This window comes from Lissotriton vulgaris, chromosome 9 (genome assembly GCF_964263255.1).
Source record: "Lissotriton vulgaris chromosome 9, aLisVul1.2, whole genome shotgun sequence".
NCBI lineage: Eukaryota > Metazoa > Chordata > Amphibia > Caudata > Salamandridae > Lissotriton > Lissotriton vulgaris.
This window is the reverse complement of record NC_141697.1, coordinates 149,626,809-149,698,897: the sequence shown is the minus strand read 5'-3', so window position 1 is coordinate 149,698,897 and position 72,089 is coordinate 149,626,809.

Here is a 72,089-nt window from a genome sequence, read left to right as displayed (position 1 = left end):
TCACAGATTAAGAACAAAGTTGCTCATTAGTTGACATCAAGGGCTAATCCAGCTCAGCCCCTGTATGAGGAGTTTTCATGGCCCATAGAGTTGGCTGGATAGGACCCTCTAAGAAAGAGTACGCAGACAACTGCATTATAATAAACTTCCACAGAGCCTTATGGATGGGTCATATCCTCCATACTTTTAGGTCAAATGGTGTCTCTCGTGACAGAATTTCAGTTCTCCCGCTAGGATACATTTATCAATCCCCCTCTTTTTTAGGCCTGTGAGAAGGGGGGTGATTGCATCCTGGCCAACCTGGCCAGGGTGATGGCTCGGTCACTTCTTCACATCCAAGCAAACCCTCGACCATACTGCTCAGTAATCGTTTTGAGCCCCTGACCCAGCTGGATGACTTTGATTGACCCCAACTCTTTATGAGGGGAACTCTGTGATGCATGTGATGTCTAGTCGGTTTGCTGATTTAAGGGTCCTTAAGTTGGAATATAGCTAGGGAATGGGGTAAGATCTTAGATGACAGTTGGACCAAGATGTTGTACACCTTTGACATCATATGTCTACAGAAGACCTGGGTGTAGTAATCTGGTCCACACGGGTAGATGTGGTTCAAGAGGATTTATTCAAGTCAGTTACAAGATCAGTAATACAGCCCCACCAGGAGCAGACAGCAAGGCTCTCAGCCCTTCTCCAACTGTGGATTTCAAACACCAACATTCCATCTTACATCATCTCTAGAGGTTTCCACTGGTGGAGCAGTGTATGACATGAAAAGCACCATAACTAAGGTACCACACTGGGATGTCCAGGACTGTTTATATTTGGATGGATACACCACATACACTGTCACAGCTATTCCCTCCACTACTGGGAATGACAGAGGGGGTATTGCTACACTCATGAACTTGGGCCCAAATGGTAAAGCTGAGCAGAGGATGTCTAAATAGTCTGAGATCCTTGGTGTTCTTTGACTTTTCCACATAAGTACATAATGTTGGTTATTAATTTTTATAATTCTGACACAGTCAGGAACTAATAAGATGCTTTTTCCAGCCTAAAAGCATTTATAGATGATTATTTTCACTCAGTGTCTACGTTTACATTGACTTTGTTATTGGGGGATTTTAATGTGCATCCTTGTTTAGCTTGTTATGACAATGAGGACTCTGAGAACGAATCACTATTTTTCGACCAGGACCAGCTTAAACATACTCAGCAAGGGGATATGATTAACAGCCTTATTACTGATTACAACTTAGTTACCCTTATGGAACGGAGACAGGATGGGGTAGCTGAGACGACACCCATGTTCAAGGGGAGTGGTGCTAGTTCCTCTATCGATTATGTTTTTGTCTCATCTTGTTTGTTTTTTGTTCTTGAAATATTTAAGGTTGAGTGGGATGTCCTGAGTGACCATAATTCCCTGACAGCTATCACGCCAGACTGGGAACTCAAATCAGCCAGGTTAATTTTGTAGGCCTAGCCCTGGGGGATGGTATAGAGGTGTGAAGCACTGCTGCTTTTGGCACTGGGGGCCGATATTCCAGCACCACTGCAAAACCGGCCCCCAGTAACAAAATGGCCCCCAATGCTGCCAGACCAGCCTCCACCCTTTCGGCCTCCCGACATAACGGCGGATGCCTGCTATGGCCAATCCTGACCTGATGGCTATCTTTTTATGGGATAAGGAGCCTGTTGATGTGACTCACCTTTGTAAGGATCTGGTGCTATCTACTGATCAGGGGTGAGGGGTCAGGTGGGCTTCGATTATCCCAACTGATTTTATGACAGATTTTCTTACCTGTTTAAGTGATTATGCCTCATCCCAGAGCATTCTGTCTTTTTCTGATATTTGCATATCTAGTACATTTGCTCTCTCTAAGCCTGGTGTTCCTTACTCTCCACCTCCAACTCCAAGCAAGTGCTTGCGAGCACATAAGGAATTGTTAGCGGCTCTGCATAAGAAACCTGGTTGTCAGGAGGAGGTGACGATAGCCAGGGAAGTATGTCGCTCAACATGTAACGAGTGCAAGAGTCAGTTGAAAAAGGAGGCCTGGGAAAATCTACTTACTGCCTGTTCACAATGTGACATGCAGCCTTTTAACAAGTGGTAAGTCATCCTCTGTTTAGCTGAGAGCAACAGTCCAATCAGGTTTCAACCCTTACGGCGCAGGCCTTGGACACTGCGACAGCCTGTTGAAGGGTGGACCAACCCATTGTATTTCAATGAGAGAAACTAAGCTCAGCCCTTTCTTGTCTCTCCTCCAATAAGGCCCCTGGTCTAGATGGAGTTCCTGGCGATCTATAGAATGCCACTATTGAACTGCAGGACCGTTTACTGACCCAGCATTTAAATGAAGCCACTAGTAGCCCTTTGCCGCTGTATTGGCATAATTCGGTTATCATCCCAATTATTAAAAAAATAGAGCAGAACTATCCTGTTCCATGCCCATATCTCTTATTGATCCAGAGGTAAAAAGCTTAAGCTGGGTATTGCTTGATCGTCTTTTATCCTGGGCGGAAGAGCACAACAACCTGTCCGACTTACAGTATGGGTTTAGGCCTGGATGGGGTGCAATTGCGCAAAGTCTAAGGCCCATATTATCAAGAACAGCAATAACATTATCACCGCTTCTGCCTCTAAAGCGGCGATAAGGGGCTTGATAATATGCCGTAGAGAATTCCAATAGAAGCCCAGGTTTGTGGTCCTTCACACCAGAACCTGGGCTTCTATTGGAATTCTCTAGGGCATAATATAAAGTCCCTTATCGCCGCTTTAGCAGCAGTTTCCTGCCGCTAAATTGGCGATAATGTTATCGCCATTCCTGATAATATGGTCCTAAATCTTTATTCACATGTTTGCAAATATACTGAAGCCAAGAGGGGCACAATCCCCTGGTCTTCATGAACCTCAGCTTGAACTTTGATAGGGTTAACCATGCATAGCTGTGTTCCATTATGGTGCAAATGGGGGTTGAGCCTGCACTAGTCACTTTCCTGCATGATTTGCATTATTTCTCTCTGCCTCGGTTAGATACAGCTCCAGTGGGGTATGCACACCTCCCTTTAATTTGAAGCGTGGGGATTTTCAGGATTGTATTGTTGTGCCTTTTATGTTCATTCTATATATTAATCGTTTGGAATCAGTTTTAACAGCACCACCCTTGAATGTCCCATGGGTAGGATCCATCACATTTCTACTCTGGTCTATGCAAATGACACGTTCTTAATCACACGTAGTGCCATGTTACTACAGTCTCTTTTAGATCTTTTTATTGGTTTTATGGACAGCTTAGATCTTTCCACCAACTTCTCAAAATCTCATGTGAGGATTTTCAGCTCTAATAAGATCAAAAAATCCAAAATTTGTGGCAAAGGTTATCACGTCAGCAAGGCTGACAACTTTTCATATTTGGGCATTCAAATGGATTCCTGTCTTAATTGCAAGGGCTGATTAATCATAATATTGCCGTGTCGAAAGAATTTACTGAACTTCTCCTCAGTTTAAACTTCCAGTCACATGTCCATACTCCCACCCATACCAAAGGTCATATTTTGGACCAAATCTGGTCACTTAATATCCCCGTTCCCGCCCCTATTGTTACACCCTGCCTCTGGTCTAATCACCATTTGATCTCGTTCCTTCTTGATTTAAGCCTAGTAAAAAGACCTTCCTTTCCTAGGAACACCTGGGCACGCAACTGGAACAGAGTAGACGTGCCCTCCCCCTGCTCCTCCCTTTCAGCCTCCTGTCCTGCTCTCGAGGAATTCACTCAAGCCAACACCATCAACAAATGGCTGTCTAATGCCCGCGACCAAGTAGCCCCTCTTAGGCGCGTCAGAATCAGACATGCCCACGATGCCAATAGATGGTTTAGCACTGACCTCAAAGAGAAAAAACTCACAGTACGCCGAGCAGAGCGCACCTGGAGACGCGCTTACTGTCCAACGCTAAAATCTCAGTACACCTCCATCCTTAACGAATATAAAAAAGCCATCCTTAATGCCAAGACCAGCTACTTTTCTGGCAAAATTCTCTCGGCCGAAAACCAACCCAGGGAAATCTTTGCCACAGTCCACGAGTTGGCCTCCTCAGATAGAGTTACCGTCAAACCCTCCTCCTCCCAATCCCTCTGTGATTCTCTCAATGACTTCTTTATTGAGAAAATTGTGGTTATTAAGGCCAACATATCCCCGCCTTCCTCAGCTTTCTCTGATCCCCATCCGCCATCCAACGTCTCTCAATTAGATCAGATAGTCCCCTTGACGAGGGAAACTTTTTTTTCTCTGCTCTCTCAAGTGAAGTCAGGATCCCCCTCTGACATCTGTCCGGCTCACATCTTGAGAGAGATTTTCTTGGCGTGTCCCCTACCTCCCCTCACGTTCCTCAATGATTCCCTCTAGCAGGGTGTTGTCCCTGCTTCTCATAAATCGGCCATCATCATCCCCATCCTTAAGAAGCCCGGCGCCGATCCATCCTCCCTTACCAACTACCGCCCCGTCTCCCTCCGCCCATTTCTGGGCAAAGTCCGAAAGCGCCATGTCACCAAAGTCCTCAGCTCTTTTATTGAGGACAGTGGCTGCCTAGCGCAGTGCCAGGCCGGCTTCTACCCCCTACACTCTACCAAAAAAGTTGTCATCTCGGTCTTGGACATGCTCAGAGAGGGGATGGATGTCAACCAGCCCCAGGCCCTCATCCTCCTTGACTTGTCCGCCGCCTTCGACACGGTGGACTATGCCATTCTTCTCACCCGTGTCGAGGCGGCGGGCATCAGGGGGCCCGCTTTGGCCTGGATCACCTCCTTTCTGAGGGATCGCACACAGGCCGTCCATCTGGCCGATTTCTCCGCCCCCTCACGCAAGGTGCAGTGTGGCATCCCCCAAGGTTCCTCCCTTTCCCCTCTTTTGTTTAATTTATAAATGTTCCCCTTATCTTTGCTTTACAGGAGATGGAGGTCACGGTATTCAACTACGCCGATGACCTCCAGCTCATCTTCAACCTTTCCGACTCCTCACACTCCATTCACAACTTTCAATCTGTTATGGTTTTTATCAGGGATTGGATGAACTCAACCCTGATAAAACCAAGTTGGTTCTCACCGGTGGCAGCTCCAATCCCTGGACTCCCTTTTTTTGGCCCACTTCCCTAGCCCCCTCCCCATCACCGTCCCCCTCAGTTAAAACACTTGGGATAACACTCAATCAACACCTTACTCTACACTCCCAGATTAGCACGGTTGTTTCTTCCTGTTTCTATACCCTGTGCAATATTCGAAAGATTTCCAGATTCTTTTCTTTTGCAGCTCTGAAACTTATTCTTATGGCCATGGTCCTCTCACGCCTGGACTATGGCAATATTCTGTACAATGGAGTTCCTGCCTACGCCCTTCGGCATCTTCAACTAGTGCAAAACCAAGCCGCCTGTCTTATCTATGGCCTTCCCAAGTCACATCACGTCACCCCACTACTCAGAGCCCTTCATTGGCTTCCCATCAGAGAACGCGCCCTTTTTAAGATGGGATGCATGACCTTCCAGGCCCGTGCTGGGACGGCTCCAGCTTTTATTAATTCTAAAATCATAGCTTACACCCCCAGCAGAGAACTACGCTCCTCCTCCCAATCTCTTCTTTCAGTTCTCCGGTTTAAGAAGACCAAATCGGGGGGCACAAAGTTCTCCGTCCTCGCTCCTACCTTTTGGAACTCCCTACCTCTTACCACCAGGTCAACAGTGATATACCCCGAGTTCCGAAGGGAACTCAAAACTTTTCTTTTTTCACAGGCCTTCTTGCCCTAGCACCCACTTTCCTGCTCCCCAGGGTTGCATCCCCTAGCGCCAAGAAACCGCCTGGTAATCGTGCGCTCAATAAATACTTTTAAATTCAAATTCAAATTCAATATTATGTCCTTCAATATGGCCATCTATAGCATTGGCGATTTTTCCCACCGGCTTCGCCGCACTCATTTGAAGATAGTTCTGGACATTTTTAAAGAAAAGTAGTATTTAGGGCTATGGGCCAATTTCATCCATCCAAATAGCAGAAAACAACAATCTTAGGGGCTCCTAAAGATCCCGCAAAGCACACCCACTGAGGTAGCTCATGATGAATTGGGCATGGGTTATGTTTCTGATTTTATGTGTCTCTGTCGCCTTCTTCTTAGGCTTTCGTTCTGGATGAAGGACAAGCTGGAACTTAAAAGGTAATTGTTTGTAATTTTATGGGGCTGGGTAATTCGTCACAAATCCCCTGGCTACATTATGTTTCATCCAGCTTGAGAGCCCTAGGAAGACCAGAGATTTTCCTTGATCCAGCCTGTATTGTCAAAACTGTTGTTACCTGGGTCAAATGGGCCTTCGGTGCCAAGCCGCATCAGAACTGGAGGTGCTTGCTTAGACTAAGCACTCATTGCATCACTTTAAGTTGGTCAAAACTGTGAGTGGCATGGAACCTTATCTAAATATAGATATGTCTAGCTATCATCGAAGACAGTTGACATTTTTTAGGCTCAGTTTGGTTCCACGGATCATGTCTTCTAGCCGTATCTGTTATAAAGATTCTGGTCTATCTGTATGCATGTGTGATAATGTTTCCATTGCTGACCCTTTGCACATATTCATGATTTGCCCATAGGTTTAGTTTTTTGCCCTACAAATTTATAGACCCTTTTCGCTATCTATGAATTTTAAACAAGTAAGACTCCTGCTCTTCTTTTCACAGTTCTTACCAACCCCTACAGTGTGTTTTTTTAATATCATGGTATCTTTCAGGTGTTCTGAGGTTGGGCAAACTGACTTTTTAAAATTCTGCATTGCTTGAGTTTTTGTACTCTTTGCTGCTATTGTGTATTTATTGTATGTTCTGTGCATTGACTTTTATGATTTTATCTTTAAAACCGAATAATGTTTTATTGATTTATTGATGAGCTGTGAAAAAGCAGCAGTGAGCTAAACAAAGGCCCCTCCAAAATAAATTAACAACTCCATTAGAAGGAGACGGGACAGATAAAGCTGAAATGTGCCCAGTGCTCACATCAAAACATGGAGAGCGGTAGAAAGTGTGGTGCCATTACGTCTGTCTCTTAACACAAAAGGCAACACCAAAGTAATAATAAAGTAAAAACAAAATACTGACATTGAAGGGAACTACCTTCTGTGCAGATGTGCACATTGTGAAAAAGTAAAATGCAGTCACTCAAAGTGCAGTTACTTAGTAGCACAAGTAGGCTGACCCGCTGCCCCATTGTCTCTGCAATGGTGGGCTGAAGCAAAAATGTAAATGACACAACAACAGACCAATGGATGAATGTTGCTGGTTGAAAGTCCCTTGAAGTACGTATGTAATACATATGATTTTAGTGAACTCAAAAGATCTTGGCTAATGCCAGACTAAAAAAAGCATTGTACATCTGACCTTAACTGGCCTAGAAACTACAGAATGTGGGAGGCTAATGCTAAACATGTCAGATGCAAAGGTGGTAGGCATCACCACCTCAGACCACTCTGGATTTATCACAACAGATTTATAGATGAGATTCGTGTGCATTATATGTTAAACATCAATAGACAAAACTCCTGGCTGTACCACATTTCTGAGTACAAAGCAACATCTGAGGCGCACTGTCAATCACTAAAGTGCAGTACATGCTAACATGTATGTAAATTCTTGACTCAATTAAAAAAAATATGCTGCCTGGATCTATGGAGTACATAACATAAACGACATCGGAACAAGAGTTGTATCAGCCACATTCTATAGCCTTATAGCCCGCCGTAGAGGGCTATACCGGCTATTAAAGGCCCTCTCCAGCGTTAAAGGCCCTGAGCCGAAGGCGAGGGCCTTTAACAAAGGAGAGGGACTTTAATAGCAGTATAGTCCATCTACTAAGGGCTATAAGGCTATTAGAACATTCTGTCGCTAGAGGACAGAATGTTCTAACAAAAAAAAACAAAGCCTTTTGGAAGCGTGAGGGGAATGGAATCCCCTCAGGTTCCCTGAAGCCTTTGTTCACAGTCAGAGCTGTGAACAAAGAAACATTGGAATGTTGGAGCTCCAGGCTTATACCAGCCATAATAAGCCCAGAGCACTCCATTGTTTTCAATGGAGCTCTCAACATTCCAATGTTCTAATAAATGTTAATGCCATCATAAGACACAAAACTAAAATCAAATACACATTACAGGAACCACGGAACTCATATGTTTAAGGATGATTGCACCTACAGAACTTAGCTATTTAGTAAAACAATATATGTAATATATTATATACAGCAATAATCTCAACAACCTCCTTGCTCTATACAGCAACTAGTCCAGAGATCTTGACACTCGAACAGCCCTTGTGTCCCAGGAGAAGTAAAACAATGTTTCACATCTACCTGTAAAACCAGCAACCATATGTTTCCTCTGCAGTATGCTAGCATGCACCGACTGGAAATCCTGAGTGGTGGACAGATGCATTGTAGCACTAATGAAAGACTTTCCTTTTCCAGATGATGTAAATATCTGACAATATCACCATCGGCATGAAAGTAATCACGATCAAACAGGCAACCACAAGGATTTCATCAGACATCCCTTTAAGTGAGACCCAAAATATGGATGGCCAATTGCCTACAAAACAGACTATAACACTCCATGTAGATGACCAACTGGCACATCACAATGATGCTATCATGAGACCTGTGCATGGTGCACCTTCAAAGGTGTGTCCCCATTCTGAAAAACATTCAGCCGCAAACAGCAGATAGTACACACTTTCAGCAAAACATGTCTGCCTGTACTACAGCAAGGGCATAACAACTGTCACACATGGAAAGCTGGTGAATCCTGAGAAAATATTGCTAGGTGGACAAGCTCATACTCAATAGCATCAAGCACCACACCCCTGTGAATTCTGGAGCACTGTTTAGTTATCATGCCACAGTTCATACTGTGGCTGTATCTCAGTTTAGTCTAAAATTCCATGACTCATAACCTTGAAAGTCAACGTATGTGAATGTATGTGCTGTGCTCTCCTAAATTTGTTGTTCAATTTCGGACACCGAATATTTATTGTTGTGACCTCCTAAGAGTTTTGCCGTATTAAACAGCGCCCTCTCCTAAAATGGTTGAAATCAATTTTGCAATTACATTGGTAAACCGGCAGTAATATCTCTCACAATGGCTCTAGATGGGCAAAAATAAAATTCCAGTTGCAGGCTTCTGCTGAAGTGGAGATTCTTGTATCTCAAACGTCAGTTGTAATCATCCTACAAACCCCCCATTGGTTGTAGGGACCTTTGTTAGTAAGCGAGGAGAGTGGATAAGGAGCTATCATTTATTTTAATTTCCATAGACAGTGAAGACCAATTGAGAAACAGAAAATGTCAAAAGGAAGAAAGAAGTGAATTAATAGGGATTTAATAACAAATTTGAGTCCAAATCAGATCATTATTCAACAAGTAATCAAATTTCATACATCACTATTACAGATTTATATCATAAAGATGTCGATATTCCAAAAGAAGATAAGATAGAGCATTAGGATGAGTTACACATTGGATGCAGAATATACAACAAGTGTGTTCCATAAAGGAAAATCCCTATTTTAAATTAAGGGAAGCTACATCTAGAAAGGCATCTGGTTTAAGCGAAAAGGGCAAGGTGTCAGCTTCAGAAAACCAAATAAAGGTTTCTGATCAAAGAATAAGAAAACTGAGGCATGAAGCTTTTGCACTCGTATTGTGGAGATATGCAGAGGTGAGAACGATTCCCTCATTCAGAGTCGTTGAGCAACTCTCTGAAATGCACAAAGTGTACTAGAGTCAGTAAGCAGGGGATTCCCGGAATCCAAACCCTCTCTAGTCTAAGGGACACACGCTAATACAATTCATTCAAAATACTAATTGCAACATTTAAGTTGGTTCCCATTTCCATGAACTAATCATTTTCTATCAAGCTCTGGGAGTAGGCAAACTCCCATATTTCCCAGGCAATGACAATGGCGCAAACATGACTACATCCCTGAGTTGTTACACTGAAAAGAATATTGTGGTTCAGACAGATGGCTTCTGGAAAAATACAGCATCTGCAGTGGGAAGAAAAGGAAAACATTGTGCGTAAAACAACAATGTAAACTTGAGAGCAGGCCTAATGGCATTAATATTAGACAAACTTATTTCATTACAACATGTTAACTCAAGTATTATAATAGCTAAGTGTGGTTACCTACTACAACATCTTTATATGTGCTGTTGTTTAAAGTGATAAATTACACTTTTGTACATATTATGTGTTTGATTTGTAAAATGAATAACCCCTGCATCAATTCCCCCCTTTGATGGCTAGAACCTCCTTTATCTCATTGTAAGCTTTTTATTCCACTCTTCTAATTCTTCTCTCCTTTGCACTTTTTCTTTGTTCCTTGCTAACAAACATCTACAACCCTTATATAAAACAAATAAGCATATCAAACAAATGGCAATAATCAAAATAGCTTTAATGTAGCACCTAAAAATCCATTACCAATGTTTCCAGTCAACTACCTATACCGAAAACTCCTTCACCTAAGGTTCATAAAATAAAATTGTTTCTAAGTTCTGCACCTAAGGTTTTAAATCTGAAATGTTTTTTGCAAATTCTTTAACCTCCTGGCTCTTGACTGGTATGTATGAGCAACAATGTTACACTTTCAACATCTTACAGACTCTGCCTTTCTCTGCTGACAATATGTTGAAAGCTAATTGGTCTTGCAAAACCTTTGAACAACAATAACCGAAAGAACTGGGGGTCCAATAGAAAACAAGCCGCCAAGTGCTGTAGACAGAGTTAAAAAGTGAAGAAAACAGGAGTAGTGAGGGGACCCAAGATCATTGAGCAAGGTTTGGATTCCCATCAATTGTCAGAGTGATCAATCTTATCATCTGGTTATTCAGCATTATGGATGATGTGTCTCCTGATCATGGAGCCAATCGTCCAACAAAGGAATTTGCTCAATGGAATTTACTGAAAGACCCCAAAGAGAAGCGAACCAGACATTGCAGTATTTTCAGTTTGTGATCACATGGAAAAAAGCAGTGCAAGCCAAAGCTAAAGAGTGTGATATTAAAATAGAGTCATTAGGAGACAATACAGACTTTATTAGAGTAATCACCTCACCCTCTGATCTAAAAACAGACCAGTGCAAGGAGCAGTATTAGCAAATAGCTGCCAGATTAAATAAGGCCAACATGTTTCAGCCAATCAGGTAAAAGTGCCCTAGGCTTTTGTCAGGACCTCTGTTCTCAATAATTGCTTTTGCATCAATCACTCTCAAAGCAAAGTAAAAGGTAAAAAAAAGTAAAAAGTGAAAAAAATCAAAGTAACATAAGGTTGGAATAAATACAACCTACTGTGACATCTCCTCCGCTTCAAGCGATGCAGATGGCATCTGTCTTGATTGGGGACTGTACCTCACCTCATCTGGACCTAGCTCAGGATAACACATTTGTTTCAACAGTCATACCTCATGTAGAATATAGCAGTAGACTTGTCATATTCTGCATTTGTATTCTACTCTTGCAAAATTAACAAAACTTGTTGTTGTCAAACTGCTGTTATTTTGTTCAACTGATGTATTAACAGCAGTCTGTTTGAGGCATCCTTAGCCCTATTCCATCTTCTTCTAAAAAAAGGGCAACCCTACTCTTCTACTGCAGCATTGGACCTTGGGAATCTTTTGATTTCTTGTTTTTTATTACTTTTTTCCTAAGGAATATTTGCAAAGTTTGTTTATCAATCAGTTGTCACAGTCTATTCAAGAAGGCAGTTCAAAAACAGTTTATTCTTTAAAGAACAATTGCATGTTGACCTGAATCAATCAAATGTCAAGTTCAATGATGAATCAGTTTCAAAGATAATGATAATGTGGCATATATCATGGGGGATCAAGGGGTTCTGATTAATTTTAGTCGGGCATAAGCTGGTGAATTGGGCACAATGTCAGTATAAAAGGCCACTCGTGCAGAATATCTGCAAAAAGGTAGTGTTGCTATTTTAGATCTCCTGGATTTTTGTTGATCTTGTCATTCGCACCACTTGATTCTGTTTCGTCAATGATAGTTTGTGATATGCATTCAACCAGCACACTAGCTCTTAACCGCTCTCTGCTTTTTAGCGATTCTTCTCTCTTTTGAGCTCTCCCACCCCCTCACTTGTTTGCAACTGTGGTAACTTTACATCATCATCCCTTTCTGGTCTCGGATCTTTTGCCTCCAGAGATGCTTCCACACCACTCTACGAGATGTCGGGTATCTTGATAGCTGGAGAAGTCTAATGTTCAACATCCCCCTCTGTCCTTCAGGACATCCAGGCGCAGAGGTCATGGATCTGTTTCAAGCATCACCACCTTGTCTATTGGGCATCTAACTCTTTGGGTATGGGAGGCATGGATCCAGTTTGACAGTCCTTCTCATTTATCAGCAGTGTTGGTGATCTGGACCACCTGGTAGGATCCTTTCCACCGTGGCTCCAAGGACGACTTCTGGATGTGCTTCTTCACTTGGACCTAAACACCAGGGCTGAGGTCATGCCACTGCTCTTGATTCAGGATGCCAGTAGAATCTCCAACCTGATGCAAAACAGAATGCATCACATCTGTCAGTCCTTTGCAGTAGTCTAGAATCATGTCATCTGTGATATTTTCAAGTGCATTTGCAGGCACAGCAGCAGTCGCATGGAACGTCCAATGAGTATTTTATGTGGTGACAATACTGTTCTTCTGTTAGGATTACTTCGCAGACTCATCATCACCAAAGAAAAGCATCTGGCCATTTTAGAGAAGTGGATGTACAGACTGTTGTCAAATGAGATTTCAGGGTCCAATTAATTTGTTCGACAATTCTTGAAGCTTCTGGTCTACTGCTACAATGTAATCTCTGTTCCACTTATAGTGACACACACAGCATTCTAAGGATCTCATTATTAAAGTGTGTCCCTTAGTCTGACCCCAGAGAAACCAGACATCCGAACAGTGGTATAAGTTCTCATAATAGTAGTTTGGTTACAGTGAGACTGCCATTCCTCCATGTTGGGTAGTCTTCCACCAATCTGGAGAAAATGCACTTGATGACCAGGATATATCTCAACCCGTTAGAAATAGGCATCTGGATAAAGTCCAATGGCATATAATACACCTTGATCGATATTTTGCAATTAAATTCTGTTAAAGAGTCCTCCTGATCTATCTGTGAGATCCATGATTACAGGGGTTCTCCTTCCTACATACATTTGCTGACATGTCATATATATATCCTTTGCTAAAGCTCTAAATCAGGGATTGAGCTGATCCTGCCTGACCAACCTAACCACGATATCCCTCCCTATCAGAACGCAGCTGCCCGAGTCCTTCTGCGGCTCCCTAGAACATGCTCTGTGACGGTTGCACTGCGGTGCCTGCACTGGCTGCCTGTGCCTCAAAGGATTACATTTAAGGCACTCTGTCTGACCTTCAAAATCTTAAAATGGTCTTCCGCTGAGATTTTGTCTTATCTGCTGATCCCCTATGTGCTCACAAGCCAGCTGCGCTCGGCCGAGCAATTCCTGGCTACAGTCCCCCGGGTGAAGCACCTTAGAGCTGGGGTCGGTCCTTTCCGTACCTTGCCGCCAAACAATGGAATTCCCTCCCGGTGCAGATCCGCCGTCTAGACTGCCTTCTGTCTTTCCGTAAAGCAATTAAAACTCTCCTATTTCCTACGGTATAGCTTCTGCACTCTTTTGACATGGCTACAAGCGCCGGGACGCCTCTTTGCTGAAGCAGATGTTGCTCTATACAAGACTATCAAATAATAATAATAATAATAATATCTGTGTCAGGTAATGAAAATGTCTCGCCATTGGAATTAGCAAACTCTCAGGCAACACAGGTCTTCTATTTGCTGAGACCCGAATCTCATTTGCGTTCTTAACACATCCTGCTTTGACCCATTCTTGTTATTACGCTTCTGACACTTCTTTCTGCAATCTCTTGCTTTCCTCACAAGTATCAGCCACAGAAAACAGCATAGAAAATGTAGTGTTCTCATCTTTAAATGCGAATGCTACTGTTGCCCCATATCAAGCAACTTTGCCGGCACAACTGTTTACAATGGTTACTTAGTCATTTCCACTTCTGTATGCTACACATTTAACAACTGCAATTTCTTGAGGCATGTGTAAAACTTCCAGCAATCTCATCTAACACTCTCATTTCTGGATAGGATAACTGGACAAAGTTATGAATCCTCTCTGTGACCACAAATGCCCAAATTCATGGACCACACCAAAGCCATGGTGAGTGTCAGTAAATATTGTCAACCTCAATTGGTCTGAAAGATAACAAGCTCTGGTAAGGGCGATCAGTTCTGCTATTTGGGCAGAGGTGACACCACTCCTACTACTTCCTGAATTGTGCAGACAGAGAAGCATCTCTCAAATTCGCCTCATTATCGCTTAAGTATGAGCCATCAGCAAATATCACATAATCTGGCTCAATGAGGAGTTCGGCCCTAATATCAGGACTTGACTTGGTGCACAAGTAAGTGACATCGAGACAGTCGTGCTCAACCTGTTCCCATCAATTTCATTTTCAGGCAATGGTAAAAGTGTGGCAGGATTAAGAGTTTGACATCTTTTAGATCTACATTTTCAGCAGGAAGAATCAATTGTTTGTATTTTGTTTTCTTCTGCTTGCCATATATTGAGTCTTAGTGAGGGTAAGCAAAATCTCCACTGAGTGTGAGACCATCACCGTAAGAGGATGCCCCATCACTATACTTCTCTCAATACTGACATCAACTGCCCCAACTGCTTTAAGGCAGCCAGGCAGTCCTGCAGCTACAGTTGAGAAATATGCCAGAGGTCTTCAAGAGACTCCATGCAATTAAACAAGCACTGACAGAGTGCTCCCATACCTCTCATTGCAAAACAAGGTGAACATTTTACTATGATCGGGCATTCAAAGTACCAGGGCATGACAAAGACTTTCTCTCAGCTTTGGGAACGCTTTTAAGCAATTGCTGTCCTATGGTAGTAGATCATGCACATCGTAGTGCATCAGCCTCAATAAAGGCTTGTCCATTACGAAATGTTGGGTATTCACTCTCTACAATAGCCCACCATTCCAAAAAATATTCTGACTTTTCTCTGCGTTTAGGTGAATTAATTTTTAAAATAGCAGTTATTCTCTGTTGTGACACTGTCCGTGCTCCTTTCTCAATGAGATGTCCTTAGTATAAGACTTGTTTTTGACAGGATTGCAGCTTTCTCGGGAAACCTTGTGTCCATTCTCAGCTGAAAGGTTTAGCAGACCAATCGTATCCTGTTTGTAGATTTCTTGCGAACTTGACATGACAAGCAGGTCATCAATATACTGCACAAGAGGAAAATTACAGGGCATTTGTAAAGACTAAAGATTCTTTTTCAAGATCGGGTTCAAGAATGATAGGCTCTCTGTCTATCCTTGTGGAACTCTGCACCATCCCAAAATTCTTGTTTGGAACTGAAAAGAAAATAAGTATTGACTATCCTGAGGCAACAGGATTGAGAAAAAGGCTTGGCAAAGATCCATCACTGTGAACTCTTCAGCATTACCGCGGATCTGAAGCAAAATCACAGCCGGATTTCGTACCATAGGAAAATATAGAATGCCTATACTGTTATTTTTTGGGAAATCCTGCACTATTCTATACTTTACTTTAGGCTTTTCCAAACCCATGATTCCTTATTGTAGAATGCATTCAATCACTGGAGTGATTCCAGCCACTGTCTTAGGTGTGAAATTGTATGGTCGCGTTCTTGGAAACTTAGCATTAGGTTTAACCAATATTCATACAGGTTCTACATCTTTTATAAATCCAATGTCCTACCTGAAAAATCCCACACTTTGAGTGCCACAGTATCTTGTGTATCGGGAGGTAAGTCCTCTACTATTCTCACAGGGAACAGTCCGCTGCTGTCCCTTTTCTGGTCATCTTAACTTCAACATTCTCATCATGTGTGTGAAACTCAACACCATCCAGTGCGCAGGTTTACAGGACTTGAATCACATATATAAGAAATAGGTGATCCTCTACAAGTGGGCATATTTTTACAGTGACATACATTGACACAGGGTTAGTCAATTATTTGTTTGTAACACCTGCAACTTGGATCTTTCTTACTGAGACAGGAAGTCAGAAAATTCCTCTGTTCTCACAATGGAATGGGTAGCATTGGTGTTGATTAAAAATGACTCTTGGTGGCCATTCACCTGAACTTCGATGAATGGGACACTCTGGTCTACCTCTAAAATTGCGAGAAAAATATTATTTTCCTCCTCCCACAGGCACTGTCATTGTGAATTGTTGAAGTCAAAACTCTAATTCTTGAATATGGCTGTTAAACCTGACAGCCTTAGGGTGGTCTTCCCATCAAAATCTGTGCCTATCTCCTCTACTTTTCGGACATTGTTTTTGCTGGCTTTAGGACTGAAACCAGTGCTAAAGTGCTTGTGCTCTCTCCCCTAAACATAGTAGTATTGGTTCATCCCCAACTTGCATATTTAATTTACTTATAGGTCCTTAGTAAGGTGATAGCCCTTGTTCCCAGGGTCTGTAGACTTAATGTTACTAGTGGGCTTGCAGCAGTGAATGTGAGGCCCATTTAAATAGCCCTTTAACCATGCCTCAGGCCTGCCACTGCAGAGCCTGTGTGTGCAGTTTCCACTGCCATTTCAACCTGGCAAAACAACTTTTTCGCTAGGCCCAAACCTTGCCTTTTCGTACATAGATGTCATCCCTAAGGTAGGCTCTATATAACCCACAGAGCAGGGTGCACTGTCCTCAAAAGGCAGGACATGATCTTTTCGGTTTTATATCTCTTGATACAGAAAAGCTCCCAAGGTCATTTTTCACTACTGAAAAGCCTATTGCTCCCATAGGATAACAGAAGGGCTATGTTGTTACATTTTATTAGCATATTAATTTCCAACTGGGAAGAGATAAGACACCCAAGTTTGGGGTCTCTAGAATCACAGTTTAAAATCACAACTTATGGTGAAGTCAGATTTTAAATTGCAATTCTAAAAATGCCTCTTTCAGAAAGCTCAAGAAACAAAGGGAATTAGGCCCAGGGACGAACTGCAGGCTGGGCCTTGTAATACAGTCAAGCAATAGGGGTAAACCTGTACCTCAAATTCATTCAAAGCATTACAATTTAAACTTTATGTACAAACACCTTACTTATTGTTTGTAACTGTATTTTATTTATACCTTTTCCTTTTTTGTCATTAATTTGTTTCCATCATTAATTATTTCAGCATGAAAAAGCCAAATATCAAAACACTTAGATTTTACAAATAGTTACTTCAAAACGTGTTGCATTCACAATAGTCATAAATTAATGACATAATACATGACATTCCACATTTACATGAAAAGCAAAAAATGACAACTAGACAAGGAATTCACAACATTCATTAGGTAGATGAACACCACCCGAGTTGGTGGATGTGTTAAAACTATGATCCTGAACTTCTTTACTGTCAAATCAGGTATCAGATAATACACAGGGAGAGTTTTAGAGTTTTTACATTTTTCCAAAAAGGGATTTTTTTATCCTCAATTAACAAGATGGGTTTTAATTCGTCAATCCTCGGTGTTTGAACATATGCTGACGCGTTAAAATCCTAGGCATTGAGAACCAGGATCATCATCAGGGCTTGTAAATTAAATTAGCATTCGTGATTTCTCTGGGAATAAATAACATGATACAATTTAAGTTATATATAGTGCCCTGCCATCTCCTAATTATTATTCTCTGTATATTTACGTTTGTACCTCAGAAGAAATAATCGTCATCTTATTTGATTTATGAGCAGCCGTAGATTTCACTCTTATTTAACAGACTCGATTTTCTCTCACTTGCAGTTGCAGTAGGTTGTGCCTATGGCATCCTACAAAAAACACGAACATCTCAAATTCGTGTTCTTATGAGGAACATAAATAGCATATTTCTGCTTAGCTACAATGTTATTTTTTATGTACCTGTTTAAGAAGGTATTTTCTTGCTCATAAAGTTGGACTGTTCCGCCCGATTTTCTGTGGTGGGATAACAAGTGTAATCATTAAATACGTATTTTGACACAAAATCATGTGCTTTTATTTCTATTTTATAATGTTATCGTATGTAATTCATACCGCTAATTTCAGATGTTGCGTGAACGTCTCCTCCTCTTTAACCAGGGTTCACAACCTTGCACTCATGTTTATCTGCAATGTGTCAAGAACCGCGGTCAATTTCAGAACTTCGAACTTGTTTACATATCGTTCGTATTGTTCTAACAGCGTATGCTCACCTCTATTGCGCGTACAGTGTAAATCCATTTGCAATTGTTTCCCACTTTCTTATGGTTGCATCCAGTTCAACTCACAATGGCGTCTCTATATCAGTTTAGCTTTGTTAGACCCGGCTTCCTGGGCACCAGGGCACTCAGGGGTGACTGCGCTCCAATCGTATCAACTGGAGTGTTCCCTCACTGGTGTCCTGGGACCTCAGTACTAGTGGACCCAAAACTGGATCACCAAGTATTTCTCTCCAGCACTTGACTCTCTCAGGGTAGCGAGACAGAGCAGTCCAAGGCTTACTCAAGGAGGTGAGGTGGGGTTAGACATTCAGAATACAGTGTAAACCGTACCACCAGCTGATAAACTCAATGTCCAGTCAGTGCTTTACTTTTTATAAAAGAAAAGTACTTTAATTCACACAAGATAATTATACTACACATAAAACTAGGATAAACAGTGAAAATCAGATGTCTCTACCACCCTCTGGGACAAATTTCTGACCCTAAACAGTATTATATCACCTAGACTCCAAGCACTATAAAAACACAGTTAACATGAAAACACACAATAAGCATTGCATATTACAGACCATGTTACACGGGGCTGCTCTCATTCACTAGAGCCTTGATACCAATCTTTGGATTGAAAGTATATAGTTTCAGCATATAATGTGAAGTCAAATGTTCTTGATCAGCCCCATAACCCATCACCCAAAGCAACAGAAGTGCCCTCCCGTCGTGAGTGAGGACACCACTCTAGTGGTGTCAGGGATCTGACCACAGGTGCTTGACCACTAGGCTGTAAGTAGGGTGTGAATCGATAGGTAGTATTCACACACTCGTTTTTTATGTTTATGTGTTTACTGTTTGCAACAAAGAAAGGAATATGAGTAAAATGTATTGTCCTGGTTGCACGGTAATTTGTATGTTAAATGTTTAATGTTGTATGTTTTTTTCACATATAAGTTGTGTCCACTGCACCATTCACTGTTCTTTTACTTTGGGTTTGAGACACGTTTATGTTAAAGCTTGATGGCACCAATGATGAGAACAGGGCCATCCTGGTGAGTACCAGCCAGGGGTCCCATTGGTGGTGCGCCCGTGAGGTGCCATCTCGCTCTTCACACATTTTTTTGTCGTCTCCTAAAGTGATTGTTGGTCTTGTGTTGTTCTAAATGTGTAGATCAGAGCCAGGTTGCTTTTTATAAGGGCAATATATTGAGACATCTTGATAATCTCTAGATTATGAGATTCCCTGGGGTGATTAATGCTTAACTAGTGATGTCTACATATCAATAGACAAGTATTGCCACGAGAACTAGGACTTATATTGTTTGATGGCTTGATGTCTTGGCACAGTTTACTGGAGTCCCACTAGTCCAGTAGCCACTGGCTAGCTGTAGGAGGGTAGTGGCTGGACAGAGTGCTAGTTCACCCTGATATCCTCAGAGATCACAAAAAGAAAGGTGGGGGCCTATTTCACTGGCCTCTATGCCCAGCTACTGCATGTACAGGCTCCCACAGCACAAGGGAGGAGCTTAGAGGGGACTTGATCTCACCTTCAAAGACTAGAATCAAGGTTCCTCCTCTCTGGCTCCCTTGATGTGCTGCAAGCTTCCTTCCACCAGCTTGTCTTAATGTGCCGCAAGCTTCCTTTCCACAACAACTCCTTTGATGTGCTGTAAGCTTCCTTTGCACACCTTGGGCAGCTGTCAGTAATTTCCTTGTTCAAAAGCGCACACTCCGCTCCCCAAGCCTCACAGAAACAGCTGGTCTCCCATGCTGCTGATGCCTTAGTTCCAGATGCAGTGAACAGTGTCTTATCTCCTGCCTTCACACTGTGGGTCGCGCCTGGCTATCTTCAGACGGACCTGGTGTGGCCGCCTCTTCAGTCATAGACCAGTCTTGAACAACAGCTGACCACTCAGGCCAGACTTTTATCACCTCTAATTGATAGGCTCATCCAATCAGATGGTCTGCTACTTTGCATCCTGAATACACCTCCAATCACTAGCCATTCATGGAGTGTTCAATGCATGGGTAAAGGATGCACCAGTTCCCCCCATGTTCTCCTGGTATCATGCTGTGCAATTCCCTACAGAAGAATATTAATTAACTTCAGCCCAGGAGGCCCTGACCAGTGGGGGAGGGTCCTCTTTGCAGAGCTAGTGTAGCTAAACCCAGATAGTAGTTGAGTGTCTACCCCAGCCCACCAGGCCTTTCCAAGAAATGGGGAGGGGCACGGGGGAGCTGGGATGTCCAGCAGAACAGCTCGCATTCCTCTCACTGGCTCAAATCACCATTCTTCCCTAGTACACCCATGGGCTCTCAAACACACATCAGGTAGACAAAGGCAACAGGACCACAGGCATGGCAAACTGCACAGACTTGGTCAGGAGAATGCCTTGGGACTCATCCCTCCTGATTATAGATGTATTGCTGCCACCACTGTCAGTCTACCACAGCCTTAATAGAGAGGGCAATAGCCACTCTCTGAAAAATAGGGGTGCACTAGGCATGCCCCCTCGACCTCAGAGCCAAGCTCTAGGGTCTCAATCCATGTAAACAGTGAGAACCTCAGTGGACATGTATGACTGTCATGCTCACTGAGGTAGGGATCTAGAAACCATACAGTAGCTTTTGAGTGACTTGCCTGGAGATTAGCATAAGGCAGGGGAAGCACTCTCTCCAGAGACATGCAGGAGACTTCCCGTCCCAACAAACTTCCACTAAAGTTAGCATGGGAAATGTAGTTACACAGTTTTGGCCAATCAGCGGAGCTGTCTGCATAGAACACATCAGTTGCATTATGGGCAATATAGTGCTCAAGCTTTAGACAGCTCAGACATGCTATTCAATCCTGTTATAGCACTGTTGTATTTTAATATTAAATACGCCTCTTTTTGGAGCAACGCTCTGTCTATGTCCAGTGCTCGTTTTAAAGGATGAATCACAGCTAGAACTGTCCATTTAAATTGGTTCTCGCCGTGGGACTATTCAATAAAGTGTTCCACCATAGGGGCTTTCTTCTTTATTCTGGATCTGTGTTGTGTGATTTGAGTGTTAACTTGCTGATCGGTCTTGACTATGTATATTTTCTTGAAAGGGCAAATGATTGCATAGATTATATTCTTTGTTTTGCAGTTAGTACATTCTGAGTGTTTCCATTTGATACCACTGTGGACGAATTCTGTACCTTCTGTAGTATTACAGGCCACGCATTTCCCACATTTGCGATGGCCTTCTATAAGCTTTAAATTCGATTGAACTAGTAGGTCAATCTTTTGTTTGGGCAAGATGATTTCTGCACGTACAATCTTCTGGCCAATACTTTGATTTTTTTCATAGAAAACAGTGGCATAGGGAAAGGACAATTAAAGTTTTCAAGGAGGTGCCAATTTTTTTGTATAATTTGTGTATACTTGTTCGTGTCCGGACTAAATGTTGACACGAAAACAAGTCTTTCTAGGGGTTTTTTCTCCTTCGCTTGCAATAGAGTTTCTCGAGGAGTAAACCTAGCTCTTTTGGTAGAATGTCTTAACAGCTTTTTTGGGTAGCCCCTCTTAATCATTTCATTATAAAAAGTGGTGGCATGTTCATCTAAGTCTGATTTCAGTGTACAGTTTCTTTTAATTCTCAATAACTGCCCATAAGGGAGATTCTCTTTCAAACTTCTAGGGTGTGCACATTTGTGATGCAAGATGGCATTTTTGTAGGTATCTTTTCTGAAGAGAGATGTTATTAAATGATTTTCAAAGGGAGTTACTTCAACATCTAAGAATGTCATCCTCGTTTTGCTTGACTGAACTGAAAGCTTAATGTCTTCATGTCTGCCATTTAGCTATTCATGGAAAATTTTTAACTCCTCCTGCCTCCCCTGCCACAGAAGCCAGATGTCGTCTATATATCGTAACCACTGCAATATTTTCCTTTTGAAGGGATTGTTATTTTCAATTAACCTTTTTTCATATTGGGCCATATAGAGTACAGCCATTTCTGAGGCATATGGACAACCCATGGAGGTACCTTTCACTTGAACAAAAAATTGTTCATCAATTTTTAAATATTTCATTTTTAATGCCACCTCTGTAAGCTGCAGGATAAACTTGGTGGGGACCCTATGGGGACGTACTCTGCCCTCCAGATATAATTCCATCACTTCCAACGCCTCATTCTGGGGTATCTGCGTATAAAGAGATATGATGTATAGTGTCATCATCATCTGTGTATGCTCATCCAATGAAGTACCCTCAATCTTTGTGATAAAATCTGTGGTGTCCTTTAGATATGAGGGCACATCTTTGAGAAAAGGCTTAAGAAAAAAATCTACATATTTTGAGATAGGCTCTAAAATCGAGTCAAATCACAGATGATTGACCTTCCAGGGAGTTCTAGATTTTTATGAATCTTCGGCAAGAAGTATAATATCGGGGTTCTTGGAATTTCTATTGTTAAAAGCTCTAATTCCTTAGGTCCCAAATATCCTTCATCAATCCCAGCTTGCAATATTTTAGAGATTACATCTCTTATGGATAGTACTGGATCTTCTTTTACATATCTATACCAGGTTTGGTTGTTCACCTGGCTTCTTCCTTTCAGAAAGCTGGCATTTTCTTATTTTATTGAAACCCAACAAAGGAGGGCCAGGGGAGATTTAGAGACGAGCCGGTATTGAATTCCCACTTTACTACTATATCGCACAAAATAAACAACTGGGTCTAACTAAGAAAGCGAAACGAATACGAGAAACAAGGGTAACCTAATTGGGATGGGACATTCCTTTTCAAGGACAATTTTCCTCACCCACAGTAAGTAGCTTCCTTTATCATCGGGAACCTTCTCACACCATGATACCTAGTCATGATGCAGGCTGCAACTCTTTCACTGAAAATAAAAGCTCAATTAATATTTTCAGAGGGATGGTAGGCACCCTACGGTAAACAGTCAAAATATCGAGTTTTTAATTTCGACCTACACTTATATCGAGTTGCTAATATCGATGGGACAGAATATCGATGTCCAGAATATCGATGGCCAGAATATCGACCCTAAGGTAAGTAATATCGAAATCACTAATATCGATAGCATATATATCGATGTAAGTAATTTCGATTTACTAATATGTGTTAGAAATATTAGTTAAGTATTTAAATTAATTGTTATATTATGTGTTTAATATGTTTTTATAATTTAAAAATATATAAAAGTAAATAATATGTTTTACTACCACAGCGGGTTGTGGGTTTATAGGGGAATAGGGTGGGAAGTAATTTATTTGTAATTAAATAATTATTTTTCAATGATTCATTTATTTTGCAATTAAATATTAATTGGCAATGATTTATTTTAATTGATTAATTATTGATAATTTATGTATATTTTTAACTAAATTATATGTTTTACTACCACAGCGGGTTGTGGGTTTATAGGGGAATAGGGTGGGAAGTAATTTATTTGTAATTAAATAATTATTTTTCAATGATTAATTTATTTTGCAATTAAATATTAATTGGCAATGATTTATTTTAATTGATTAATTGATAATTTATGTATATTTTTAACTAAATTATATGTTTTACTACTGGAGCGGGTTGTGGGTTTATAGGGGAATAGGGTGGGAAGTAATTTATTTGTAATATTAATTAATTTTGGGTAAAGGGGTATTTTTAGGGTTCAGGGTCAGTTTTCAGTTTTTGGGTAAAGGGGTATTTTTAGGGTTCAGGGTCAGTTTTCAGTTTTTAGGTAAAGGGGTATTTTTAGGGTTCAGGGTCAGTTTTCAGTTTTTGGGTAAAGGGGTATTTTTAGGGTTCAGGGTCAGTTTTCAGTTTTTGGGTAAAGGGGTATTTTTAGGGTTCAGGGTCAGTTTTAGGTTTTTGGGTAAAGGGGTATTTTTAGTGTTCAGGGTCAGTTTTCCCTACTGTTGCACCCACTGGAGTGGGAATAGTAATTATTGTTAAGTAATTATATATTATATATGATTTATCATTTTATTTTTTTATTAAATATGTATTATTATTTTTTTAACAATTATTACATATATTTAAATATGTTTAAGTAATTAATAAGTATTATTTACAGTTTTTTTATGTTATTTTAAATTTTAAAAAAATCGATATATTTAACAACGATATTTTTAACATCGATATTAATTTTTCGATATTTTGTTACTTACCATGTTGTACATAGGGCGTCGATATTTTTGCTATCGATATAATTACGCCGATATTTGTGTAGGTCGAAATTCTGTCTGTCGAAATTCTGTCATAGATCCGCACCCTACAATGTGCTAGAGGGTGGTGAGGTAAGCAGAGCGTGCAAAAAGGTGATGGTTAAAATTGGCTACAATGTATGCGGCACCTTTATTCATGCGCCCCTGGGTCAGGATTAAATGAAGGACACTACAGGAGTAAATTAAACCTTCTTAGGTGTTTCCTACTCTTCTGCTGCTGCATCTGGACTCTGTCATCTATGAGTCTGCCTTGTCAAGTGGTGTCCCCCCAGTCCTGGACCCTTGGAAGTGAGGCCGAATGTGCTTGCTTTAACTAAACCCACGCATCCTCTCTGGGAACAGCACATCAGCGTCATTGCATGGTTTAGAAGAAGCACATTGCACCTGCTGCGTGACCAGAGCCAATGCATCACCCCTGCTGCAAGAATCAACATTGGTGCATCGCCTTCGGAACCAGCACTGCAGGACACTCACTTTGGCTCGAGTTCTTTGCATCTCCGAAGATGATAGCCTTGACAATGACGACCAGAACTACGCAGAGCAGCCCCTGTGCTCATTAAAGCTGACACATCATGGTTAGTGTGCCGACCAGAACAAGCTCATCACCCCCATTGAAAGGATCAACACCTACGCATTGCTTCGGCTACACCCTGCATCCTCTTTGATGTTTAAGCCAACTGAATCAAGGAACTTTTGTTCAGCAAGCCTAACTGGGTCCCAGTATCGGGCCCGTGCTCCATCGCGTCGGCCTAAGCTTTTGGCTTTGACCTGATCTGGCACGACCCGATAACCCACATAAGCGTTTACTGCTTTTAAGTGCTATTTTACAGTTTATATTTCTTTAAAAATTAATATCCCAACTTCTACTTATTGTATTTTATCATTTTGGTCTTATTTTATTTACTAAATTAAACCCTACTTATCAACCTTGTTGTGGAATTTTTGTGTATGGAATTTTCACTGTTTTACTGTTTTAAGTGTCGTACAAATACTTTACACATTGCCTCTAAAGTTAAGCCTGACTGCTTTGTGCTAAGCTACCAGAGGGTGAACACAGGTTAATTTAGGGTGTGTTTGTGACACTTTGACAAGAATTGTGGTTCCTGCTTGGACAGGGTAAATACCTCTGCCAGCCCGAAACCCAATATCTATTAATGACGAATAGTTGGCTTCTGGTGTTGAAAAGGATTCGGGCTTGCTCTTGGTATTTATTTTGCATTAAACCTGGTGTTACCCACATTCTACAGAGGCATTGGAGCTTGTGGAACTTACATTATTGGGGCATGTTATTAATTTGGAATTTACATTTGCTGAACTGGAGCATTTTTCATTTGTGTCAGATTAACATTTTGCATTTGCCCATCACCAACTACCTAATTTTGGTTCTGTGGACACTGCCTCCTCCAGTACCCAATTCTTTTACAATAATTACAAGAAGTTGATTTCTTCAACTCTGCAATATCTATGCCAGAATTTGGTTAACATGGACCACCTTGATCTCTGCCTCGTGAAACACCAATTCCACCTTGCAGTATCTGACCTTCACTCTGGTAACCCACATGCATTCCACCATTTCACACATACGGCTGATTTTGAAAGCGTTTCTATGCCAACTTTGTTTGGGCAAGCATAACATTTTCTTAAGTCTTTTCTGCTTCATCTCTTGCTCATCACTGCAGTACCAAGCATACCTCATGATCTCATTTGATGGTTCAGTCTGGCAGAAAATCACATTCTGTTGTATGTGCATACTGATCTCTGGGTGCAATTAAAGAAAGAAATGTGATACAAAGCTTCCCATTTCTCCTTTTTCAGGATTTTCTTGACTTCTATGCTGTTTAAACACCTGTAACAATCATTCATAGTAGGCATGCACTGATTCTTTAGCTTCATGAGTCATTCTATTGATCTTTAGCCAATCAATATCCCTTACTGGGAGCTTTCCCAGAGTGATCCTCTCATCATACTTGGTCATCACTATAGGAGATTATGCACGAGTACATGGATCACTCGGGGGTTCTGCACATGGTCTCTGTAGAAGGAATTCAAAACTTTGAAATGTTAACAAATCTTTCAACCTGGATGTACCATTGGGCTGCATACTCTCTCAATTTTGTGAAATTATTCATGAATGACGCAAGATCACCTCAACTCTGTGGTACATGAAAATACCCTCTACTACGTTTCTCTCTAAGGGAGCGTCAGAACCTCATTTTCATCCAGGGGTGCTGGAAGCGGGTTACCTTTAACCTCTACACTGTGTGTTTGCTTCTTTTACTTTCCCTGTTTCTTTGTCAAATTGCTCTGTAAGCATCAAAATCGCTCCTTTTCAGAATACATTTAACTAATTCAGTAGTTCGTCATTTCATTCCTGAAGATCACATAGTATCAATCGCTTCATCAATTGTGCCTAGAAACGTTTCTGCAAAGTAAGACTATCATAGAGGTCTACCTCATATTTCCCTCACATTTCTGTTAATTTCTCATGTGTCATAGCTGCACACACCTAGTAATAGTTCCACTCAGGTATATAAGTGTGCTTTCCTGGTTCAGATTCAGATGTGAGATGTCTAAACATCCCCTGAAGATTTCTTCCAATTCCACCTTCAATTTTTGAACTTCTAAGGGTTTCATTCTCGCTTGACTCGTGGATGGTGACTCAGACTCTCCTGGTTCTATACTCTATGGTGCCTTCTCAAACCATGGAGGCAACATTTCATTATCAAATGGTCCTATTCCCCCTTGAGTAACTGGAGTCATGCAAAGAAGTTTCCTCCTTTTGCTCAGAGATCAGACATTTTGTGGTGGACTCAAAGTAACAATCTGTGAAGTCTGTCACATCGGGATAAACCCTGTTGTGGCTACTCTATCTACAACTGCTGCAACAGCAGACCTCTTGGCAATGGTAAGTTGTGTAGGTATGGCAGGAATATCTAAAGTCTGAGTTGCTATGACTTGTGACTTTGGTGCAGGAACAGTTACAATAGAAGTAAAAACAACCAGAGCAACTACAGCAGTAGCTGTTTCAATAAGTGTGGCTGCAATTGAAAGAATTGGAAATGGTCCCCCAACCAACAAGGGCAGTGGCAATAGTGCTACTGCGCCATCTGTGTCTGTAGATGGAGCAACATATGGCGGTAGACGTGATGACAACAAAACATCTAAGAGATAATCTCCAGAATCACTATGCCTACTGGACCATTCTGCGGCATTGCCATCTTCATTTCCATTTTTGTAAAATTCTTTTTAGGTTTCTCTGTTGTCAATGAGTACATTCGAGCTCCCTCAAATATACATTTATTCCTCCTATGCTGTTCTTCATCCCATTGGCATCAGAGTAATTACGCACTGCTCTCTTTGATCCATTTTGATATTTTCTTTCTCTTTTGCATGTTCCTAAGCATTTAATGTTTTATACTGTGCAGGTCTAGGAGGTGGTCCAATGTAATTTAATTAAGGCTCCTTGTTTTCCATTTTTACAGGTTTTTACAGATAAATACAGACAGAAACTATGTGTTTTCTGTCTGCATTTATTTTTTATAAGTGGATAAGTACAAAAAAATGGTGCTTCTAGGGGCGTGGCCAAGATGGCGGCGGAGTAGGACGCCTTATCGTGCCGCTCCGGCGCTGATCCTACAAAGCTTCTAATAGCACGACGCTGTGGGAGCTCACCCGCCCCAAAAGCGGCGGGGAAGTTCGCCTGACGGAGCGGTTGGCCTTGGTGTGGTCACCGAAGCGGTGTGACCCCGAGTTCGCCCCTTAGATCGAACGCGACCCACGGCCTCTGAGACCCCGGGCTCTCCTGACATCGAGGCCCGGCGTGGTTGATGGGCGGGGCCCTGGAGCTGCCCTGAGGAAGTCGGAGCAGACGGAAGGCGGAGAGTAGCTGCATTCCGGCGACAGGTGGACCTGGCGACAGACCCAGCTCGACCCCCCTTGCCCTTGGGGTATTGCTGCACCGGTTTCCAGCACCGACTGAGGCACACGGAGGTCGGAGGCATCCGCGGTCAGCACCACCCGCCACCGCACGTGTGAGGCTGGACACAGCCGGCGTCTACGGAGCAAGTCATGGTGAGCGCTTGAACTGGACGGCGAGGTCCACCGTTGAACTAGGCCACGAGGCACGGAACCTGAGCACTGTGGGCCGCCGAGTCTACTCTGGAGGGAGGCCGCGGAACTGGCCAGCGGTTACCGGCGCAACTTGCGTCGCACGAAGGCCCGGCGGGCGTTGGAAAGCAGGCGCCGGCACTTGGGCTTTGCCCTGCCTGGGCTCCGGTGGGGCCCACGGATCGAGTAGCTGTGTACGTGGGGCTGGGCACAGTTGGAAGCTACAGAGCGCGCCTTGTTGTGCGTTTGGACTGCCTGAGGGGCCCGCCACTATCCTGAGCCACGTGGCGCCGGGCCGGAGCACTGTGAGCCGCCATGTCTACTGTGCCGCGCAAACAGGGTCAAGGGAAAGACAATGCCCCAAAATCTTCTCAGCAACCGGCTTCCCCTGGAGCGAGTGGGTCGTCGGAACAATCGGACGATGAGGCCCCGGCGACGAAAGCCTTTATGACCGAGCTGTTCGCCTCCATCAAGGAGGACATCTCCGAACTCAGGGCGCAGCTAGCCTCCGACTTGAGGGAGGTGCGGAGAGATGTGGACGGCATAGGAGAGAGGGTGGCGACCCTGGAAGACCGAGACTTGAGCGTAGCCACCGACGTTCACCTGCTGCAGCAAGACATCATTCGCCTCACCGAGCAAAATCTGGACCTACAATTGCACACGGAGGACTTAGAAAACCGCTCCCGTAGAAATAACATCAGAATACGGGCGGTGCCGTGGGACGGTGAGGCTGGGGACCTGCGGGTGTATGTCCAGGAGCTGTTCCTCCAGGTGCTGGATGAGGAAGACACGAAGGAGATTCGGATGGACAGAGTACACAGGGTAGGCCTGCCACGGCGCGGGGGGGCCCCCCCTGACATCCTAGTGTGCGTACACGATTTCCAGCTTAAGGAACGGATACTACGCAAGGCCAGGGCCATTGAGTCGCTACAGTTCCGGGAGCATCGGCCTCAGCTATACCAAGACCTGGCGGCGTCTACCTTGCAGAAGCGGCGGGAGTTTCGACCGGTGACGGCTTTTCTGAAAGAGAGGGGCATCGCCTACTCCTGGGGGCACCCTTTCAGGATCATTTTCAGGTGGCAGAATCGCCTCGCTCAAATCCGCACGCTTCAGGCAGCAAAAGAACTTCTGGGCCTGGAGGATGTACCGCCTTCGCGGGCCGCGACGCCTTCCCCGTCCCGAAGGCGACGTCGTTCGTCTTCATGGCAACGGGTGGGGGGTTCACCCATCAGACAACGGCCGGATCTCTCTACCAGCCTGCAAGAATGGGATGCAGCAGTCGCTTCGGTGGCGTCAGTCACGGTGACCGACACACAGCATAGCTCTGGGGCGGCGTGATCCCCGGGAAATGGCGGATCGGCGCCGGAGGGGCCCGGGCCATCTGGTTGAGGGAGCTGAAAGTACTCTTGGAGGAGACGCCCTCGACTATGGCCATGGGGAATAGAGTCTTTTTTCCCCAGGCCTGCTTCTTGAGTGGGAGGCTTCCTACGGACTTCGGCCTACTGGTCTTGATGAGTATTCTTTTTGCACTTTTGTTTTGGACTTTGCACTTTGTTTGGTTTGCATACCTTTTGGGGTGGGGTTGGGATGGGGGTTGTTGGGGACAGTGGGGGGGGACCCGTGACGGAGGGCCAAAGGGGATGTTTGTTGTGTGCCTGCTTCTGACTGCGCACTTTACTGTTGGTGATGTCGTGCCGCGAATGTTCTGGAAGCAACTAGTTGTCTACTGCCTGGGGGCGGGGCTGGAGGCGGGGTGGATGACACTTGGCATGCTGAGAGCGGGTTCTGGGTTTTGTATCTGCTATGCCGCTTAGCGTAGGGACGTGGAATGTTAAGGGCATGAATTCGCCTCAGAAGCGGCAGAGGGTTCTGAAGTATGTGATGGACCATCACCTTGATGTAGTTGGATTGCAAGAAACACACTTGGCACGGAAGGATGAGTTGAGGCTCCGCCATAGGGCGTACCCCATTATCTACAGGTCCTCTGCTGTCACGAAGCACGGGGGGTGGCAATTATGTTCAGGGCTACGTTGCATTTTCAACCAGTGGAGGTCCGCAACGACAGGGAGGGTCGCTGGCTGATGGTTAAGGGGCACATTCAGGGTAGGTTGTGTACGTTTGTGGTGGTATATCTGCCCAATGCCGGTCAGAACAAGTATCTACAGGAATTGCTGGTGAAGGTGGGGGAATTTGCGGAGGGGCTCTTGTTTATGTTGGGCGATTTCAATTTGGTGTGGGACAGGGATTTGGACAGCTCGGGGGGTCGCAGAGCGGACACAGGGGTTTTTTCTGATTCCACGCAGCAAGAGGTGGGGGAGTTGGGTCTAGTGGATGAATGGCGATTTTTTCACCCCGCCGTGAAAGATTACACATTCTTTTCACATGTGCACCACTCCTACTCTCGCTTGGATCACATCTTCCTTAATCAATCCCTCAGAGGGAACATTCTAGATGCCGCCATTCTTCCGATCTCGATGTCGGACCATAGCCTCTTGGTGCTCACTCTTCGTTGGTCGCCGCCCGACACCGCGAGCCGAAAGTGGTACTTCCCGGCGTCGGTGGTTAGAGACGAAGTTTCCAACCGAGCCTTGCGCCTGGCCATCCGTGATTTTTTCGATTGCAATCCCCCGTCGGACACTTCTCTGACGACCACGTGGAACGCCTTCAAGGCGACGATCAGAGGGACGTGCTTGGGCCTCAATTCGCAACTTAACACTCTGCGTAGGAAGGAACGGGATGCGCTGGAAGCCGAGGTGCTTGAGCTCGAGAGGGCTCATAAGACCAACCCCTCGAGGGTCACCCTGCGTCCACTGACGGCGGTTAGGGGCAAATTGAAGGCACACTATGCAAACAGGGCCGAGCTCACTCTCCTGCGGCTGGGGCGGCAATCATACTCCAGTGGTAATAAGATTGGCAGACACTTAGCCCGGCAACTGCGGGACAAGAGGGAACGAGAATACGTAGGGGGGATCAGAGACCCCGCAGGAGTACTCCACCATCGTGACGGGGTGAAGGCGGACATATTTGGCCGCTTCTATGCCGCGTTGTATACGGGCGAGGAGCTGGATGCTGCAGCACAGCGGGAGTTCCTGCAACGCTTGCGGCTCCCGCAGGTCTCTAGTGCGTGGAACGACCTGTTAGAAGCTCCGATCTCGAGAGAGGAAGTCCTCTCCGCCATTAAAAACTTGAAATTACATAAAGCCCCCGGCCCGGACGGGTACACTGCAGTCTTCTATCAGACCCACGCGACTGAGGTGTGCGACTTCCTGGTCGCCCTCTTTAATGACATGGCTACGTCCGGAGTGAATACCGGGACCCTAGCGGAGGCGGTGATTACGGTCCTGCCGAAGCCGGGGAAGGATCCGGAGCACTGTACCTCATTCCGTCCCATAGCCTTACTCAATATTGACGCGAAGCTGTACTCGGCGATACTAGCGAGCCGCCTCCAGGACCTGCTACCGGCGATTGTTCATCCGGATCAGTCCGGCTTCATCAAAGGCCGCCAGACGCACGACAATACACGTAGGCTGATTCATCTCATTGAGAAGGCGGACAGGTTCCGCATTCCGGCGGTATTGGTGGGCCTGGATGCGGAGAAGGCCTTCGATCGCGTGGACTGGAGCTTTCTATTCCACACGTTGCAGGCGTTTGGTTTCTCCGACAGATTCATCACCATGGTGAGGGCAAACTTCTGTAGGCCACGCTCGAGGGTAGCGGTGAACGGCCACCTGTCGGCCTTCTTCCAGCACTCGCGAGGCACCAGACAAGGGTGCCCCCTCTCTCCCTTGCTGTTCGCGCTCAGCATAGAGCCCTTGGCGATGGCGATCCGGGAGCATGAGGGGGTGAAGGGCATACCATTCACAGGAGAGCAGCACAAACGTTCTCTCTTTGCGGACGATGTCCTGCTGTCGGTGGCCGATCCCGCTAACTCTCTCCCATGCGTTCGGGATATCTTGCTGGACTTCGAGGGAGTGGCTGGCTTCAAGGTTAATTACGGCAAGTCTAATGTCTTGAATTTAACCTTATCACAGGCCGAAGTCGCTCAGGTGAGAGCGACAACACCGCTAGCCTGGGCCTCGGGCTCGATACTGTACTTAGGAGTCCACCTCACTCCTACGGTGGGTGGCTTATTTGCAGCCAACTTCCCGCCCCTGCTGGCCAAGACGCGGGCCGAACTGGAGAAGTGGAAGCCCAAATTCCTGTCCTGGCTAGGTCGGGTGCATGCCATTAAAATGGTCCTTCTCCCCAAGTACTTATATCTTTTTCAGGCCCTACCGATTCCACTGAGCACTTCCTTTTTTAGCCAGCTCAAAACATTGATTTTAAAATTTGTTTGGCAGGGAGGTCGGGCACGACTTTCGTTTGCACTCCTGCGACGGTTGCGAGCTGACGGGGGGGTCGGCCTCCCGGATCTACACCTCTATTATAAAGCTGCCCAACTAAGAGTCATGGTGGAATGGTCACAGCAATTTTCCGAAAAACACTGGTTGCATATGGACCGGAGCGTGGCTGGCCGGTCCGTCTGGGATCTAGCCTGGAAACCAAAGCGTGACCGCCCGGGGAATGCGTACATCAGTACGCCCACGGGGACTACACTGAAAGTATGGGATACCTTGGCGGGGGATGAGCGATGGACGACCTTCCCGTCTCCGTTCACTCCATTGCATTTCAACCCGGCGTTCCGGCCGGCACTCGCCGAGGGCCCCTTTGATACCTGGAGAGAGGGAGGATGTCGGGCGCTGCTCCATCTGTTCCACGGCACTGACCCCCTGACATTTGAGAATTGCATGCGGGACTACCAAGTGCAGCCAACTGAAAAATACAGACATTTACAACTGCTTCACTGGGCCACCTCTCCAGGAGTACGGGAGGCAGCCACGAGGCCTCCCTCCGAATTTGAGGCCTTCCTGCTAAAAACGTCTTCCATGAAGGGGGCCATCTCCTTTCTGTACCAACTGCTGCTTCGATCTGCCCTTTCCCCTAGACCGCGCTACATGGAGCAATGGGAGGAGATGGTGGGGAGGGATATCACTGATGGAGAATGGTCGGCGTTGTGGAGGGACATGACGCAATTTAACCACTCAATACTCCTGAGGGAGGCGCATTTAAAAACTCTTACACAGTGGTATATGGTCCCGGCCCGGCTTCACCGTATCTACCCGGCTGTCTCGGACAGATGTTGGAGGGGTTGTGGCCTACTGGGGGACTTCCGCCACATTTGGTGGGATTGTCCGATCATCAAACCCTTCTGGGATGAGATCCTATCCCATATTAAAGATATCTTGCAGTATCCTATCGATAACTCTTTAGCATTCGTACTCTTGGGCCTGAGAGATCCTGGTCTTGAGCACCAGACACGCGCAGACAAGAAGATTCTATGGCTCTGCCTAGGCGCTGCCAAGCTCACGCTGGCGTCAGCCTGGAAGCGGAAGGAGGCGCCGGCGATCTCCCTTTGGCACGCTAGACTGTGGAGGCTCCTGAGTCTTGAGAGAATGGCGGACATCTTCCTAGGCAACTACAAACACTTTAAACACATATGGGGCCCCCTGGTGTCCTTTCTCTCTACTGGTTTACCCTCGGCAGTGTGCCCAGCATCTTTGAGGGCCTTACATCTATTTCAGCTCTAAGTTTGTGTGATGGATGAGTGGGGAATGAATGAGGCACCGTCACGGGAGGGGGGGGGGTGGGATACGGGAAGTTGAGTTTGTGTACTGCTATCGGGACATCTGTGCTGCTGGGACGAGGCTCAGTTCGACAGCTCTGTGACACTGGACTTTCTGCTGGCTGAGCTAACAGAGTACCCCGCCTTGGGGCTACGTGTACGACTGCCTCCACCTTGCGGATGATGGAGCCTATTATTTGCTCACTTCTCTCGCATTGCATTATTGCCTCGTCTTAATTTATTGCTTTCCCACTGTGTGGGACCATCTGTGCTCCCGAGGCGGTCTTTCATGAATAGTAGTCCAGCAGCTGACCAGATCGACAGCATGGGAAATTAGAAAACAGGATTACATTTCCTTAATTATTGGCATATGTCAACATACAATCGTGTTATAATGTTAATATTTAGGGGATCTATTGCAGGGAATATTTGGCAGCTTAATTAGCTAAATCACGACTGACATCAAAGAATGAGCGTGTCTCTATCAGTTAAATACATATGGAAATGTACAGTTACAACATCATTATAAACAAAACCTAAAATAAATATGGATAAATACAGGTAAAATGGCCAAAAAATAAATGTGGATAAATACAGATGGAAATGTTAAATAAATACATACCATATAACCGGGAGCCCTAAATATAATATCCCTTTCAAATGTTCAATAATACTCAGGCTCAAATGTGCCATATTGTTGAAATGTTAATGCTCCTTCATTTCCGGTGTTCCTATGTCTTTGAAGAAGCCACAGACTTCAGTGAAGCCTATATTTGTTTCCAAGTAATGACCAGCCGTACCCGCTGGTGGACCTACCTCACATTCATAACAGAACCCCAGCAGAGGCGGGACAGATCTTAATCTTGAGGCCCTTGGACCTGGATGAGAAAACTGCATCTCAGCTGAATTTTGACAGCTTTAATTTGGGAGAATACAGTTAAGCTTCCTGCACCTAAGGCAACAAGTCGCCAAATAGGACCGCTTCGACCTTGGCCTATGAACAAGGTAGTTTTGATAAATTCTTCAAACCTCTGTTATTGCAGGGTAGAAAATTCCTTTATGCCATAACCTGTGTACAGTATAATAACCAAGATTGGACGTGTATCATAGTATTATATCCTGTGTTGCCCTACTAGGTATGAACAGATCATCCAACAAAAGTATACATCAGGCGTTTGGGACCTATACAGAACAGAACCAGGGGTAATCTATCAGACCCCTGTTACGACAGACGAAAAAAAAAAGTCTTGAAAAAGGTGGAACTAATCTGTTCTAACCACCGAAACGCGTCGACGCCCGTTCTTCCCTACAATTATTGTCTCCGCCACCAGTGTTTATATACAAAAATGTGTTAAGATAAAACATAGGTGGTAGTATTTGTGAGCTATTAATGTACAAAGTGTATTTTACAAACTTTTATGTTTTACATTTGATGTCTGTCTCCTCAATTGTGCAGGTCATAATTGATTGTGTATTCTTTTTTTTAATCATTCATTCAGGAATAGATACATGTTTAGCAAAGTAACCATTTGTTTTTAACCTTGTTGCATAATAAATGATTTGTACTTTATATTTGTGGTTGTAATATAATTGATGTTATTGTGATAACTTAGGCCATGCTTTAAGTTACATCTTATTGTTAGTTCAAGGGAATCTCTTCTGTTTGACTGGACCTACCTCACCCTCACGGACAGGAACTCGCACATCACCCCTCATTAAGTCTCAAAGGGATCTGAAACATTTCATGATCACAGCAATTCAAAAGTGGAAGTTAACAAAATTCAATTCAATAGATTTTCAATGTTTTGTCAGTCACAATTCAATACATATCCGTATTCTCACCCAATCTCAACATAATCCTTTCCTCCATAGACCTATCACAACACGACACCTGATAACACATCAACAAATCCCAGTGTGACTCTTCGCACCAATTGACCAGTCTCAGTGCAGTACTATCTGATGCAACTCTCGCTCCTCGCATCGGTTCACCCTCCTTTACAATTTTCTCATACGTCAACTTTTCACAAACTCTGAACAAGCACAGTAAACATATAACTCTTATCTGCTCTACTAAAGTAATCAATCATAAAAGAAGCAGTCAAAATTAATACTTTCCAACTTCCACATGCACAGAGATGAAATCCTTACCAGCGAAAATCATCTTGACCCTATGGCATCCTTTGTGCCATAGGGTCTACGAGCACCAATCACTATTAGTACAATCACAGCAATCAGTTACAGGTTCCTGTCTCAACTGTGTGCGACAATGATACCTCAATAACCGACACCACAAAACTTAGAAGACAAATAAAATCACAATATTCTCTTATCTATCCCAGGATCTTGGACTGCTAAGAGCCCGGTAAAAACTTCAACTGCTCATCATAAAATGCATATATATATTTACTAAATTACGTCATATGTAGCACTAGAATGCAAAACAAACAGCACAAGCTCAACATAGACAATTGCGATGCACAACCCTATTAATACTCACTCTCGTCCACCAATGCATATGCCTTCAGAACTATTGAGACTCCATCGATTTTCAAAGTTGGGTCATAGACTTAAGGGACATGGGCAGTAAAACTGGGTCGGGCTTAATCAATCTAGATTTCCAGATGATTCTAGCTCCTTTTCTCCTGTGAAAATAAGTGTCACTCTGCTACCACTGGCTGGAGTGGGGATTCTTGTATCTCAAACATCTGGTATAATCATCACACAAACACCACCATTGGTCATATGGCCTTTTGTTAGCCAATGAGGAGAGTGGTTAAGGAGCAATTTTTACATTAGTTTTCATAGACAGTGAAGACCAATTGGGACTTCACCGGAAACAACAAGGCAAATTGAAGTGAGTTAAAAGGGATTCATTAATACTTTTTAGTCTGAATCATTAGTCATCAAGTATTCAAATTTCAGACCTCAATATTACAGATTTAGATAATCAAGAAGTCAATATTTCAAAATAAGATCAAATAGAACATTAGTAAGAATTACAAATAGGAAGCAGAATATACAACAAGTCTAGCATTTTCCCTTCACCCCCTAAACTAGCGCCTGATTCACAAAGATAAACCTACACGTTTGTGTGTGTTTATGCCTTCTCAGTATTCTCAAAGCAGCATTTTAATAGTACGCTTATGTGTGCTGAGATTCTGCAGCTGGGGAGTATAACTCCACACATAAAAAGATAGGACAGGCCTTGTTAACCTTCTACTAAAATGCATATTTGTGAATACTGAGAAAGCGTAAACTTTTACAAAGCCCGTCCTATATTTATATATACAGAGTAACATATTTGCCTTTGTAAATCAGATCCAGTGTATGGAAACCAGTACAAACTTTATTTTCACATTGGGAAGGTAAATAAGTATTACAACATCCATTTCACATTATGTTTCTATTATCCACCATGCTAATATGCTTTTGTAAAGTTGTCACATTACCTGACTCAATTTAAAGAGCACTTCAATCCTCAGGGACTGAGGCAACATACTCTAGTGTTTTGCACTAAGGACCCTGAAAGATCAGCCACTCTATTTATTTCTTTTATATCTGGGAACGAGAAGGAATCTATAAAGCACGGCGCAATCTCAGATCAGCTTTGCTTGGGGTGATTTTCTTGTTTCGACATCAAGATTGACCAGAATTAAAAACTGTATGCAATAAGTAGAAAAGATTGAAAGCCACTCTGTTTTACTGGAAACCGCTGTAGCAGCATTCTGAGTTTGTTAGTGATGTTGTAAAACTTACAAAGGCAAAAAAGACACCAAATCCGCAAAATTAATGCACTGCCATGCAGCCACATTGTTAAAGCAATTTCCCAAAAAGAAAGTTTTTCAGCTGTCAATGTGGGAATGGAGACCCACAAAGACTACTGAGATCGTATGGGCCATGGTCACATATGGAAAGACACAAAGAAAAGTACAATGAAGGTAAAAATACATCTTTGACACCACCAACACATGGTCAACCAAAGACAATCAGAGTCGATCACAATTTCTAGATTTCTCACTTCTGACAGAGGTTTGGGAGAGCCTCGTAGATGGGGGCAAGACTATACTACCCCACGTGTTAATGGAGCTATGTGTATGCAAAATTGCTATTTTCGCTGGGTTCAGCTTGAGGTAGTTAGATGACACCTTTTGAAAGTGTGGGACAATTGGTCAAAATCAGAAGCTTCCCTTCCTAAGGTTCAAATAAACTTTGCCGTCTGCATAAATGTCTCCGTAACTTTGCTCAAAATACACTCACAGTTGTCTTTATCACAAATAGTAAGCCATCAATGCAAATGAAATTTGGCATGCCAAAAGTGGTAGATTCGATTTTCATCATCATGGTTAGGCTTACTGCACACACATGGAACTCCCTTCCGGTACACCTTCGACTGACACAGGACCATCTCATCTTCAGGAAACACCTCAAGACCTGGCTATTCGAGCAGTAGCAGCACCCCCCTCCCCCCGCACCCCAGCGCCTTGAGACCCTCGCGGGTGAGTAGCAAGCTATATAAATGTACTGATTGATTGATTGATTGATTGACATGGTAAGGTGCAACATTACCCTCACATAAAGGCTAATTGACAACTTGGCAGGTTGTCAAGACAACCACATATGCAAGTTGCTGTATCACTGAGGCAGGACATGGAGCAAAGGAAGAGACTGCAAATCTTTATTTAGCCGAGACAAAATCTAGTCATTCATTTTAAACTGCAACCACAGGCCCTTCAAAGGTTTTTGGGAAGTTGGTTTATCAATAAGCCTAGCAGGAATGGTCATGCTTGTTATTAAAAAATCCAAAGACACTCTCTAAAAAAAGTAATTTCAGTGTCATACTGATGATTTACTGTCAATTTCACCTTAAACAAATATACAACAAACACCCATTTTTATACCCATCAGGGCATACACAACTCCAACACATGAGTCATGCAGTGGATACATTTCCAATGCAATACAAATTCCAATATAACTTAGTGAAATAATCCTAATATAAGCCCATCCCTAATTAATGGTATATCTTGATATTCCCCAATTGTAAGGAAAAATTAAAACTTTTCCAATCTAATATTCTCTTTTCTAATATTCCCCTCTTCAACAGTGGCAGATTGTATTCAATATTTAACTTATCAAAAGGTACAATGCAATTCTTCCACCCCATTTCCTATGGTTTTGGTTCCTTCTACCAATCCACACATCCCACACTACTTGCCTCCGTTTTAATTCTTATCCTCGAGCAGCTTAGTTCATTAATGCATTAAAACTAATTAGAACATTGGAATGTGGGAGCTCCATTGCAGACAATGGAGTGCTCCCTGCTTCTACGGGCCGGTAAAGGCCCGCAGAGCAACATTCCAATGTTCTACAAAGGCTTCTCGAAGCTCGAGGGGATTTATATCCCCTCGAGCTTCGAGAACCCTTTGTTTAATTTGATAGAACATTCTGCCCTCTAGTGGCAGAATGTTCTAATAGCCTTATAGCCCTTCGTAGCAGGGCTATACCGGCAATTAAAGTCCCGCTATCTCGTTAAAGTCCCTCGCCTTCGGCTCGGGCCTTTAACGATTCAGCGGGCCTTTAATAGCCGGTATAGCCCGCTACGGCGGGCTATAAGGCTATAAAACCTCATTGATTTCAATCTGTATTTCTTTACTAGACTTACAATACCTAAGCTATCTTTCCTCTACTTGGTAACTACTCCTAAAGCAATGGGGACTTGGCAGTGACAAAGGTAGGAAGTTGGATTTTTGGGCAGTTCATGCATAGTCAGTCAAGGAGAAATAGAACAAGCATTTACAATGCAACGGTTTCGCCTTTGTAAAGGTTTGAGCTATTGGCATTGTAAATGACAAATTTTGTATGTATGTGTTGGTTTTGAAAGCAGATAAATAAATGGCACTGTCATTTACAATGCCAATAGCTTAATCTCACTGGCTGCAGGGCCCGCATTCACCAACATTGTGTGCATTATTACTGCAGATGTTTTAACGTATCAAGATTATTGAAGATTGAGGGAAACTACTCTCTTAAGTAACAGCCAACATGGGGAACTAGCTTATTTAGTTAAGCATGTGTGGAAATAACATCCTCTTAACGATGTTGTCAACGAAACAGGGGCACAAAGTAAACTACTCAGCATTCATCCAACCAAGGGGCTTCCAGGTCGATAAACCTGGATATCTTAATACTCCACACACTTGTTGGCAGGGTATACCCGAAGTGGGTCCCTTGCTCACTTTGCCACTGGATTCAAGCTAACCTTGCTGATTAGGGGTGTTACCCGAAAGCAGCCCCAGGATGCTTGTGTCCGGTTCAGGGAAGACCTGGATTGGCAATTTGGGCTGGAGTGTTCGCATGAGGCACGGGGTCAAGACTGATTTGCATATAGCTGGGCCTGAACTGAGGTGGCAAAGTGAACTAAAGAACAATGATTGATTCAACACAGATCTGTGACTTGAGGCAAGTGTCTGAAAAGTTTCAGCAATTCATCTCCTGTGTTTGCTATTTAATACTCTAGTCTACACTTAACTCTAAAATCTATCCATGTCTGTGGATAAACTGGCTGACATTCAGAATCTCATTGCTCACTAGTCAAGTGGTGTTCTTACTACAGTTATGTTACAAAATAACCATCTCCCTTGACATCCAGACGCTCGTGCAATCATCTGCAGGATAGAGCAGCAGATATCAAAAGCACTTGTGGTACACAAAACACTCCAATCCTTAAAGCGAGATGTGACCTACTATGGTCTTCATAAGGTGGGATAGCCCCATTGATGTTAAAAAATAACTGACAGAGCCAACCCTTCTCTGCAATCTCCACTTTAGCCACAGGGACGAGTCAGACATGCTGCAAGGGACCAGGAGTTGAAGTGACTAAACATGCCTTCTTCCCATTGTGCCGGCATGTGTGAAAAAACCCAGAAAAAAGTGTGAACAGCCTCGAAAAAGGGTGCTTGGAAGCCGTTATTGGGATTAGTTGATGGAATGGCTTGAAGCTTCCTAACAACATGTATTCTTTGAGCTGTTGAGTTTCTAAAATGACTGTTTTAAAAACAATAGCACTGTTTGCTTACATTGCTAAAATCTACATTTTGGAAGCAGGTTTTATCAAAAACTTTTTCCGCATTTTGTAGCGGCCTATTAGACTGTTTGTAATTTTAGGAACTTAGTCACAGTGCTTTATGTTAAAGACTGGGACCCCGATTCACTAAACATACGCAAGTCACTATTCACCCTGCAACGACCTCGTCTACAATGCCATTTCTGTGTTGGCTAAGTACCAGATCAAACCATACAGGGTTCAAGAAAGTAGAGAAGAAAAAAAAAACTTTCAAAAGTTCCGACTATTGTGTTTTACGCAGGGAGCCTCAATCAAGGAACATCAAACAAGCATCTACTCCACTGGTCGGAATAGAAGTGATTTTCCATTTTCAACGTTCAGAAAGAACCGGCAGTAGACAGGAAGAGTTTAAAACGTGCACAGGTAACTAGCACCGGCCTTCAGACGGACTCTTAGGAGGCCCCCATTAATTTGTTACTTCTTCTCAACTACTTAGGCTACAGGCAACCTACTTTGCAGTGGCGTGAGCTCCTCACAAGGTTCATAAACCAGCAGCATAACAGTGAACATATTGGCCTACTGAAAAGATATTGCTTGTGGTTAAGAAACAGTTCTATATACTACATAAGGCAACTTTAAAAGTAACAGCAATTTTGATTTCATGTATATGCTAAGGTTCTAGTGAGTGCGTTGGGGTAATAATGGCTGTACAATACAATAAGGCTACTTTGCGAGAATAAAGTTAGTTAACGAAACCGCGCTTAATATGGCAACTTTACCTGACTATAGTGATAACAGGCAACAAACTCTGAAAGGGTGCAGTTTATAGTGAAACCGGTAATAAGGAAAAACATAAAAAGACGGTCTAACACGCAGTTAGTACAAACTTTCCAGCATAAGACACCATTGCACTTTCCACGAAACAAGGAATACATTATAGGGCAGCATCTAGTCAACGCCAGGTGTTTACCGTGAATTATAGTAGCGAGGCATCCACAGCCTCCAGCAGGCGGTAACGCATACCACGCTCAGCAGGTTCAACTGACACAGGCGATGTCTAAGGCGGAGAGCAAAACACCACCACCAGCCGCAATCCTACGCCATCCATAGCTATCAAAGCACGATACAAGAACAACTACAGGGCCATAGCGATCTGCCGAATCACGGGAACACCCTCCTAGTGTTATTAGAGGGCTTTCTTAAACCAGAAGTTACCGTTTCAACATTAAACACGGCTCACCTTCCTCTTCTTGGAAATTTGGACCGCCATCCTGCATCTTGCATCTCACCATTTGTAACATTGTAGCCACAAAGACGACAATCGCGCAGCCCACCCCTGCAAAAGACAAGTCCAAAATGGCAAAAACATGCAGAGACAAAAAAAAAACATCCGCCCACTGCCGCACGACGTTCTAAAAGGGGCGGGATGCGAAAAAATCTACGGAACGCCCACGAATCTGGTCCGACAATTACGGACAGATCTCTCTTCCAATGGCTAGCCTCCATTTATGGAGCTAGCCAATGGAAGAGAGAGGCGGGACAAAGCCCCGTACTGGTAAACATAAGATTTTGCCTGCGCGAACACTGCTGTGCAGTGCTACGCCAGGCAAAACCTAAAAAGAAAATAGGGGAGAGATTAGATAGACAGACAGACAGACATATAGATAGATAGATAGATAGATAGATAGATAGATAGATAGATAGATAGATAGATAGATAGATAGATAGATAGATAGATAGATAGATAGATAGATAGATAGATAGATAGATAGATAGAGAAGCATGTCTCCATATTGTAATTATTTATTCCAGAATGAGGAGCTTAACTTTCATGGTTGGACTTGAACTGGTACTGATCCACCAGTGTCCGCAAAAGCAAACAAGTATGGCTGACAACTTTTTGATGCTCAACTCGCAAAAAATAGAGGTAACTCAAAAACCAATGGGTTTCAATGCTCCTTGATGAACTTGAACTACAGAACACTGTCTCAAAACAAAAGGTCATATTACACTCTACAGCCAAAATGTCGATGGCCGCCTTCTGGACACCTCTGGACGTAGATTCTTCTGGTGATGATGAAATCTGACGATTCCTTCTCCCTCTCCTGACTCCAAATTGTTAAAGGGACCGGAAAAAATAAGAAAATAAGAAGTAGGCTGGGATATATCAAACCCTTTAGAGGGCAAAAATTGGAAACCAGAAAAGTCCTCTAAAAGAAGTAAATAGGCCAATAAAGCAGGCAAAAGGTTTCACTGAAAACGTGTTCCTAACCCTGGTGGCAGAGAAAACTGGAACTCCTGGGATGAGCAACAGTTCTCATGCAAAGTTGTGATACACCAAGAGGTTATAAAACCTGCTTATATAGTTCCTATGGTCACGACCTGGAAAGAAATATAGGAAGCACTGTGAGACCATCCTGGCTCTGTAGATTTCATAGAAAAGATATGGTTCCCAGTTAGTCTTCAAGTAACAAAAACCTGTGTTGTGTTAAAGGGATTTTATAGAAGTTTCAACAATAACTGAAAACTCAAATTTCCACATCTTCATAATTTAGTGAAAGGTGCAGCTAAGAAATGTATCAAAAGTACCATTTAAGCACCCCATTTCCACTCTATTTATGTGCAAACACCATGAATCACTTCCATTCCTGTCTTATTGTCATGAGTTACTTTACACCATAGTTCTCTCATCTTCCATACAGCATCTTCTAGAGTTATGTATCATAACTTTCCACAGTACAGATTTCGACTCATCTCCTTACCATCACCCTGGTTCCATGTCCATTGACACATCATGTCTATAAATCCAAATGTGTTCATACGCTCTTCCACTATTTCTAGTCTCACCATTATAATAACACTTTACTTTAGTTGTCACACCTGCGCTGTCGGTGATTCCAAGTTTAACAAGTCTTTGACTACATAGAATCTTGTGTCCATAGATGAATGGTTGGCCTGCCTTCTCAAATGGCTTAGCAATGCATTTCTCAGGAGGCGGTGAGGTCCAAAGGTAGGGCTGGTAGACAGTCACTAAAGGTATATAGTGACCTACCTGGTGGCCAGGTGAAGAGATGAAACTCCATATTCTCCTCTCCTTTCCTGGCCTCAAACCATCATTCCAATCCCTCCCCATCACTTTGTGGGTTACTGAAGGAGTAACAAAACAGACTGAGTGATAAGTAAGAAATACAACTTTATAGGGCTGACCAAAAAGTCATTTAAGGTTAATGCAATACATGGACGTGAACATGGTCAATGTTGAGATGCAGATTGTTTCAATCAGATCCCAAAGTGCAAAGGAAACTGACACCCTGGATGAAAACGAATGAGGACAACTAATAGTTCAAGTTCAAGTTCAAAAATTTGTATAGCGCACTACTCACCCAGAGGGTCTCAAGGCGCTAAAGGGAGGGTGGGAGCATTACTTATCAAATAGCCAGGTTTTAGGCTGCTTTCTGAAGGAGAGGTGGTTCTGTGTAAGGCGGAGGTGGGTGGGGAGAGAATTCCAGGTTTTGGCAGCTAAGTAAGAGAAAGATCTTCCTCCCATGGTGGATCTATTGATGCGCGGAATTGCGGCGAGGGCTTGATTGGATGACCGTAGTTGGCGGGTGGGTGTGTAGAAGGACAGTCTTGTGTTGAGGCATTCGGGTCCTAGGTCGTAGAGGGCCTTGTGTGCGTGGGTGAAGAGACGGAACGTTATTCTCTTGTTGACGGGGAGCCAGTGGAGGTCTTTCAGGTGACTGGAGATGTGAGCTTGACGGGGGATGTTCAGTATGAGTCTGGCTGAGGCGTTTTGGATGCGTTGGAGTTTTTTCTGTAGTTTGGCTGTGGTTCCGGCATATAGGGTATTTCCATAATCCAGACGGCTAGTGACCAGTTCGTGGGTGACTGTCTTTCTTGTTTCGGTGGGGATCCAACGGAAGATTTTTTTGAGCAAGCGTAGGATGTTGAAGCATGAGGATGAGACGGCATTGACTTGTCTGGTCATCAATAGGGAGGAGTCTAGTATGAAGCCCAAGTTACGTGCGTGATCTGTAGGAATCGGTGCTGTACCCAGGGCCGGTGGCCACCATGAGTTGTCCCAGGAAGAGGGGGATGATCCTAAAATGAGGACTTCCGTTTTGTCCGAGTTTAGTTTTAAATGGCTGTGCTTCATCCATTCGGCTACTTCTTTCATTCCTTCGTGTAGATTGGTTTTGGCGGTGTTTGGGTCTTTGGTGAGGGAGAGGATCAACTGGGTGTCATCTGCGTAGGAGATGATGTTGAAGTTGGGTTGTCGTGCGATGGATGCGAGGGGACTCATGTAAACATTGAAGAGGGTGGGACTAAGAGATGATCCTTGTGGTACGCCGCAGATGACTTCGGTGGCCTCTGATTTGAATGGGGGGAGGCGGACTCTCTGGGTTCTTCCAGCGAGGAAATGAGGTACTGGGTTTTCTCGGAACCAATATTAATACAAAAACCCAGCGGTGTCAGGGCAACACCCAAAGGCCCCGGATTCCCCTGTCTTAGCAAACAGAGACACAGGATACTTCTCGATGACGTCAAAGACCAAAGTTTAATGGTTGCAACCAGGGACAGAGGTCTACGAAGTACACACGGGTAGTTCGAAAGAGACTGCACCATCTCAGTGAACGAAACTCGGTCTTTTATGCCAAAAATTATGCTTCTGGCAACATCACAATTTACATTCAGTGCATACAAAACTAACCAATGAGCAAGTAGCATTTCAAAAAGTAGCGAATCACGACAGTCAAAGTTAATCCCACTTTCCGTTGTCCAGCCCACCACAAACGTTCGAACATATGGTTTTTTCCCTGTTCGATCAGGCCGGACATACCCATCATAAAACCTTCAACCCAGATCGATGAACATGTTGTAAAGGAAGGGCAGGAACAGATGGAAAGGAGATAGAGGAGTGGGAACGGTGGGCCATAAAGTCGGACCACGTCCTGCTCTTTGATCTTTATCAGTGCAGCTGCTAACCAAGGAACTAACTCAGCAGGATTCGCCCCAGGGAAAAAGTCAGTTCGGCCAGGTCAACCAAGTGTCAGCTAAGGCGTACGTGTCAAGGACTCGTTCGGCCACAATCATAGAGCCTATGTTAGGGCAACCATACAAGATGGCTGCCGTTTTACAAAATGGAACCCGAGGGTTCGAACAAAATCCTCAAATGCAGAGTGTTCTCCTATATCGATTCATACGAAAACACTCAGACACGTTAAACTCATCATTTGCGGTCTGCTGATACCAAGATCATCCATTTCCGACAATCTTTATAAATCGGGTTTCGAAACTATCGAACCCAATTCGGAACCACGGAACCACAGACCCTCCTTTTGCCCTATCATAGGCAATAAACCCAAACCCATTTTAATCTGAATCTGGATCTATATTCATCAGATCATCAATATGCTTCTGTAGCATCATCTTATTGCTATGGATCTCTCTTCGGACAGGCTTCCGTACGCACATTGTAGCACAAAGTCCACAAAGAGCCGGAGCGCACTGCACACAGAGACAGAACATGAACAAAATCGCTAAGACCATACCAATGACCATCAAAATCTTCCAACCCCAAGTGGATATCAATCCCCATTACCATCCCATCAGAGACCAATCCCCTTTGTCCAGGTGGACAGAATCGGAGATTTTATGCAATTTGGAAATGGCCTGGAAGACTGACGGAGCATTATCCGGAATCAAAACGCAGCAGCTCGATTGAATCAATCTACAAACTCCTCCTCGATCTGCTAGAATGACGTCTAGGGCAACTCTATTCTGAAGTGTCATAAGTCTATCCGACTGGAGCTCAGCAGTCAGATTACCAAGGGCACCGGCGGTCTCAACTATGGTGGACTCAACCACTCTCGTAAGCTGACAAATATTCCTACTGTTAGCCATAGGTCCCCAAAACGGCAGAAAACCCTTGAAGAAATCACCCAATTCTTGTCCTGCAGTGTCTCCTTGACTAAAGACACCTCTCGTAATTCTCATCTTGTGATAATCTGCCGCAGCTGTAAAAGTAGGGGGTAACAGAAAGGAGACAAAACATGTGCCCGAAAAATCATGGGGCAACCATGTGTATGCTTTGTCATAGCAGACAAAATAAGTACCCTTGGCAGCTAAAACGCTGGGGAAGACTGAGAAGGAAACACGTAAGTCTCAGTGCAGACGCTCTTCCCTAACTGAGCTCTCGGATTCTTACCGTTGCCCTGCAGACAATAGTAACCCTTATGGGGCACTATCCAGATCGGTAGAGGACTTTTCGCACGCTGGTTATTACTCAGACTTACTCCATATCCACTTACGCTCCAACCACTATATGGTTGTCTCTCGTCTTGCGGAATAGTCTCTACTGCATTAGTCCCTTGAATCATATCGATTATGCCTCTAGCTATTGGACTATTCTTCGGATTATCTCTCGGTGAGCGTAAGGGGTCAACACTGTGGGCATATATGAACATGGTTCTGTAAGCTCGAATCGAACCATTTAGACTAAAGGGCAAAACTAAATAAGGAATTCCCTTGTTGGCTGTATGAGGCATTAAACCACAAATCCAGCAGTTTGTTGTATTAATCACTAACTGATGCTGGTGCAAAAGCTGTATGAAGGAATTGTTAGCAAACTCCTTACGTCTAACTACTTCATATTCAGGTAAAGGGTGAAAAGAATGAGAGGAAATAGTAGGGGAAGGTGTAGATAGCACAGTGGAATTAGACATCTCTTTAGAAATAAATGCTACATAACCAATTATAAAAATTACGATACTCAGTAGTAAAAGTATGCACGGAATCAAAAAACATTTCTTCAACATTATTTTACAAATGCGTTTTCTAAAAGTCAATGTCTGCACAGGTCTCTCCGACTCAAAGAAATCCATCCTAAACTAAGGTTGCTGCCCGCGGTGGTTGGTTGATTCTGCTTGAGAGGCCTCCGCTAAACCCAGGAAGACGGCCTCGGACTAACGGAACCCAAAACCTAGTGTCTCAGGCTTGCACTCCCAAGACTGGTAGCAACCGCGACCCTAGCAGCAAGAACCGGATGGCAGTTCAGAAAAACAAAAATACGTAGATCCTTGGTGGAGAGTTAACCTGCAAACATTAAAAAAATCAACTTTATTCACTTTATTAGTCTTTAATTCTCGATCTCAGATTGTATCTGTCTTTTCCAGGTAGTTCTTGATCGGTAAACAACAGCTGAGGATCAGTAGTGTCCAACCGCTTCGCAGGAGGTATTGCTTCTTGCAAAAGCTGATCACTCTCCAGTTCTGAATTAGTACCAATCAAACGAGCATCACTAAACGTGATGAACTTCGGGACAGTCTCAGTTTCTGAATCTGCAAGACCGTCTTGAACCCACTTGTCGTATGGTAAAGGTAGGGGTGCCTTCTTCGTATGACACCCATGGATCCAATGTTTTTTACCACGAACCCGCACCGCAGATCTCGTTGACAAGAGGACCTGATAAGGTCCAGTCCAGCGGGGCTGAGTATTCTTCGTTCTTTGGAAGTTCCTGATGAACACCCAGGAACCAGGTTCAATCACGTGTCCTGGATCATCTGTAGCTTGTGGAAGTGAATTGTGAACCTGTTGACGTAAAACACTCATTTTAGTTGTCAGTTCACGCAAATAATCAAGCAAAACAGGGTACTCAAGGTCACTAAACCTCGTCGGTCTTGGTACGCCCCAAATATTCGCCGGGCGACCAAACACAACCTCATACGGACTCAAACCCATTCGCGAGTGCACAGTCATTCGAGTGGACAATAGCGCTAAAGGCAATGCATCTGGCCATTGTAAACCAGTGCTCTCTTGAATTTTGGCCAACTTTAGCTTCAGAGTGCCATTATAGCACTCGACTAAACCAGCTGATTGGGGATGATTTGCAGCATGAAATTTCTGCCTAATCCCAAGACCTTCACACACTTTCTTCATCACTCGTCCCACAAACTCACTTCCATTATCACTCCAAATGATTCTTGGCAATCCGAACCTAGGGAAAAATTCTTTTATCAAAACTTTAGCAGTGGACAAGGCAGTGTTGTCCTTAAGGGGGTAAGGTTCTACCCATCTAGAGAAAGAGCAAACAACCACCAACACATACTTCAAGTTGTTGCATCTTTCCATATGGATAAAATCTAGCTGCAATGCCTCAAACGGATACGTAGGAGGAGCAAAATGACCAGCTGGTGTTGGAGTTCCCTTACCAGGATTATGCATCAAACACACCATGCAATTCTTAACCAGGTTCTCTGCACATTTGGGTATTCCTGTATTCTGCCAAACAGGAGCTAACAACTTACAAATTCCTTTCACACTAATGTGAAGTAGTGTGGCTCACTGGTTAGAGGCGGCAGACCCGAGAGCAGAGGACGGCCCGGGACCAGGGTTCGATTCCCGGCGCGGCAGGTTTCTGGACCAGGGTCAGCGGACTCGATAATTCTCTCGCCTCGGTGCCCACTCTGATCAGCGATCACACTCGGCAACTCTGGGCATTAGCTTGCCTCATCTTCACTAACGGCCCCACCAGACCGCCGGGGATGCCTGGTCTCACCCTGGAGATACCCATTAAGGGACCATCTCTCAGGGAAGCCAGGAAGGGTTTCGCAGCGGTCGAAGCACCTTGGGACCCTCCGGGTAAGTAGTGCGCTATATAAATGCCTATACATTTACATTTACATTTAATGTGCGCCAATCCATGTGCCATTGTAACAACTGGAAGCACATACGCATTCGGTAGCAACCATCTTCGATGTTCGGACAAATCAGTCCAACAACCACTCGCATCCAATCTACCCTTATTCTCTCTCCATTCATCCAACTCTTTCTCCGAAGCCTCGCTCTGAATAATCTTCACACTTTCAATGGTGTCTTCACACATACCTACTTCCGGAATCCACCTTGCTGGACCCGCAACATACATTCGACTCGTTACATTTCTAGCAGTTTCTTTCGCAACCTCATCCGCAAACGCATTACCACGACCAACATCATCTGTCACGTTTTTATGGGCGCCACACTTCACAATCGCTATTTGCAAAGGTAGCGTAAGAGATAGCGTAAGAGATTCAAGAAGTTCATTCACCAGTTGCCCATGCTGGATCTTCGTCCCATGCAATGTCATAAATCCACGTTCACGCCACAATCGTCCAAAACTATGTGCCACTCCAAACGCATACTGACTATCGGTATACACATTCACTCTTTTCCCTTTCGCTAACACACATGCTCTCGTAAGTGCGATCAACTCTGCCGCTTGTGCAGAATTGTATGGAATTCGAGCAGCTTCGACAACTGTATGTAAAGTCGTCACGGCATATGCTGCCGTGGTATCGCCATTTGGCAATTTAAAACATGAGCCGTCAACCCACAAGGCATCATTGCAATCAGGGAGAGGAGTATCTTTCAGATCAATCCTCCCTTTGGTCTCTTCTTCAGTTCTCAAGAAACGATTGTGTTGCTCTTCGCTATCATCGTCTGTCTCAAGCGAGATTGGCAACAACGTAGCCGGATTTAGAGTATTGCACCTCTTGATGTGCACATGGCTCGCCAATAACGTAAGCTCATACCCTGACAACCGAGCACTAGTCAAGTGCTGTGTCTTTGTCCGATTCAACAAGGTATCCACTGCATGTGGAACCATAACCACTAGCGTATTATCCATAACCAAACCAGCAGATTGTCGAATCGAAACAGCCACTGCTGCAGTTGCTCTCAAGCAACGCTCTAGCTACAGGATCTAAAGTTGACAAAAAGTACGCACATGTGCGTTGCTTCCCGCCAAATTCTTGAGTCAAAACCGACAATGCACATCCTTCCCTTTCATGGACATACAATGTGAAAGGCTTACTGTAGTCGGGAGTACCCAACACAGGAGCCGAACACAATGCATCACGTAATTCAGAGAAACTCTTTCGACATTCGTCGGTCCAAGGAATAGGATTCGGAGTGTCCTTAACCGTAAGAGCTATCAAAGGTTTCGCTAAAAGGGAAAAATTTGGGATCCACTGTCTACAGTACGATGTAATACCCAAAAACGCACGTACTTCTCTCTGTGTCGTAGGGACACTCATTTTCGCAATGGTCTTTCTGGGGTCAGTTTCCTTCCCTCCTTCGATAAGAGGTGACCTAGATAGATAACTTCTTGGCGACAAAATTGTAGTTTGGAAAGAGAAACTTTGTGATGGCATTTAGACAGATGAGACAACAAAGACACAGTGGCATCCTTACATATCTCTTCAGTGTCAGCAGCAACTAACAAATCGTCAACATACTGGATAAGGGCTGCACCGTCCGGTAAGGCCAACAAGTCAAGTTGTGTCTTCAGAGCTTGACTATAAATCGATGGACTCTCGCAATAACCTTGAGGAGCGTGCTTGAAGCGGAAACTTCGTCCTCCCAGAGAGAATCCAAAGATATCTCTACTCTCTATGGCAATCGGGATGCTGAAGAAAGCATTCTTCAAGTCGATCACCGAAAACCAAGTATCTGAAGCTGGAATCAATGTCAGTAACGCAGTAATGTCAGGTACAACAGGGAATTGTGGAACAACTATTTTGTTCACTTCACGAAGATCGATAACAAGCCTATATACAGGAGGCTGTGAAGAATCAGTTCTCTTTAGAACAGGCAAAACCGGACTATTACACACATTACCTCGAGTCTCTTCAATAACATCTTTGTCAATCAGATCATAAATGATCGCTAAAAGCGCACGTTCACCATCGCTTGAAATACGATATTGCGGAATGCGTGGCAACTGAGCATTTGCCTTCAACGTCACAACGTATGGAGGAATGTCTAACAGGCCCACATCATTTGGACCCATAGCCCACAACGAGTCTGGTAAAGAAGACAATTCAGATGGAAGACAATCTTTCGAAACATAGATCGGAGAGATCACATTCTCACCCAACGTAAGATGTACTCCTGTCGGAGAACAGTACAATGTCGCATACAATCTTTTCAGCAAATCAAGACCTAGTAAGTTCTCATTACAACCCGTTGTCAAAAGAAGGGGTGCTTCAAGTCTTCGAGGACCAACAGAAATAGGCAATGGAACGGAAATCGGATTCATAACGGGGGCGCCAGAAAAACCTATAGAAACATTATTTAAGCCAGACAAAGGTGCGCCGGGGAGTTTCGAATGCATAATAGAACTCTTCGTAGCACCAGTGTCTAGCAGAAAAGGCTCTGACACACCTGATGCAATCACTTCCACGTAAGGTCCACTCTGATCTACCGGAACTGAAACAACTCCCTCTCTTTGTCCATGGCTGTCCTAATAATCATTACCTTGCTCTCCATCACCTTTGACATAGTAATCGTCCACATAGTACTGTGTAGATCGACCGGAAGAACTCTGTTGCTGATCAAAACTATTCATTGAATTCTGTGGAGGCAAAGGGCGCGCATTTTGTCCGCGACCTCTACCACGAGGTACTTGTTGAGCACCACGACCTCTAACGCCAGGAGCACTATTTGCACGTTGCAGCAGAACGGGACAACTATTCTTGTAATGACCCTCTTCTCTGCAATATGCACACTGATTAGGACCATACTGAATACGCTGTTGTTGAGGAGTCTCATTTCTTTGCGAGTTCCTCGAATACTGTTGAGGCTGCTGATAGTCACGCTGATTATTAACACGGGGTGGATAAGCTTGTTGTAGAAGAAATTTAGTCTTCAATTCCTTAGTCTTCTTATCCGCTTTCTCTAACTCATCCTTACGCCTATTCTCATAGTACTGAGCCGTAGCAAGAATCTGCGCCGAAGTAGAAACGGGCCAAGAACTCTCGGAATCTTTCAACTTAGTACACAGCTCGGGAAGAAGATTGTGCACAAATTTATAAACAAACAATCTCTGGCCACCTTCGGTAGCCATATCCTGACCACTATGCTCTACAAACGTTTCCTCGAAACGCGAGAAAAAGTCTGAAACAGTCTCTCCTTTCTTCTGCTTACAGGCTGACAATTTATCCCAATTAACACGGACTTCAGGCATTAAAGTCTTCATGAAAGTAATAATCCTACCAGGAAGTTCAGTAATAGCATCTTCAGGCTTAGCACCTCGCACTTGTCTATCATTTGCTGCAGCGAGATTCACCCACGTATCACCCAACTCAGCATCGTGATCTGTATAACGAATGATATTCCAAATGGGCTGTGGAACAACATTCCCAAAAAGCATATCTATATCTGCCAAATTCATAACACACGAACTCACAGTCTGTGTAAGTTCTTTATAATATCCCGCAGGGTTCTTTCGTGGATCTGGTAAAGTCTGCTTAAGCGCTAAAACTTCTGCACGCTTCCATGGCACATGTACCCACACACGTTGGAAATGTGCTTGAACCGGTGGAACAGCAGCAGCATCAGCAGGTCTCCATACTGGAGGAACCTCTCGCATCGGATATTGACGCGCTTGTCGCCTAACTGACGAATCTGGCTCAAACAATTGTTCAATAGGAACGTCGCTTCGCAGCAACAGTAATACTGATACCGCTTTCTCAACATCGGGTAAACTCACAATCGTTCCTTTGGCAAACTCCGAACGTAATCGGGATAATTCTACAGGAACTCTACCCACTTCATCCATCCATTGTTCATGGAGGAAAGCACACATAAGTTCGAAAACATATCGTTGTTTCGGTGCTTCCCATTGTCGAAAAACATCCATAATACCTTCCAGATCATACTGGGACTTATACGTCACCCATCTACGTGTCATATGGTCTAGAATCACTCGCTCATCTGTAGCGGGCAATTGACTACGCAGTTGTCTACGCTCATTCATAGGAGACATACCCATTTGTCCCAAAATAGGAGTTAAGAAATTAGAAAAGGCAGCGGTCAGCCGCTGTCTAGGAGAAGGAACAGTAGGAAGGACAAGAGGAGACGAAGCAGTAGTAGTCGGATCCATAGTCGGGACAGGCATAGAAACAGCAGTAGTAGCAGAAGGCAAAGCAGGCAACCCTTGAGAAGGCTGCACATTAGAAGGAACAACCAACGGAGGAGCTGGCTGTAAAGGAATAACAGGAGGCAAAGCAATAGGAGCTTGCACGGCCACAACAGGCTGTGGTGGAGCTGTAGCATTCTGCACATAAGGTGCTGGAGAATTGAGCAAATGCGACATCAAAGGGTCTTTCACAAGATCCTTTTCATCTTTCTGCTCTTTAGCCGGCAAAACTGGGTAGCATCTATCTACCGCTAACTTCCTCACTCTAAGCATCTGCTCACTATCTTTCTCTTCTTCATCGTTTTTGTATGCAACGGTGGCTTGCACCATTGACATACCCTTCCTATTCTTCTTCGCTAACTTAATTTCTTTCTGTTTGGCTTCCTTGCGCCAAATGCGGAAGGAGTCAAACATCGCCGGCCGGGCTTTCTTCTTGAACAACTTCACTTCAAGATTGTCTAAGACTTCTGTCTCAAAACTACCATAACGGGGCCACTGTAGGACACCGTCGTTCTTCGTGTATTTTATGCAAACCTCATTATAGCTAATTGGACCTACTCCATGCTTCACGTATAACTCGTATGTAGGAGTTCCGATCGGAGGAACTGGACACGAATCCTCTAACCGGGAACCCCTCATAGTACCACAACTAAACAAATTCCTAAGACTGCTAAAACCAGGCATCTTGCTCACTGGTCTAGCTTCAAACAACAAGGGTAATCTAAAATCGATAAGCTCATGAATACACGAATCCCTTGGCTTTGGGGCCTGCAGGTACCAAATCAAAGCTATCCACTAAAGGATACAAACCAAACTAAGAACTAAGAACTAGGAGACGCTCCCTTCATACTTAACTGAATTGTCGATGGCGTCACCAGAAGACCCGTCTATCGTCTCGCTCTTCAAAAACGTCTAAGGCTCCAAAACAGGGCGACAGTCAGGGCAGCAGTCCTTCATAGCCGTCGGGACGCGGGAAGCCTCGCAGCGAAGACCTTCGGAACCACATCGACATACAGGGGTCGCCGAAGTGGCTGGCCAACCTCCGGAATTTTCACACGACGCTCCTCACGAACCTCTGGCTTGGACCGGTACCGCTGAAGTCGCCCTACGTTGGGCGCCAAATGAGGTACTGGGTTTTCTCGGAACCAATATTAATACAAAAACCCAGCGGTGTCAGGGCAACACCCAAAGACCCCGGATTCCCCTGTCTTGGCAAACAGAGACACGGGATACTTCTCGATGACGTCAAAGACCAAAGTTTAATGGTTGCAACCAGGGACAGAGGTCTACGAAGTACACACGGGTAGTTCGAAAGAGACTGCACCATCTCAGTGAACGAAACTCGGTCTTTTATGCCGAAAATTATTCTTCTGGCAACATCACAATTTACATTCAGTGCATACAAAACTAACCAATGAGCAAGTAGCATTTCAAAAAGTAGCGAATCACGACAGTCAAAGTTAATCCCACTTTCCGTTGTCCAGCCCACCACAAACGTTCGAACATATGCTTTTTTCCCTGTTCGATCAGGCCGGACATACCCATCATAAAACCTTCAACCCAGATCGATGAACATGTTGTTAAGGAAGGGCAGGAACAGATGGAAAGGAGATAGAGGAGTGGGAACGGTGGGCCATAAAGTCGGACCACGTCCTGCTCTTTGAACTTTATCAGTGCAGCTGCTAACCAAGGAACTAACTCAGCAGGATTCGCCCCAGGGAAAAAGTCAGTTCGGCCAGGTCAACCAAGTGTCAGCTAAGGCGTTCGTGTCAAGGACTCGTTCGGCCACAATCATAGAGCCTATGTTAGGGCAACCATACAAGATGGCTGCCGTTTTACAAAATGGAACCCGAGGGTTCGAACTAAATCCTCAAATGCAGAGTGTTCTCCTATATCGATTCATACGAAAACAATCAGACACGTTAAACTCATCATTTGCGGTCTGCTGATACCAAGATCATCCATTTCCGACAATCTTTATAAATCGGGTTTCGAAACTATCGAACCCAATTCGGAACCACGGAACCACAGAATGAGATGATCCAGTCCAGAGCTTTTCCTTGTATTCTGACGTTGCTGAGGTGTTGTATGAGGGTGCTATGACAGACTGTGTCGAAGGTAGCGGAGAAGTCAAGTAGGATGAGGGCAACTGCGATGAGGGTGGTTTCGGTGCTGTGTTTGGCTCGGAATCCGGACTGTGATGGATCAAGGGAGTTGTTGGATTCAAGGAAGGCGGCGAGTTGACTATTGACGGCTTTTTCGATGACTTTGGCTGGGAAGGGGAGGAGTGAGATTGGGCGGGAAGTTCTTAAGTTCAGAGGGGTCTGCTGTGGGTTTCTTCAGGAGGGCGCTGAGTTCGGCATGTTTCCAGCTATCTGGGAAGGTAGCGGTGTTGAAGGAACAGTTGATGACATTGCGGAGATGGGGTGCGATGATGGAGTCAGCTTTGTTGAAGATGTGGTGGGGACATGGGTCGGTTGGTGAGCCTGAGTGGATGGAGTTCATCAGGCGGATGGTGTCTTCAGTGGTGATTGGGTTCCAGGTGCAAAGGTTGTGAGAGTGCTGTTTTGGTTCAGGAGTGAGTGGGGTGGGCTGGTCTTTGGACTGGTTTTCAAAGCTGTTATGTATTTCGGCGATTTTGTTGTGGAAGAAAGAGGATAAAGAGTCGTAGGAGGAATTGGGAGGGAGTGATGTCGTTGGTGCCGGCGGTGGGGTTGGTAAATTCTTTGACGATGTTGAATAGTTCCTTGCTTTTGTGAGCGTTGTTGTCGAGTCGATCCTTGAACGCTGATTTCTTGGTCGATCGGATCAATTGGTGATGTTTGCAGGTGGCGTCTTTGAAGGTGGACAGGTTGTCGGTGGTTGGGTTTTTTCTCCAGGTTTTCTTGAGGGTACGACATAACTTCTTGGATTTCTTAAGGTCATCGTTGAACCAGGGTGCCTTTTTGCTACCTTGTTTGGTCTGGTGGTTTTTCAAAGGTGCTACTTCGTCAGCGCTGTGGGTGATCCATTGTGTGAGTTTGGATGCAGCTTGGTTTGGGTCCGATGATATGGCGGGAGGCTTTTGGTTAAGTGATGTGAAGAGTTGTTCAGTGCTGATTTTGTTCCAGTTTCTTCGATGAATAGGTTGTGGGGGGTTGAGGGTTTCGGTCTTTTTGTAACTGAAGTGAACGCAGCTGTGGTCCGTCCAATGGAGAGTTATGGTGTGATAAAAGGAGATGTGTTTGCTGGAGGTGAAGATAGGATCGAGCGTGTGACCGGCAAGGTGCGTGGGGGTGTTGACAAGTTGTTTAAGTCCGAGGTTGGCCATGTTGTCTAGAAGGGTGGTGGTGTTGCTGTTGTTTTTCTTTTCCAGGTGGAAGTTAAGGTCTCCCAGTAGAATGTAGTTCTCCGAGGTGAGGGCATGTGGGCTGATGAAGTCAGTGATGTCTTCGTTGAATTGTGTGCGGGTTCCAGGTGGTCTGTAGATGAGGGTGCCTCTAAGTGTGGTCCTGGGGTCGGTGTGGATTTGAAAGTGAAGGTGTTCGGCTGTAGCGAGGGGATTGTCGGAGTTGGTCGTGATGCGGATGGTGTTCTTATGGACGATGGCGATGCCTCCTCCTGTTTGTGAAGTTCTTGATTGGTGGACCAATGTTTGCATTCATTAACACATTCATAATTGGTATGGGACACTTAGTTGCCGCTTTTCTGTTTGTTATGGTGAGAGGTTTGCAAACACATCAGCATGCCACCAACCCACACTATGTGCATTTTCAGATTGAAGGTAGAGGAGGGCTATTGTTGGGAAAGGAGCTAGGACTTTATGTACTGCATCAGGAGAAGATGGTTCTGAAGTTTGCTGAAGCTGCAGGCAGGGGATCCTGAAAATTACAATAGACAAGACACTACATGGTTACTTACTTTTCCTGATGTATTAAAGCATGAAAATGAAAGAAAGTAGGCATCAAGTGCAATGTGCAACGTGCAACTTGCGATATATTCTTTTAATGTGGAGGTAGAAAGCCTCTATATCACCTCATCATCTATTAATTGGTTCTGTAAAGGCAGCCAATTAAGAGATCTTGGCGCCATTAACAATGAGGCTACTGCACCACCAGAGAGTCACTTTTAACAACGCTTTGGTGGCACAGGGGCCTGCTCCATATTTACCAGGCAGAACAAAGCCACTTTGCGTGGCTTAATGCGGCCTTGCAAATATTGTTCCCTTTAACACAGTCTTCTGCATTGAAGGGACGTGCAATGAGTGTTGCTGGGGAAGTTTCCAGCAACACCCATGTCTTTTTGACACTGCCACAGATTTACAAGGAATCAGAACTCTGAGGCAGGGTATAAACGTATGCGGCGCAGGGAGGTGCAACAAGGAGAAATACCTTCTGCAGCACACATGGAAAAAGGAAAAAGCTTCTTGTTATTGTTTTTATGCAGGAAAGTTTAACTTTCTGCACAAAAACAAACATCCCTGCAACGTAGGCACCCTTGCACCATGGCGCAAAGTTGCCTGCGTTGGTGCATGGCAGCGCATTTTGGGCTACTGCAGGGGTAAAGGACGGGAATAAGCCTTGCAATTGTCACATAGATACAGCACATTCCTGGCCTTTTCTTTTATCATAGGGCAGCACAGTTGGAAGGCCTGTGGTGCTGCCCTGTTGCAAAATCTTGTAAATAAGGCCCTCTGTGTTCAACCCTATCTACATCAAACTGACATTACTGCTAGTATTATTCAAGAGTTGAGGAAGTTGGACAGTAAGCACCTGCTATCACAGGAGCCCACTTTGGATCATAGATGCACCTAACATGGGAGCACACCTCACTCCCCTCCTTTCGCTCTAATCTGGCGGTCTCTTGATCCTTCAAAGGGGAGCTAACAAATGCCAGGTCCTCCCCTAAGCACTGATGTGGAATCTTTGATCTATTAACAGATGCTGATTTAGATCTGTTGTTTGTTACAGAAACCTGGTCGTCCAACAAGCCTGATTCTGACCTGCACATTGCCCTCCCAGATGCTTCTAACATCACAGGCTCTGATCACGTGGCCAGAAGGGAAGGTGGTGCATAATTATTATCAGGTTCTCTGGGAATTCTACAGTCACCACAAACATTGCAGAGCTACCTCTATAATGTATTAACTGCAAAATATCATTCTCTCGTACTACTTCCTGGACATTCCTCTGGATTTAACACCCCCATCTCTGCCAATGAGGGCCCTGTTTGGGTTGATACCTTCCTGGAGTTTGTTGAACATTTGGATTACTTTCACCTAAACATATCTCTCTAGGTCTGTAAAGACTCATCTTCAGCTCTAAACATAAAACAGGCCATACACGCTCCACACTTTCAGGAAGGACCTCAAGACCTGGCTCTTCGACTGACCCGGACCTGCTCCCCCCGCCCCGCAGTGCCTTGAGACCTTCACAGGTGAGTAGCGCGCTCTATAAACGTCTGCTTGATTGATTGATACATTAGATCTCGTTTTCTCTGAAAATAGGTCTAATGATAACTCTACCACCTCTCCGGTTCCGTGGCCCAACCACTTTCTCAGAGGAGCTGAAGGCTTAGCATCCTAGATGACCCAAATCACCAAGCAGGATGCTGAACACAGGACCAGATGGAATGTCTGAAAGAGGTTCAACTCCCTTGTATCATATCAGCTCTTTACTAACGTCTCCTCCCTCGAAACCTTAGGATCATTTGAACCTCCTTTGATTCAATTGAATCAACACCTTCATAACCTCTCTGGTCACTTTGTACCTTTCACCGCTGCGGCATTCTCTACTACCAGTTAATCAATCAGTGGGCTTGTATGGCGCAAACTACTCACCCGGAAGGGTCTCACGGCGCTGGGGGGGAAAGGGGGAGGGGGCAGCAGTCTGGATGGTTATGCCAACAGTTCATCCTTTATCTCAGTAAAGAATACCTGCTTTAAAGCCAGTCTCCAAACCACACAAAAAAAAGCTCTATTGCATCTCATCTCCCCCGCATCTCACCTCACCGCTTTACCAGACCCACTCCTGGACTTCTGTCAAGTAGTCTAGTGGATTTTGACCTCTGCATGTCTAGCTAACTATAGTTATTATAGCTATTGTCCCCATAAACACCTTTCAAGACAAAATGAAGTCGATTTTTGAAGACATTAAATGCTCATGCCCCTTAAGCTCGACGTCAGGGAACTTCTTGAGACACACTTACTCTATGCCACTGAATGAGCTACCGGCTGCAGCCACAGCTGACAACCTTTCAACCATCCTCAGCTTCATCTCAAGACGACCCTTCTTCTCTCAATGAGATCAAAATCCTTGGTACCTTCTTTGGCCCCAAATATATGCATTGCTATCAACTCCTCCTTGCAGATGGCTTCTACTTCTCATTTCTTTAAGGAAGGCATAGTTTCAAAGCTCCTGAAAGAAGCCAGCGTAAATCCTAACGAGATGACAAACGCCACCCTGATCACCCTCCTCCCAGCCCTCTCACAGATTATGAAACATTTTGTAGAGAGATGGCTAGCCAAGAGGCTAGAAAACCTCGACCTGTTAGAGCTGTCTCAGTTTGGCTTCAGAGAAAGCCACAGCACCGTGACCACCTTAATGATGGCCAACCTCCCTTTAGATCCACATGGAATAGGGTGCTCTGGACAGTCACCTAATATTGGCCCTCTCCTTGGTTTCTTTCACAATTGGAAAGATAAAAGGTCCTCTTGAAACCTTACAAAATGATAAAAGAAGAGAGAGAAATAACACTTTAGTCTTATACAAGCTCTTGCTAAGTAGCTATGTCGATTCTAATGTGAGCCAAAATATCAATCATGTTAGAGAAAGTAGCCGCATTCACTGACGTCATAAGGAGGTGATTATAGCGTGTAATATAAACAAATATCAGAACCGAAACCCCCAAAATAACCACATTTTAAAAAAAAATCTCACACTATCTGCATCCCAAGAACTGCATGTTTTACATCTGTTTTATATCAGCCAATATCGGCATCACCTGGATTTCCAAACTAATCATAGCCCAGCCCTTGGAATCTGAAACTTAGCATGTCAAAACCTGGAACCTCAACATCTGCATTTGAAAATCTAGATTCCTACAATTATTATAATGCCAACATCTGCATTTGGGGAGAAAAGCTGCTTGCCAACAGCTGCACCTAATGTTCTTATGCCTCCAACTAAATCCTGAAAATATACAGCCCAACACTTGTAGTCCCCAAATATCTATCTACCACATATAACGCCTAACTTATAACGAATCACAAGCCAGCACCTACATTATTATACTATAATATGTCATAATGTCTGCATGGCCTGAATTGCCAAAATAGCCACAAGCCATGGACCCCCACAAAATAAACAAATGCCAACATCTCAGTTACAAAACTGTTTGCATGCCAACATCCTAATACAATAAATAACCACATCCCAACACTTAGATTTCGCAAATAGCTAAATGCTGTTAACTGGATTCCCCCAAATAACCACATTTCAACACCTGAACCCCCACAATCTCTGCAAGCCAAATCTGGGCTCCCACAATAACACCCAGATTTCACAAACTTCTAAATACTGATAACTGGCTCCTCAAAATAGCCATATCTTAATACATGCCTCCTCGCACTATCTGCATGGCAAAACTTAGGTTCCCAAAGTAGCCATATTTGAACACATGGAGTTCATTGATTTCTGCCGGAAAAGGCCATATGGGACTTTCTTCATTTACTACCCATCTCATTGCAAACCTAGACATAGGTAGGACTTCCTTCTTAAACTCTCAATATGTGCTGCGTGTTCTCTACAATTCAACCTAAATTCATTAAATACCAAACCCTGGATTCCCACAACAAGTGCATATAAACAAATGGAAACAACTACATACCAACACCTCGACTTCCAAAAAATGTTTATACCAACACCGAGAAATAACAGTAAGCCAACACCTACATTGTGTAAATAACTGCATGCCCTATCTGGATTCCACCTGTATGTATATTTAAACATTTGCATCTGCTAACATTTTGATGCCCATAAATCGCCAGTCCGACCCCTTGGGTTACCTACTACCTGCTTAATCGATCGCACATCCCTGCTCCAGCCAGTGGTGTAACACAAAATGATGCCCCCCATGCAAAATGCAAGGAGGGGCCCCCTGAAGGGTTATGTGGGCCCCTGAGGGTTTAGGGCCCTCTCCCCACTTGCGACATAGAGGCTGCAGGGGCACGCGTTACGCCCCTGGCTCCAGCTATCTGTGACCACCTTTGATTTCCAAATAGATTTACAACTGCAGGCATGGGTGATACCTCCCAGCAGATTTCACATTTTGGTCCATGTGTTTCATTTCTCGGTCTTTGCCCTGCCTCCTCCCCTCCCATCCACCTGATGACCTTTACCTGTCAGCGAGCTGCAAATTCATGCTACTTCAATGAGTGGAACATAAGAGCTTGTCAAAGATAACATGCTTTATTCCTCTGCACTTTCTGCTGCTGGAAGCACTCCTTTCATCCGCCCCAGATGCGAATTATCTCTTAGTGGAGACTATAAATGTTTGAAGACTCTGCCTGGGCCCTGTCTTCCCGCGCTCCTGGCCGCATCCTTGACATGGTCTGAGGCTGCTGCAGTCAGCACAACAGGCACAGACAGGCATAAGGGTGTCCTGTTTAAACGGAACCCTTAATTGTCTGTGGCACTTCAGAACTTCTTTTGGGGAGGCGGTTTCCATTATGTAATTTGCATTCCGCATCTGCAGGTTTTTCGTTTTGTAAACACCCAGCTAATTGGCTCTCATCAAAGCCTCGTCCCAGTGGCAGGGATCGGGTGGGCGCTCGGGGATGCGCGCGCTGTCATCTCCCATCTGCTCACTGCCGCTTGGATGCTTCCGCCTTCTTCAGAAGTGGTACCCAGGCTGGCAGGTGGCTGTACTTCACCAGGTCCCAGAAGGCAAGGAACTGCTGATCATGTAAATTGCATGTTCTTTTCTTGTTTTAATGTCTTCAGCTCTCGTTTTTTTTCACTCCCCAAAGATAGAGCTGTGTCCAGGCCGACAAATCCCAGGCAGTAGTCAAACTACGGCAAAGAAGTGCACGGCGGTCATGATCACTCGGTGCTAACAAGCGGCCCAAAGGGGGGGGGGGGGGGGGGGGGGGTTGGGAGACACGTCACTAGTCATTGATTAGTATATTACCATGCGTACTTTAGAGCCCGATGTAGGTGGCCAAATACCGGTCGGTAACGGTGAAATTCGGTACATTTCTCTGTTGCCGACCGGTATTTAGCCATTCCTGATGTAGGGAAGGAGTCGGTACTAAGGGATCCGTAATACCGATTCCTTAAATGCAATGTAGAAAGCACATATAAGAGTGCTTTTGGGCCTTAAGGAATCAGAAATTACCACCAACTTCAAGTTGGTGGTGTGGTAATTACTGAATTCCTTTAAAAAAAGCACTTTCTTGCTTTTTTAGAAGTGCCATGTGGCACACATACATGCCCTTAGGGCATGTATGTGTGCCACATGTGCACACATGCACATTTCAGGAGTGCAACAGGGTGTCCTTTGGACACCATGGCAACCTTGACATAGCCCCCGGTATTACTGATTCGGTAATACCCAATCGGTATACTGAATGTCTTCACATTCATTCCTAAGGGCCACCAAGCCCATAGGAATGAATGGGAAGGTGTTTCTTATTATCCAATCTCATTTACCGATTTGGTAATAACGAATTTTAAGGATTCAGTATTTTTTACCAAATTCTTATCTACATCTGTAATACCGATTTCTTAATACCGAATCAGTAAAATTCGGTATTAAGAATTTCGGTATTTCACGATTACCTACATCGGGCCCTTAGTTTGGAAACCCACTAAAGTACCAATAAATGCTAAGTTTCCATTTATGGTGTGCTTATGGGGGGTCTTATGGACAAGCCACTGAGGGAATCTTTCAAAAGGCCGGGTGCTGTCCCGCCTAGACCACTGCAAGATGGTATGCATGGGCACCAGCCAGAAAAGAACATCCCAAAGCTGCCAAGGTGGTAAAGCCAAGAGAGTGGACAAGTTGATAACCGAACAAGACTCCCATAGCTTCACAGTGCCATAGGACTCAAGCGGCACCTCCCTTGCCGGGCCGGGCTATTCCTATTGGAGAGGGACTAAGCCTGGCTTGCATAGGGATGGTCCCGGTCTATGGTGGCACATTAAGCTGAAAAACAAAGAACTGAAGTGGGGTCAGGAGTAGTGGGTGAGACTAATTTTAGCACTTCAGCCATCAATGTTTTGCTTTTCGCAAGATTCTGCTTAAGCCAATCAAAAAACAAGCATTGTCAAAGCCAATAGGTCTTCCCTATGTGAGAGCTATTGGTTTTGACAAGGTGTTTTAGCCATGCTGTACACCATTGTGGCCGCAGTTCAGCATGTCTAAAAGGTAGTGGTGAGGTATGGAGTGGGGTGAGGTAGATCAAAGAGTTTTACCCCCTCTCCAAATTACCTAGAGTAGAATAGAGGGACATGTCTTAGATTAGAGTGAAGTGGAGTGTGGTAGATTAGGGTAGAGAGGAGTGGGGTAGATTGGGATAGATTGGAGTGGGGAGGAGTGGGGCACATTGTAGTGAGGTAAGTTGCAGCAAGGTGTGGGGTACATTGGAGTGAGGTAGATTGGGGTGGGGGAGTGGGATAGATTACTGTTACATTGGAGTAAGGTAGATTGAATTGGGGTAGTTTGGGGTGGAGTAAGGTAGACTGGAGTGAGGTAGATTGGAGTGGGATAGATTGGAGTGGGGTGAATAAGGATAGAGTAGATTGAGGTAGATTGCGGAAGGGGGGAGTGAGATATGTTGGGGTAGGGGGGAGTGGGATATATTGGGTTAGATTGGAGTGGAGGGGGATATATTGGGGTAGATTGGAGTGGAGTGGGGTAGATTCGGAATAGTGTATTGGGGTAGATTAGGTGCATTATAGTAAGGTAGAATGAAATGGAGTGGGGTACATTGGGGCAGTTTGGAGTGGGGTAGATTTGAGTAGGGTTGTTTGAGATAGAGTGGGGTGGGGTAGATTAGAGTGTGGTGGACTGGTTTATATTGGACTGGAGTTTGGTATATTTGAGAGGCACATGGTGGATTAGAGTGGAGTGGGGTGTGGTAGATTGGAGTAGAGTGGAGTGTGGTAGATTCTGTGGATTAGAGTTGGTAGAATGACGTAGAGTGAAACGGGGTAGATTTGAGTGGAGTGGAGTGGAGTGGAGTGGAGATGGATATATGGGAGTGGAGTTGAGATTGGAGTGGAGTGGGATTGTCTGGGCAAGACTCAGAGTAGAGTGGAGTGGGGTAGATTGGAGTGGATTAGAGCAGGGTAGATTGGACTGTAGTGGGGTAGACTGAAGATGGATGATTAGAGTTGGGTAGATTGGAGTGCAGTCGGATGGAGTGCAGTGGGTGGGGTACATTGCAGTGGTGTGGATTAGGGTAGATTGGGGAGGGATAGATTGTAGTAGGGTAGATTGGGGTGGTGTGGGATGGAGTAGACTGGAGAGGGGGGAATTGGAGTGGAGTGGGTTGGATTGCAGTGGAGTGTGGTAGATTGAAGTGGAGTGTGCTAGAGTAGAGTGGGTAGATTTTGAGTATTGAAGTAAGTGTGGGAGATTGGAGTGGAGTGGGGTAGGCTGTAGTGGGGCAGATTGTGGTGGAGGGGTAGATAGTGGTGAAGTGGGGTAGATTGTGGTAGAGTGGGGATACATTGGAGTGGAGTGGGGTAGATTAGAGTGGGTGGAGCTGGATAGATTGCACTGAAGTTTGGAGTGGAATAGGGTAAATTGGAATTGAGTGGGGTAAATTGGACTGGAGTTGAGTAGAATGGAGTGGGTTAGATTGGAGTGGAGTCGGGTAGATTGGAGTGGAATGGTCTGGACTGGGGTACATTGGAGTGGGGTGGATTGGGGTATATTGGAGTGGATTAAAGTGGAGTGTGGTAGACTGGGTGGATTGGAGCAGCGTGGGTTAGATTTGAGTGGAGTGCAGTAGATTGGGATAGAGTAGGGTGAGTTTGATTGGGTTAGATTGAGTGGAATGGGGTAGATTGGAGGGGATAGATCGAGGAAGAGTGGATTGGGGCAGATTGGTTCGTAGTGGAGTGGATTGGGGTAGATTGGAGTAAACTGGGGTAGACTGGGGTACATTGGGGTAGAGTGGGGTACATTGTAGTGGGGTTGATTGGAGTGGGATGTGGTAAATTGGGCTAATGTAGATTGGAGTGGGGTAGATTGGAGTGGGGAGTTGGGTAGATTAGCGTGGTAGATTAGCGTGGGGTTAATTGAATTGGGTTAGATTGGGAGGGAGTGAGGTAGACTGGAGAGCAGTAGATTAAAGTGGGGTAGATTGTAGCGAAGTGTAGTGGGGTCGATTGTGGTACATTAGAGTTGAGTGGGGTAGATTGGAGTGGAGTAGAGTGGAGTGTATTAAGTTGTGGGGAGTGGAGTGGTGTAGAGTGGAGTGGCCTGTTGTGTTGTGGAGTGAGTGGCATAGTTTGTAGTGGTGTGGAGTTGAGTGACGTGGTGTGTCGTAGAGTGTCTTAGCGTGCAGGGGAGCAGAGTGGAGTGGAGTGGCATGCTGTGGAGTAGAATGGAGTGGTGTGGCATAGAGTGGAAGGGCATACAATGGAGTGGTGTATGCTTGGTGAGGTAGTGCACTGCCATTACAGACAAAACAGTTTGAATTGAAATAACCATTACATTTACACCGAAATACGGGTTTGAAGTTACACAAAAACAATATTGTTAGTAAATGCTATCACCTAATGTATTGATTGTATTCAAAAATGTGTTTCAACCATATTTCAGAATTACAAAAAAATGTGCTTCATTTGTACTAATTCTGATATATTCTGCAAAATCAGCATATGTAATTTTGTTGTGTTATGTGCTAGTTAAAAACATTCTACACCCTCTCACTTTGAAGTCAAAGAAAGAAAAGCAAACTTGACATTTGACCTCTGAATGCACAGCACAACGTGACAAGATAAGAGCAATATTGAAAGGCCTGTTTCCAAAAAAGCAAGTTTGTGGAAGAATACAGTAAACCAGAATTTTGCAACAGGAGGGACGAACTCAAGCTGGACAGCCTGAAATAAATAAAGGCAGCAATAGAAAGCAAGAAAATGTGGGTTACAAACCACAAGTCCAAGGGTCAGCAATGGACGGAATGCATTCCTGCTTCCTGAATGTCCCCAAGATATCCTTAGCATTGGTAGGTTGCGACCTAATAAGCATATAAACCCTTTCAAAAAACGAGTGCAGTGCAGGAAATCAACCTCAAAGCCTTTTGCACCATGAATGAAACGTGCGGGGTTGAGTACATAAGCTGACTTCACACTACACCATAGGCACTGGACAGTCTACCGCCTCATATTCAAGTGGATTAAATACAAAAGCGAATTCAGACCCAGGACCCCACCCCGAAAATAAATTACTAAGCATGCTCCCAGGGGCTATTCCGGATATGGCGTGTCACAGAATAGATCACCAGGACTGGCATTAACTTGAAGAGTCTGCCCACAGGGTACTGCCCTCTGATGTCGCAGCATTCAGTGAACCTGGTGCTGCAAATTGTCCAAATTAAGAAAGAAATACGCACATACATTCATCTAAAAATAAACAACTACAGACATAATGCTAAAACGTTTTATTAACCCAGTAGGGGGTACATAGCTTCCACTATTAGCTAGCCTCAGTGAACTGTTCAGTGGCACGCTGCACACTGAGACTGAACAAAACACACAACACAATTAAAACAAATCAGCTGTTCTTGGCAGTGTGCAAGTATTGTAAATGATGTCTCTGCCTGGGTCTCACAAACACAACTCCGCAGGATAATCAAACTCTTTTACAAGCCACAAAAGAACAGAGAATGTAAATCATGTCAATTGAATTGCGTTTTCTTGCTTTAGTGATTTCAGTTAACTCTTCTGTGACTCCTCAAAGACTGGCGACACAGAAATGTCCCTACGCGGCAGAAGGACAAACTACAGCAACTACGAATATATCATGATTAAAACATCAGTCTTTTGAAATGTTTTTTTTAATGCTTATTTCTGCTGTAGTGTACCCTTTTCTATGTTTTATTTCTCCTTTTGTTTTGGGGTAGACACTAGGCACATTTGTTGTAAGTGGAAAGGCGGGATTTCTACTCTAGAACCAGAATAGCATTTTCTAGAATCCCGTCATAGGTCGACTAGACCTTTTTACCTGTCATAGAGTGTAGAAGGCAATCTATCTTAACAGTGTAATATCAACTTGAACGATCCCCATTGCTTTCCCTAAAGAACCACTGACATAAGATCGAGTTTAAAGATTTATTATAAAGCCAAAAACAGTTGTGTATATAAACACCTCAGTAAAAGATTCAGAAGATAAACAGGCACTAATACAAACATGATTCTTAGAAAAGTCTTAATCGGCTAAGAAACAATACCAATATCAATTCCAAAATCATCAGGCTAACAAGAATTGCTATAACCTGGGTTTTGGTAGGCATCAGAAAAGAAAGGAAAAAATCCAGATTAATCTGTCCCTACACTATACTAAGTGACATCCCTACTTAACAAAGTTCCCTCCTATCAAAGGTGTCAGCCGTGGTGACTTCCAAAGAAGCACACTCACTTTGTTCGGACTTAGCCTAAGAACCCATCTCGTATTGGAACGCTCTCTGCCTGACCAACATCTCTCTTCGCCCTCATGCGCATCTGCTCTGCCTCTCCTTCGGGGTGCTGTCCCTAATACAAAACCCCACAATATGGGCGACACGCCCTAAGGTACGCCCCTCTCAAAGGTATTAACTTTCAGTAATTTCCATTACGACATCTTCATCCTTGTCCGTTGAAAACGTCCTTGGGTCCCAGAGCCTTCTTCTCTTGAAGTTGCTTCCCTAAATTCCGCAGCCACTCCTCCATGTCTGGGACTACCATCCTAACGCTCATACACAATGGGCCCTTCTTTTACAATCTCTAGTTAACCTTGCACCTGCAAAAGAACGCACATAAATCGGCTCACAGTTACATGTTACTTGCAATTAATTTTCTAAAGCAACCTTCTAGAACAGACATTTCCATGATTTAATGTCAAGGGAAACATTCTCAATCCGGCCTACACAATCTTTCTCCCCACCTGGGCCTCTGCACGTTTCTAGGTATCACATCCTAACAGGAGCAAAACATTTTCGTTCATTAGGCCTTCATCATTATAGCAAAAACATTTTCTAACCACAGTTTCTAATTTAAACACTTCTATCGTTATATGAATACAATAATGAATTTCTAATAGAGCAACTTAATACACTAATGACTTATTGACCATCTTTTAATTGGATTAATACTTCACTGCAAACGATATTTCTCGATTAACATGGCATTAGTACTTTCAAAACACTATACGTTACTCTATGTAAATTCTGGCACATTATTTCATAGCTCTACATCACATTTAAACATGATTATAGTCCTTTATATATGTGGGTGCTGATTATTCATGAATATGGTGCACCCCTTACAATTTCTAACTCAGTTTTGCGCTCTCTCATAAGTGATATATAGAAGAAGAACACGTTGATTTCGAAATAGTGGGCATCATATTTTGCCCAAAATTTCAAAGAAAGCAGCATGCCGCTTTACCTCTATTCACAAAAAGGGCACAATTATATGACTGTATGCAAAGCTATGTTGCCTCCCTGTGACTGGCTGTTTCTCTCTTCTGAATAAATCAGCCATCTTGAAATAGCGCCCTTTCTTAAGCACTGCATTGGTGTGCATTCACAAAGAAAGAGGAACTGTATGGCAAGTAAAACATCAGATAATCTTGGTGCTCACTCTTGTATTGCTAGGTGAGTCATGTAAAGGTCACAGCAGAACTCATACTTACTATGACCATTCAACACTAGAGAGCAACAGATGCTGATACAAAGACTAATCAAGGTAGAAATCCAAGGTTCTCAGTTTGATGGAATCCTACATATCCTACACAGTCTAAATTGTTTGGCTTTGGGTACACCTATCCAAGAACTTAATGGTACGAGCAGAACTGGGGAAAATATATCAATCATATCACTCTTTATCTGTCCCGACTTCCAGACCTGGTTAACCTTCTCAAGGTTAACCACTACAGGTATACTGATAATACCCAGATCATCTTAAAACTGGAAAAGCATTCTAAGCTTAAGACATTTAGCCTTGGAAAATGCCTGTTCACAAAATGTCATTGGATGCTAAAGAACCCTCTTAAGCTTACCTCCTTAAAAATGGAAGTACTCATTTGTGGAACATAACAAAATTATGGCCAATTACCTGCTTGCTCCCAAGAGCTAGGACCATCACTAAACTCATCAAAGGAAGTGGTTTTCCTCATGAACCAGGGCCTCTCACCCCAGACCCATGTTAATATAGTGACCAGAAATGCTTTCTTCATTGTGAGAACTGTATGTTGCATCTTCGGTGACCTAGGTCCCTCTTACAGGATTCCGACTCAATTATTCTAGTGACTTCACATCTCAATTATGCGAATAGCCTGTGTGTCGGACTTCCTGGAAAACTAATAGACCACCTGAAATGAACTAATGACCTGCTGTTCACAAAATCATATTCAGCTAGCTTCAAATGTACTCCAGTTTGTATGTGCTAGGGTTTGCCCTTCTCTGCACAAAGTCCTTAGACCAAAAGGAAGAAGTTGGCACGGAAACTGGAATATAAAAACAAAGCTTTTATTAACCTCATGAGGTGGAGCTACATTCACAAAACACCCTTCGGTAGTGTCTGAAGTAGCACACTGAGCTGAAGGAGCATGGTCCTTTTATACCCACACAGGGGTTCAAAAAAGAAGGTGGTACAAGTACAAGAAGAAGGTTTTAGGAACAGATAAGGTCATACAGAAAATGTACAATCAACAAGTGGGAGGAGCTAACAGTGGCTAATTCTGGTAAACACATCCTGACAGTTACAGACTAGTAACAGCTGCAAAGACAGCTGCATGCTCAACTGAGCATGTGCAAAGCAGAAGAGATTAAATATACCTTGTCACTAGGCAGAATACAAGAGCAGGCAACAGAAAGGTAGGACAGAGCACATGGTGAGCACATGGTAGTACATGGAATAAAAAATGGCTGCCAGAAAAAAAAATTGGATTCCACAAAACGGTCAAGATGGCCTCTAAATACAGGTTGGCTTCTGCTAATGCTAACCCAATCGCTGCCAAATTACAACACACTCTTGTATTGCTAGGTGAGTCATGTAAAGGTCACAGCAGTACTCATACTTATTATCACCATTCAACACTAGAGAGCAACATATGCTGATACAAAGACTAATCAAGGCAGAAATCCAAGGTTTTCAGTTTGATGGAATCCTACATCTCCTACACAGTCTAAATCTTCGGTTACCTAGGTCCCTCTTACAGGATTCAGACCTCAATTATTCTAGTGACTTCACATCTCAATTATGCGAATAGCCTGTGCATCGGACATCCTGGAAAACTAAAGGACCACCTGAAATGAACTAATGACCTGCTGTTCACAAAATCATGTTCAGCGAGCTTCAAATGTACTCCTGTTTGTTTGTAGAGTGTAAGAAACCATCCCTCACACTCTATTGTCATTCACTCCATGCCTAAAATACTGCTACATGCATCTATCTCAAACCTGGAGCACGTTTCCGGGCCTCACACACAGGACCAAGACATGCTGTTCATAGTTGATACCTCAACAAAGACTCTCTTCCAACTGCACCCAACAAAAA